This window comes from Amblyomma americanum, chromosome 2 (genome assembly GCF_052857255.1).
Source record: "Amblyomma americanum isolate KBUSLIRL-KWMA chromosome 2, ASM5285725v1, whole genome shotgun sequence".
In the NCBI taxonomy this organism is placed as follows: domain Eukaryota; kingdom Metazoa; phylum Arthropoda; class Arachnida; order Ixodida; family Ixodidae; genus Amblyomma; species Amblyomma americanum.
This window is the reverse complement of record NC_135498.1, coordinates 61,012,924-61,084,784: the sequence shown is the minus strand read 5'-3', so window position 1 is coordinate 61,084,784 and position 71,861 is coordinate 61,012,924. Positions and strand designations below refer to the sequence as shown.

Sequence of the window (71,861 nt, the reverse complement as noted above, 5' to 3'; positions counted from 1 at the left end):
TGTTAGGTACGGAGCGACAGAAGGCAAACGCGTCGTAAGTTGCGCACGAACTGCTTCTGTGACGTAGTTTTCCTGGAGGCGCTGAAATGGCGGCACCGCTTTGTTCGTGCAGCTCGTGTTTACTTAATACGCTGACAGCACGTTGTGTAAATTAGGGTGCGACCCTGGGCGGTTAGGTTTCTTTTTAAGGTCTCATGCGCACTGTGCTGATAGTAAAATGAAAACAAATTGAGAGGGTTGCTAATATGAAACGGATTCCAAGAGAAGGCAAGAGCATCAGGAGGCTGCAGTGGTACAGACGGGCGGATGAGATTAGGAAATTGGCAGGGTTATGGTAGCCGCAGCTGGCACAAGACAGGGTTAATTGGAGGGAAGTGGGAGAGGCCTTAGTCCTGCGTGCAGTGGACATGGTTAGGCTGATAATGGTAATGAAGATAAAATAATCAGCACCAGTTTTGCTTAATGCAATATATCTTTAGATGCATTACCAATGAAGACTTTGTGAGAGAAAGCAGTTTGGTTTGGTCCTATATGTTTGATGAAGGATACGTTTGCTTCTTTAACACACTGCAGCTCAGTTTTTCCGGCAGTTCGGTGAAAGATGGAGAATGATGAAGGGGACTGAACTTATTTCTTAGCCACTAATATAGTTTTAGCACTCAATAGTTTCTAATCTTATCTTTATTAAGTATTGTCCCTCCTCTCTTAATGCCTTGTGCTTTGACGGTTCAATAAATTATTTCATCAATAAAATGCAGTAGCCAATATGATGCTCAATGATATATACAACATCTGTATGTCCATGGCCCTATTTCTCCCTTTTCTCATCCGCATCAGGGTTTGCTCTAGTACACTAACCACAACAAATAGGTTTCTTATTGGGCCAAAGAAAAAGAAACACACGATGTGGAAAGTGCTTTTAAGTGTTTTCTTTTTGACGGTCTAAGTTAAGTTTACATGCAACGGGCCTTACAAAAAGAGGTTAGGCATTTCTAAACATCTTCAAATGCATCTACTTTCTTCAGTTTGGTTACCTAAGCTTCACAAACTAGAGATGCGTTATTGTGAAAGCGTCATGAGAGAACAGCACACGACAAAACAGAAGGCGTCAAAACAGCATATCGACAGCGCACGAAAAAAAAAAAAAACACGCTTGAAAACAGCACACTGACGAAACAGCACAGGGAAAAATTGCACGCGTCAAAACAGCACAGTGACCAACAGCACACACAAAAAAAGAAACAGCCCGACGGCAGAGAAGCACAGGGAGAAAAGCAGCACAACGACAAAACAGCTAGCGTAGATTCTGGACAATTCAGGAATAAAATATTGGCCTGGACATCCGCCTGCTGTCCTTTCTTCGCTTTTACTTCCAGGATCTAACCCACCTCAAGGGGTAAATTTTATTGAACTTATTTGCACTGAGAAGGCAGTGCAACATTGCTCGTGTAATTATAGTCGAGTACCAGGAATCGTATTGAAGTCTCGAGGCTAATGCATTAACCGTACGACTCAAGCGACTAGGCGTAACCTAAATGTGAGGCCGCGCTGTCATACTTCCGAAAACCAATTCATAGACCGGTTGAAAAACTAAAGGTCATTTGAACAAAACCGTGTAAGTGACTGACAGAAAATGTGTTTTCCAAAGCACTGTGCCATATGACATAACCTACCCTAACCTAATGTAACCTAATCTAACGTAACGTAACCTAACCTAACCTAACAACACTGCCACCGTATGAGTTGTGTGTTACCCTTTGCGGATATTACTGCGACAGTTCACCTTCCGCAGGGCTGTACCGACTACTATACTACGCTGCGCTGTTCTGTTGTCGCGCTGTTTTTTTCTTTATACTGTTTTGTGGTTGTGCCGTTGTTTTTGTGCTGTTCTGACGCGTGCTGTTTTTCCGTGTCTCCTACTGTGAAAGTGTCAACACCGACGTCATTTTCGCGCTAAGCCCTTTTGCTGATTCCAGCCAAAACTTGAAACGCCTTTGATAAACACGGTCATGCAAACACAAAAGACATTTTTGCGTCTCCGCATCACGTTTTGTAACTTTATGCGGGTGATGATAACGCCTATCTGTTTTCTCTGGGCGCATCGAGGGAGTTAAAAGGAATCTTACGCCCCTTTCGTGCACGTGCATTCACTTTTGGCGCGTAGGATCGTTTGTATGACGCAGGATGTTGTTTTGCAAAAAAACATTTCGTTTCTTATCGTTGTGCGGGTAGCGATTGCGGGTAGCCTTTTACTTTCTTGCATCGCCTCGGGAGAACTTTGAACTCCGTGGGTATTTCTCGTTATCTTTGCGATCTGCTCTGTCCAGCAAAGAACGCAAGCTAGGAATTAATTCAGAGATACCTGTATAACTCACACTGCTTTTCCTTGGCGAGCGTGGCAGGGAGCCAAATGCTCCGCATGGCTGCGAGGGGATTTCCAGACCCGTCAAACGGTCGCCTCGGCGCTCTTATAAACAATTCGCAAGTGGAAAGTTTCACAGCCTCCGAATAACATCGAGTGCGGCAGTGATTTCGTCAACGAGTGAGTGAGTGAGTGATGAAAATAGTAAAGGCATGTCAACTGTGCGCGAGGTCCAAGGTATGCTTGTATTGACAGCGAATTCCTTGCCCCCGCTGCGCCATCAAAGGCACAAAACCCGTCTTATTTAGCTATCTACGCTGCTTTAAACACTCGAGACATGATTCCATCTTATATTCCATCAACAGTTTCCGCCCCTTCAACAACGACAGCAGTGCACACAACGGATCTGACAAAAGAAACTGGCCCTTTCCATGTACAGATAAACCAAGCTGGTCGAATAGAGCAGTATATAGGACCCCCTCCGAATAATCTCCGGAATTCAATCTTGTGAGCGGCCGTGACAGCGCAGCAAAGGCAAAAAAAAAACAAGGTCAAGGCCGCGGTGTATAGATTTTGCATGCGACTACTGCACTGCGCGGAAGCATCCACATCGTCATCCACCATCATCGCCCTGCTTCGTGTAGAAGACGACCTGGAAAACCCATCGCGGCCAGCCGCATTTGGTGTTCGCGCACAGAGGTCAGTAACAATGAGCGGAAAAAGAGGAGCAATGGTGCGAACGGACCGAATCGGTCCCTGTGCCCTTTCTCTGCTGCCTTTTTCTCTCACACGCACGCACGCTAAAAAATCATCGTGTACTGCTGGCGAAGCACCGAAAGACTTCGGGGTGCCGCCGTTCCTAGGCGAGGTGCCGAACCGCAAATACCTGCCCACCACCTCAGGCGAGAATGGACCGCAGGACGGTGTCCATTGGCCTAGAAAAAAAGAGAGCCCGACAGCCGATGACCGAATGCACTACGCGCGTGAGAGGTCGCTTCTCCAACGCTATTTGTGTGTTTGTGTTTTTTGTGTACGTGTCTGCGTGCGTCTGTGCTCTCCTGTGTGGACGTCTGTGTGCGCGTGCCACCAGCGGTCTATTTTGTGCACAGAGGGTCCGTTGTAGTGCCCTTGTGTATACCGCCACGTGAAGAGGTGTACAGCCATCTCTTACGTGCGGGCGAGAGAATAACGACCCGCGCGCAACCAGAGGCGGCAGAATGTATAAAGTAAAAATGAAGCAAGAAACACAAATCCGCAAAAATGATTGAGTAAGAACGGGAATTGAACAGCAACAATCGTCTAACGCGCGGGAAGAGCGTATGAAAAGAAAGAAAACAGACCGAAACAAACAAGAAGAAAAACGAGGGTATATAGCCACGGAGTGTTGTTGTTGTTGTTAGCCTATCAAAAGATAGGCAGTGACTGCAGAAATGAGGTTGTGTCGTCTCTTTTTTTTCTTTTCTCTCAAATTTTCTCGAAACGGTGGTGGCAGAGGAAAAAGAAAAAAGATCTCGGTCCACCTCCGCAGGCACATCTTTACTCTTTCGGCCACCTTTGATTCCCTGTTTTCTAGGTGCATGTAAGACCCCCCCCCCCCTTCCCTCAACAAAAGGGAACTGCGAAAATGGAGCAGAAAAAACCGCGCACGTTCGATTCAGTGCCACAGATATTGGAGCGAAATGAAGCGGACGCGATGTTCACAGTAGACGCGCGTAATAATAATAATAATAATTGGTTTTTTGGGGGGGAAAGGAAATGGCGCAGTATCTGTCTCATATATCGTTGGACACCTGAACCGTGCCGTAAGGGAAGGAATAAAGGAGGGACTGAAAGAAGAAAGGAATAGGTGCCGTAGTGGAGGGCTCCGGAATAATTTCGACCACCTGGGCATCTTTAACCTGCACTGACATCGCACAGCACACGGGCGCCTTAGCGTTTTTCCTCCATAAAAACGCAGCCGCCGCGGTCGGGTTCGAACCCGGGTACGCGCGTACTGCGTGATAAAATGAGGCGAATCCATAACGTTCTCAGAAAGCACGCGCACGTGATTGCATTTCAAGGCGCGCTATAGCCTATAGCTTCCATTTTGTTACTAAATGCCCCCTTGTACGTGTCTCCAAATGCGTGTGAAATGCAAATGCCGAAATCGTCAAACGTCAAAATATAAAGAAGGAAAAACACACAAACGAGGTCAGCGCATGCGCAGGATAAAGGCGATGTAAGTGTGACTTGATCGCGATAACATTCGTGCACCGTAACAATCGCTTTTCAGTTAGCGCTCTACTTTCCTTGTGTTCACACGTAAACAAGAAGGAATGCGTGTGCCCGCACGGTATGAAGCCGAATTCGGTTGTTGATGTATGCTGGGTTGCTTTTTTTATAGCGCACCTGCAGCGGTGGCTCTCACATTACAAATCGGTAGCGACCTATGGCTGACCTGATTCTAGTATAGTTCTCTGTACGCGCCCTCGAGCCTATCTCCGATTTGCACAACCACAATTGAAAATACACAGAGTGCTGTCTCACATAAGTAAGGTTAAAATTAAAGAAAAAGGCAAGTTAATGAAGAAAAGGTAGAATGACATATTGTGGAAAGTCGTGCACTGCATGTAAGAGTAGATTTGCGTGCAATTACGGGCATCTAATGAAAAAACTCTAATTGTTAACCCGTGAATGACAGCGAAATAGTCGAGTCAGATGGCTTTGAGCCGTTAGGTGATCAGGTAATGGAACATATCGCGAAAGTGTCTGTCCGACGATCCAGTGGCAAAGTAGTCAATGAAGAAACAGGCGAAGGAGCCCAGCCGAAAACACAACAGAGAAATTTCTGTCGTCACAACATTTTCTGCAATGTTTTTGACCAGAAACATTGTAGTAACAACATACATTGTTGTGGTAACAACAGAATTTTGTGTTATTTTGCGTTGTTGCTACAGAAATCTTCTACAGAACTACTAACAAAAAAGCACTCCAGAAAAATACAAAAGAACAGAAAATTTTGTCGTTACGACCAAACCACAAAATATTTTGTCGTATTTTTTTACCCGATTCTGTCGTTTCTCCGACTCTGTGTAGCTTCAGCAGGACGTTTCAACATAACAGTATAACTTTATCTTCAAAACTGCTGTCTGAAGCTATAGTTATACACGCTCACGGTGCCACCTGCGCATCTATATATACAGCGCAAGAGAGCCGCTGTAACAGTAGCCGCACATGGTATACGCAGCGCTAAAACTCTCTAACGTCGTGGTGCAGCTACGTGCGAGAGCACGCGCTGCAGGCAAACTCACGTCCTTCATTCAGCCTATTTGGTGAAGTGCTCAACCCGCGCAGTGCGCGCAAAGCGTGTCTGAAAGGGGAAGTCCAGCAAACAGAGCGTGTAACCGACAGCTCGCACCGCTTTACTAACTTTGCGCAGAAGCCCCGACCCAAGCGGCTGTTGAGAGCAGTGGCGTCACCAGTCACTTACAAAGTGTGTTTTTAGTTGTGTTTTTTTCTTTCTTTTTGAGACACGCACGCGTGCACTCGGGCGTCTTTGCGGCTCGTGGGAGGTATATAGGCTGTGTATATACGCCTTACACGAGCGTTTACAGAGGCGCGTGTGTATCTAAGGCAACTGTTACCGTGAAAGATCTATAAAGGCGGAGACGGCGTCGTAACCTCGATCGTTAGAAATCCATCTTCTGTACTGTGCAGCTTCAGAAGGAAAAAGCTTCGCTTCTTTCGTGCGTCCCGCTGTATATAGCGGTGCTGCACTGAATTCACGGTGTTTCTGGCACGAAACCGCCTCGGACGATTGAACCGAAGCGTCTGACCGCGATTGCGGTGCTCACACACACGTATACGAGCACCTCTGAGCTGAATGGGTTCCGTAGTGGCGAGCCCTGCGTGGTTTGGTTTGATAGAAGTGCCGAAAAAGACCAGAAAACGGCAGAAGAGACAGAAAGCAGCAGCGGCATTATACAACAATCCGAAAACGGACAAATTCAGAAAAATCTACTGCACCTTAGGGAATTCCCTTAAAAAAACTACACACTGACCTCGTTTTTATTTAGAACTGTTGGCCAATCTGTCTGCGAGCCGTTCTGGTTAGTTTACGTGGTTTGCAGAGCGACTGCCCCGGATGGGAGTTATCAGGTTCGACAAGTGGACGAGGATGAACTTTCCTTTCAACTATAGGCACTTTCTATGAACAGTGTATGGCTTTCCGTTGTAATCGTGTAAATGCGGCTGAAGTGGATGGTAATGAATATTAGTTACTCCTTCATTTTACTTTAAAACTTACTTCATATTTCGTGATTCGATTCCCCTAATCACATCAGGCTCGACTCTGGTGCGGTTACTCTAGTCCTGAAAAACATCACAACCTCCTGCCGGTTGGTGAATCACATCACGCTCAACGACTAGTGGGATTTAATTATTAATTGCGCTAATATGACACGGTTATTCATTAAACGCGTTATTACGCGACCGCATGCTCTTGTGACCATTGCTGAGGTTTCCAAATTGACCCAATGTACCACGGCCCAGGCGCAATGGCTGTAGCGCATGGAAGAGGTCTTGTATCGTCTTCTGTCTGGTCGTAACTTCGGATAGAAAAAAAGAGGAAAGAGGGAGAACTAGATATCAGTTTTTGCCCCATTGGGGCGTAAACCCAACTAACGCCTCCTGCAAAAAACGCTATGAACCCGAGCCCGTGTCGAGGCCTAAACACAGCTTCATTTCTCAAAGGCATGTGGTTGGCCCATTTGGGGAACATACTGTCACCGATACGACAAAAATTTCTTTGCATTGCAGAAGAACAGAGGGAAATGCTCTAAACGAATTCGCGCCGCTTATTTTCCTGTGAAACGATGCGGCTTTGCTGCCAGATGCGCACTCCGAAATGCTTTCTTCGTGGTTCTTCGTGTACATGGGTCCGTATATTCTCCAAGGTCGTCTCCCTGCAAAAACGCGCTCGAGAGCGGGAGAAAGAAAATTGCAGAAATAAAAAAATGAAAAGAACAAATAGGACGATCTGAAGTGACAGAGAACACCAGAAGCTGTGCGTATATGTTCATTGCTGCAGGCAAGGGAGGCGGATATTCCTGGAGGACCCCTGGACTGCTTGCTCGTCTTGCAGAACACCGAGGCAACGCCACCAGTGAGCCTCTCTCGCGCACGTTAAATTTACTCTTCGAGGAAGTGTTTAATTTCGAGAGTTGCGATATGCGAGTGCAAGCCGAGCGCTGCAAAATAAGTTCTGCTTTGTTATTTGAAGTCAGCGTCATGAGCCATGCACAAGGAAGGACTTCGGCAAGGGGTGGGTGGACCTCGGGCTGTTTTGGACTGCCACTTAGAATGCAGTATGTGCGAAACTAGAGTTTTCCGCACATCGATATTTTACCATTGCAGCCGACGAGGACAGGATCTGATACATAAGAAGGGGAGAATATTTTCAAAATTTTCTTCATCTTTCGTTTATAGCTCATAAGAGAATAAGAAAAAGCCTTAGGTCAAGTTTAATCTTTGAATGCATGTTCCTGCGCACGGGAAGAAAAAAAGATAAGAAGGAGAACAGCGTTTAGTTAAGGTTTCACGTCCAGGCAGCCGATAAGAGAATAACAGAAATGTGTAGCTCGAGTTTAACCCGAAACGCTGGATCATCCTCCTTTACTGTCACATATTCTCTTCAGTCCGAAAACTTGAAATCGCTTTCCAAAATTTAAGGCTGCCTCTGTCTGCTCCAAATTACTCTCGTTTGGCGCTTCACAGCTGAGGCTGCAGCCACGGGACACTTCACTCCATTGTCCACTAGTTCATTTCTTCCTGTGAAAGGATTCCCTGCTAGGGGCGCTGTGAAGTTCGCTGAACTTTCCGTGGCGCCATTCGGTCTTGTGTCCGCAAAGAATGCCGCAGTGCAGTCAGCCTCAGAGAGACAGACGCCCGACAGGGGGCACGGTGGAGGCTGTATTGTAGTCGCTGTAAGTTCAGTAGCGATTAGAAGTAAATCAGAGAGCTGTTGGAAGATTAGCACTAGGTGCCCACGGGAAAACCACAAACGAGGCAGTACAGGGGGATATGGGCTGGGCAACGCTCGAAGCACGGGGAGCTAAGAGTAAAGTACTATACGAAGAACGCCTGGGGAAATTGGACGATAACAGGTGGGCAGCTAAGGTATTTAAATGCCTATACAGAAAGAGCGTTGACACACAGTGGCGGAAAAGAACTAGAAAGCTAGCCAGTAAGTTTGCCAGAGACGAGGAAGGAGAAAGAAAGAGCATTAAACGACAGATTAAAAATTGGATAGATTTAATGGAAAAGAAGCATAGTGTAGAACTATATCGATGCTGGAAAAGGCAGATCAGGAAGGAAACGTTTTATGATAACTCAAGAGGCAGTGCCGTCCTCTTTGAAGCTAGGTCGGGGTGTCTTAGAACGCGCAGCTACAAAAAGAAATTTAACGAAGAAGATGACACATGTGCTGTGTGTGGTAAATCTATAGAAACAATAGAACACCTCATTCTAAAATGTGATGGTATCCATCCCGATGTCGATGCAGGCACAGTCACTCTTCCTGAGGCCTTAGGGTTTAGAGATAACAATAGTCATGTAAATAAATTTGCGGTGGAAATTAGCAAAAAGCGATTGGAGGATTGGTGGCACAAAAGCAGAGAGGTGACATAAGTTTTAAACTGTAGGAAGACGTATCTTAAAGAAAATGACGAATTTTATTAACAACTTACAGCAGAGTTAAACAAAAATAAAGGAAAAAAACTGAGCATTGTGGCAACTACCACTGCCCCGTTTCAAAGGGGACGCTCCTACCTTCCATCCATCCATGTAGTGAGATCGTCGCCAACAAAGGGACCTGTCTCTTCCCAGTTTCCCCGTTGTGCAGCGGATGTCTTTGTGTCCTTCGCGCCGACACGGGATAACCCGTCTTGAAGAAGCTTGGGCAGGTACAGCGGTCGACGTGTGTTCGGTGTCAAGGGGTTGCCGAGGCTTCGGGAATGCAGGGGATACCTGTGGGTAGGATCAAGTGACCGAGAAGCGCATTCTTCCTTTGACGACTGTCTTCTTTTTTTTCTGCAAAGAACTGAGGCCTTCAGGGATCGTTCCTTCGGCATACGTTTGTCTCGCATACACGCGTGCGAAGGAGAAACCAATTAGGAATGTAGTAACTTCTGTGCAGTGGGGAATGGCAGCGGTGCGTGTGCTGTTTGTGTTTTTGGTTGCAACCTCTCCTTTGGTTGCAACCACTGACCGGTGAGGAGGGTCGCTTGTTACCTTATTGGTTGCTGTCCCCGCTAAGGGTGAAGACAGGGGGGTTAAAAGTAAGCGCTCTGGGTTGAACCGGGGCTGAATTCGTCTGATCAGCGGTTTAGTCATGTCGTAAATAGTTTCCTCCTTGCTCGTTTCTTCTTGTTTTATTTATGTTGTAAATAATTAGTTGACCTTCCCCTTTCCTCGAGTAACGTGAGTGTTTGCGAGTTAGAACCACCAAGTCATCAAGAAAACCAGATTTCATAATCAACAAAGTGTTTCCTCTCATCGCCACCTGAAGGGGAAGTTCAACTTTCTTTATCATTCTAAGCTCAGGCTATGTTCGGTATGTTATGTTATTTTATGGTGTGTCCGGTTATGTTGCGTTATATATGATGTGCCAGGTTATGCTCGGTATGTTGTGTTACGTTTTGTCAGGTATGTTCGGTATAATATGTTATGTTAATTGTGTCAGGTTTTATTTAACAATACTGTAGGCCTTTGCACAGGCCCAAACAGGAAGTGGATTGTAATATATACACACGAGCATGGGAAAAGCAGGAAAAAAGAAAAAAAAAACAAAAAATAGATAGAGCAAAAAAAAACTGCCATACAACAGCACTGGAATTCAATACAAGACACTTTCTTTTGTTTCACATGAATCAGGGAACAAAGTACTCAAAACAATTGTAATATTTGTCATATAATATTCTTGTAGTTATCGCGGATCTATAAAACACCACTATTCAGCACATTGCAATATTTACATTTAAAATGAAATCACACGTGCACTAGTGTCCAATCACTCAACCAACGCAATATCTTGGAACTACGCATTCAAATAGTTTCATGAACAGCCAAAATATGACTCCAATTTTGCAACAAAGCTATCCACAGAATCTGTTTCTACAATTTCCTTTGGCAATGTATTCCAGATTTCAATTGCCCATGGGAAATATGAATACCTAAACGTGTCGCATTGTGTCGAATACTGCCTGATGTGTCTATTATGACAGGTTCTATTGGAGTGTCGGTGTGGTGGCTGCACGTAATCTCGCTTATCTATATTAATGTTGTCATTACATAGCATAAAGAGGAATTTCATGACAGCCACACGACGCCGACAAACAAGGGTAGGCAGTGCTGCCTGGCTTCTAAGGGCACTTACGCTTTCGTGTCGAGAATACTTATGGTATATAAATCGCAACGCTTTATTTTGGATGCTTTCTAATTTCTGTGAGAGTCCTTTCTGGTGCGGGTTCCACACTATGCTACCATACTCAAGAATTGGCCTTACTAAGGTTTTATATGCTGTTAGTTTCACATAGGATGGTGCTGCAGTTAATTTTCTTCGCAAGAAACCTAGTGTTCGGAAGGCCTTCGTGCATGCATTATCGATATGGGTATTCCATTTTAACGCGCTTGTAAAGGTTATGCCTAAATATTTTACTGTGTCAGTTTGTATTAAATCGTTGCCCATTAATGTATAATTGAACCTAAAGATCGACTTTCTATGAGTTATGGTCATATACTGTGTTTTCTTAAGATTAATTTCCATTCCCCACATGTCACACCAGCGGGCTATATTGCGTAGTGTAGTATTTAGTCTAAGCTGGTCCTCGATTCCTTGTACACTTGTATAAATTACCAAGTCATCGGCGAATAGCCGCAATTTTACTCCATTTTCTGCACAATCGGCGATGTCGTTAACGTATATTAGAAATAATAATGGCCCCAATACGGACCCCTGTGGTACCCCTGAATAAACTTCGAGTTGGTCCGAGTCATAATTATTTATAGTAACATATTGAGTTCGGTTTGACAGGTAGGCTGCTATCCATTCTACTACATTGTGTTCAATTCCGATAGACTTTATTTTCTCGATTAGTTTACAGTGCACGACGCGATCATAAGCCTTCGAGAAATCAATAAAAATAGCATCAGCTTGGAATTTGGAGTTAATTATTGATGCGAAATCATGTGTTATTTCTAATAATTGTGTTATAGTTGACAAGCCTTTTCTAAAACCGTGTTGCTTTGGATATAATATGTTCGGTATGTTATGATATGTTGTGTCAGGTTGTGGGACATACCATAGGTTGTGGCACATGGCACATACCCTCAAGGGCATGTGCCAGTCACTGATCAAGGGCGCAACAAAAACAATAAGAGCCAGAAGGGGAAGATTTCAGTAGCCGGTGTTCCGAGAGACCCCATGTCGAAAGTGTTTATACTGCTGTCGTTTTGTCGTGGTGCAGTTTTCATGCTTATTTGATGTACTAAAAGAAGACAGAACTAGACGTTGCACCTCCTGCCCTTCCTTTCGGCGAAGAAGTGACTGCCCCTGATAAATTCCTCTGCAAGGATCAAAATAGAAGCTGTTTTGCTCGTCAGGGGATGTCAATGCGGTGAGATATCAAGAGGTATCAAACAATGCGCTCCTGCTGTATTCAATTGAACTCCATCCCGACAGGACTTCGCTGACAGCACCAAGAACCGCTCTACACGAGAAGAACGTCACGGAAGTTTTCTGGCCTCGGAGCTCACTGCCGTCGGAAGTCGTTATTCGTCTTATTCGAACAGAACGCGTCTCCGTGAATCCGCTTCACACGCGTCACCTTGACAGGAGGCGCTTTCTGCGCAACTCACGCATAACTCATTACGTGCGGTGCGTCATAGCGACGGCGGTGAAGAAAAATAAATGATATGAACAAGAAAAATATTATTGCGGGGGGGGGGGGGGGGGGCATAGCCATGGAGGGAAAAAACAAAACACAGCGATCTTCTCGTTTGTTCGTTTCTTTTAAATCCTGCGGGAAGTTAAGGGGGAAAACCCATGAGAGCGTGTATGTACATGTAGCGTCTGCTTTAATCCCCGTCGCGGAAGCGTATCGGGAATTAAATAAAACAGTAAAACATGTCACCGTCTTCACCGCAAAAAGGAGCACATCTTCGATGACGCCAGCGGAGGACGTTCTGAGTGAGAGCCGAAGGTTTCGGCGGAAGCTGCAGAGGCAAAGCTCACACGGACACATCCGGAAACGCGGCAGGATTCCCATGCAGGACACCCGTCTATAGTCGTGCGTAACCACAACCAGGGCACTTGCAAACGCTAATCTGCTGCTCTGGTGTGCGCTATAAAAGCTACGTTATGATAAGAGCAAGGAATTACAAATTTTTATGCACAGTCGTAAAGCTATTGTATATAAGACTAGCATTGGACCAATAAATAACTAATTTTACCCGAAATCAGCATTTGGACTTGAATGTGTAACTTGTTCGTTTTCCCGGACGCGACCATTCAAGCTCACGTGTCTGATTGATATGTTCACATAATCTTAGAAGGGCTTTTATGTTTCACCTATTTTTTTTTTCAACGTGACGGTACAGAAGCTCCGACGACTCACTGTAGCCTATTTTTTTATTTTATTTAGTACATACTGTTGGCCTCGCTTTGAGGCCGTAACAGGATCGGGTTTACATACATATGAAAAAGTGCGAAAGAAAAAGAAAAAAAGAAAGAATCAGCAGAGAAGGAACTTTTTCACTTTATACAAAGGTACACGTAAACGCACATGGTGACACTGTTGTTAATAATTTTCAAGACGGTTTGTTAGCTTCGATACAAATCCTTCAGGGGACGTCTGGTTCACAATTTCTGGAGGCAACATATTCCACTCACGAATCACATGTGGGAAAAATGAAAATTTGAATGTATCACTACGGTATCTCTATTCGGATATGTGTTTTCATGTTTTGTTCTTTGTGACACGTGATTTAGGCTTAAGCAGATATCTAGTCTTTTCTAGTTTTGTGCGATCATTCAAAAGGAGGAACAGAAACTTAAGCCGCAGTAGTCTGGCTCGTGTGTGGATTGTAGAGAGGCCGGCTTTTTGCAGAAGCAGTGTGGGGGATTCATGACGACTGTATTTGTTGAAAATAAATCGGACAGCTTTTCTCTGGACACTTTCTAATCTATCAATATGTTGTTTAGTGTAGGGCAGTAAGAACGAACAAATGAAATGTATGCCAAAAGTTTTGTTTCCGGTGAAGCAAGTCGAAGGGAACGTCTTATCATGTAAAGAGCAGAATGCGCCTTTGTGGTAATGTGTGTCACGTGCTCGTTCCATCGAAGGTCCGATGCAATAATAACGCCAAGATACTTGAACTGCTCTACCTTTGTGAGTGTCTTCTGTTCGATTTCATAATTGAACACATTATAGAGTTTTAGTACAGCTCGATCTGGGATCCACTACCGTGTCTGTGGGGAGCCATCTGGCATGCCCCGATGGACTCGAGACGCGCATACCTGCTACTAAACAGGTGCAGGTGGGGTCTCCGCGTAAGCGGATCTCGCTATGCTAAAATTCTCTATCATTTTAAGAGATCGGATATCTATCCATTAATCGAACTTTTCTCAGACTATGCGCCGAGCGCTGGTCTGGATAAAAAGAGTGGCAAGAGCAGTCTTTAATGTCCCCTGGGCCAATGGACACGACCTTTCCTTGGGACGAAAATATTTCGCTGCCAGCGTGGTTGCAACGAAGTCGCCACTGTCTTGAACGTCGGTCAGTGGATTCTTTGCTTTTATGGGGTTCCTGCACCTAAACTCGGCGATTGAGCCAGCCACGTCACCTTTCACACGTGACCTGAAGGGCGCACGCACGCACGCCTCGCGCCCGATACGTGCTGGTTCTAAGCCGACAGCTTTCATTTGGAATTCCCCCGAAGAAGGGAAATAGAGGGCAGGAGAAAGCTTTTTGGATGGGCCGACAGGATCGCCGGAGCTGTGGTGGGGTCTGAGGGCACGGTTTGACACGGCGACAAGAGAAAAACGACGGAAACGCGAGGTTTAATATTCCAAGCGGTAGAATATGGATTCCGAAATACGCTCAACAGTGGTCCGTAGCTTATTAGTGCCTCTTTCAATTAAAGCCCCCCCCCCTTTTTTTTAATGCCCTCTCCCAGAGGGTCTCTAGGGTATTTGAATAAATAAATAAATAAATAAATAAATAAATAAATAAATAAATAAATAAATAAATAAATAAATAAATAAATAAATAAATAAGCACATAGGGAAGCGGTAGCGAGAAATAACAAGGGAGAGCTTTATGCACTATTCACAACAATACAAAGTTTTCGCCGCTCGCTCGCAAGTGTACAGGCACTGTCCGATTTATACCCGCGCGGGAGCGACCACTGTACATGTTTACAATAACAGATAAACAATGCATATGTAAAGCCCCGCACACGTAGTGACCGGTCGATAATAAATCGTGCGCTGGTCAGTCAGATATCGTCCGAAGCACCACGCGCGGAGCGTCCAAGTGACACGTGCATTTACTGGCGATGAGCAAGCGGGACATGAAGCCCGCCTGCTCTACGCTTTCTGTGTTCGCGAACGTGAGATTTGCGGTATCTGTTCCGCTGTATACCGTGTCTCCAGACTGCGGGACCATGCAAACGCAGCCGACGCAACAGAACGCCTCCACAAATGCGGATAATTTTCAAGCCCCTCTGTGCACGAGCCTCGAAAGCCTAGTAAGGCCTTGGCCATTTAAAACAGGGCTGAAAGATCCCCAGGTGGTCGAAATTATTCCGGAGCCCTCCCTACGGCAGCCCTTCCTTCCTTCCTTTTCCTTCCTTCCTTCCTTCCTTCCTTCCTTTCTTTCTTTCTTTCTTTCTTTCTTTCTTTCTTTCTTTCTTTCTTTCTTTCTTTCTTTCTTTCTTTCTTTCTTTCTTTCTTCCTTCCTTCCTTTCTCTCTTTCTTCCTTTCTTTCCTTCTTTCTTTCTTCCTCCCCTACTGAAAAATGTATATACGTTTGAGCGGGTCAGCAAATAGGATTATGGCACATTTGGTTTGGCTTTATAGGATGGACGTCCCAAACCGGTTCAGTCTATGAGGGACGCCGTAGTGGAGGCCTCCGGATAATTTCGATCACCTGGGGTTCTTAACTGGCACTAACAATGCACAGTACACGGAATTTTCACATTTTTCCTCCATCGAAGTGCTACCGTAGTGGGCGGGTTCCAACCCACGACTTGCATGCACTGTGTGATGTAAGTGCACGGTAATTAACCACGGGTAATGGTAGTTATACGGAGCCCTCCACTAAGGAGTCACTCAAACGCTGAATCGCTTTGGAAGCTTCATCCTATAATGTTAAATGAAATGTGCCATTATCCTATTTGTCTCCTATTCAAACGTGTACACATTTTTCAATAGGGTTCCTTTCTTTCTTTCTTTCTTTCTTTCTTTCTTTCTTTCTTTCTTTCTTTCTTTCTTTCTTTCTTTCTTTCTTTCTTTCTTTCTTCATTTCTTTCTTTCTTTCTTTCCTCCTTGCTTTCCTTCTTTCTTTCCTTCTTTCTTCCTTTCTTTCTTTCTTTCTTTCTTTCTTTCTTTCTTTCTTTCTTTCTTTCTTTCTTCCTTTCTTTCTTTCTTTCTTTCTTTCTTCCTTTCTTTCTTTCTTTCTTTCTTTCTTTCTTTCTTCCTTCCCTTACGGCGCGGTCCAAGTGTCAGCCGGGATGTGAGACAGACACTGCGCCATATTTCCTTTCCTCAAAACCACTTTTTTAATTTTCACCCTTGGGCGCTGCATTATCGCCGTCGACATTGTCAACACATTATTACGGAGGACCAGGACGCCGTCGATGAAACGGTGGCAATGCGCGTGTCTGTAAGCGGCGATCAAAATGGCGACGAGAAGCTGTGACGTTCTGGTGAACACCGCGTGTCCCGGAAAATTAACTCGGGTGGGCCTTCATAAGGGCTCAAGAAATGTTGGCTCGATTACGTTTGATCAGAAATGCCCACCTCTCGATTCAAGCGCAGGACTGCAACGCAGAGAATTACGGAGTTGTCAGTTTGTTTGTTTTTTTGTGCGTCCAGGTTTCGGCTCGTTTCGGATCATGCGAATATCGGATGGCACGACCAGTGTACGAAGTCTTGAGAACTGAAATACTGTTACATTCGGTAATCTGGTAAGCTGCTTTTTCTGGAAAGCGAGGGTGCATGAAAGATTTTTGAATTAAACACTAGGCGCTATAAACCTTGCGCTATAAACACAACGAAAGTACCCGGCGTGAACTCTTCGTGCGACAGTGAACAAAAAAAGTTCTTTGTGTTACCGTCGTCGACCAGCCTTTCGTCGCGGCTCATCGGTCCAGCGATTTCTTCGATCCTTGACCGGGAGTAGCGCACATTCTGCCTTTTACGGATTTAAACGGGCTTTATACGTGGCTGCTCATTCACCCTTGAAAGCAGCTTTCACGAATAACTTCCGCGTGCACCGATGCGGGGAATAACTGAACATACTATCGTTCTCTATCTGCATCGATGCTAAATTTTGTCGTGTTTTACCGTTTTAGGATAAAACAGTAGATAAAATCACTTGTTTTTTTAAAAATGGCATCTGCCACCGTATTACTCTGAGTGCTTTTTTACATAAGTTCAAGACGACTATAGCATGAAAACAGCCTTTGCCTTTCCCCCGTGTCCTCCGTCGTTGTAAAATTTTCTTTTATATCTCTTATCTAAAGTTTCTAAACCATCGTTTATTTTTCGGCCTGAATGAAACAGGTATTCTTGCCCGCATTTCCTTTTACTTTTTTTAATGAAATGAATACCACTTACATTCCTATTACATTACCGAATTCCTTGTCACGAAGCATTATTAACCATTCAGTCAATGATTGTCTTTCGGTACCCAAACTGTTTTAAGCTAACTGAAACACCAATCTGCCTAATGAGGGTAACAATAGAAGCAACCATCTTGGATGAGTGTTTGTCAAGGCCCTCAATACTGCTGGAACTTTCTCTAACTTTTTATCATTTTTTTTATGGTCTCGGATTCTGCAAGGCTGCACACCGAGACAGCGACCTTCTTTTCTCCCCTCAGTTCTTGCTATTTTGGCACGCGAAAACATGTCGCTAATGTTACATACCGCAACTGAGCAGTTGATCCCCTTTGACCTGCTAGTGTGACGTTGCAGTGGTGACAGATGGAAAGAGATTAATCGGATTAACCGTGGCGTCTTGACAATCGGTCGACGCCTTTGGCAGCAGGGCTACCGTTGACCGGCATTTGCCGCTGTGCTCTTGAGTTGTACTTTATCCTACTACGCAGCCAACGGAACCGACCCGGCTCAGGGGCTTTTGCTGAAACTACGAAGCTTTTCTTTTTCTCCGTTCTCTTCTTCTTGTTTATCCTTTCTTCCAGTCACGAGACAACGACAAAGGGAGATAGTGAGTCTGACATCTGGTAACTACCAAGGATGCTGCTGTCATGGAGGAATGATTATATAATAGTCGGGCAATACAAAAATGACGCCCCTTTATTGAACTCAAAAGCAACGCCCTCTGCCGAGTACTGCTGGCGCTCCGTCCACAAAATCCCCCTCGAAGATGTGAGAGTGCTGGCCGTAAGATGAAAATAAATTATTGGTTGCTGTGAGCACTTTTAAACTTTTATTTCAAATTCACTCAGACAGGCTCCCGTCGAGCATGTTCCCGTTCGGAGTATAGCGTCATGGTTGCTCGTTTTTCATAATAATATTTGGTTTTTCGGGGGAAAGGAAATGGCGCAGTATCTGTCTCATATATCGTTGGACACCTGAACCGCGCCGTAAGGGAAGGGATAAAGGCGGGAGTGAAAGAAGAAAGGAAGAGAGAGGTGCCGTAGTGGAGGGCTCCGGAATAATTTCGACCACCTGGGGATCTTTTACGTGCACTGACATCGCACAGCACACGGGCGCCTCAGCGTTTTTCCTCCATAAAAACGCAGCCGCCGCGGTCGGGTTCGAACCCGGGAACAACTCGTTTTTGCAGCGAAAGCGTCGGCCACGGGCCTAATAGCTTTTGTAGACTTAAAACCTTTGCCAAGGGCTCTAAATTTCCTCTTCAGTCGTGTCCTGTAATTGCGATGTTCTCGACATTAAAATAAAAGGTATGCTACAGCCTCATCGTCATGGCCCCACACGTGGCGGTCTGTCTGTGCTGCCAATTCTATGCAGAAAGTATTTCGCACAGGCTGTTTCCAGTTGCAAGCGGTGAATGAGTGTTTCCAAACTTCTGTTGAGACATAGCGAAATTGTAAACCGCCACAGTGGATAGATAAAATATAGGTCAGAACATCTATAATTTGGCTCGAAGTATGCATTTTATCTCATATCAGTACGCCCGGACTTCAAAGGGCGGCGCATTCACATCCCTAGAACGGAAGGCCAGAAATGCAGTATTGAGTATAGCTGCTGCGTCAGCATCATTGGTTTCAGGCATAAGGTAATGTCCGGGTATCTATTGGAAGACTGCAGTTTAGTATGCTGCTTAGTGTGCTGCTTAGTGTGCTGATAACTTTGGTGCTTAGTATGCCGTACAGTTACAGTACAGCAGTTACAGTGCTGTACAAGTACAGGAGGTTTTTTCTGTTATTTTGACGTGCCGACTTGAAAGCTTGAAGTAACAGAAGCTCCGTTTTGTTATGCAAAAACATGGGCGTTCCCTTTGCGTTTAGAATTATTCGTTAAGTTATATTTTCTATTTACGCAAAGTAGACGAATTTATCTTGAGCATACAACGATCGTGCAGTAATCAATTGCATTGAACGGAAATAATCTGCATTTAGCGGGAATATTCAGGTGCAGAACCAATCTAGTAGACTGCGGGACAGAGAATGCGTTGTGGGAACCCCGAGTGGCAATTCTAAGTACGCGGCCACACAAGAGCACAATGGGGCTTCTATGTCTCATTTGTGCACATCGCGGTAACTCACACCAGCAGTTAGCAAGTGTAGGAGGTGCAGTGAACCAAGTTTTTATATTCCCGTTGCGGTCCCTTAGTGCTATGGCACACTACTCCCGATCTCGACTTTGATTCTGGCAGTAGCGTTCACTTTTCGATGGAGGTGTCATTTTCGTGCGCATTAACGAATCAGAAGGTCAATCAATCAATCAATCAATCAATCAATCAATCAATCAATCAATCAATCAATCAATCAATCAATCAATCAATCAATCAATCAATCAATCAATCAATCAATCAATCAATCAAGTTGCCGTCCGGACTCCAAAATCAATCCTTTTATGCTTTTATGGCGGGGCTTGAAGTATAGCGCATTTGTACACCTCTTTTCGTCAGAGCAGCCACGCCTACTTGATCAGGGTTTCGCGAGGCGCCTAACGAGTGCCATAAAAATCTCGAACGAGACACGGCCACTACGGTATCACGCAATGCTGATTCTCATCGCCTGTTTGGAGGTGTCGCCGAGGGCACACACCATCTTTTGCTTTAATATCCCTTACAAAAATGGACTTCGAGTTTCTTTTGAACATGTATAGAGAGCGTAATGATTCTAAAGGATCTCTATAGGGACTCGCTGTCTATTGAGCCAGCTCATTAAGCAGTCTATGTATTCTGTAATGAGACCTAACTATAAAGTTCAGCTGTGTTCACAGTCCATAAAGATTCTATTAAATTGGCTCAATAAGACTTTATAATGAGTCAACCTTATAGAACTTGTTTTGTGCCTTCACTATAAGAAGTCGCTCCTTTCGAAGTCAAAAGAGCCTCTATAGACATAGCTCAGTAAGACATCATAATGAGTCAGAAATTACAGAGCTTGTTTCGTGTATTCTCTATAAAAACTCGCTCCATTTGCAATCAAAACAGATTCTATCGAACTGGCCCAGTAAGACTTCCTAATGTGCCAGATTTTATAGAGCTTGTTTTGTGACCTCGCTATACGAACTCGCTCAGTTCGAAGTCAAAAGGGGCTCTATAGAAATAGCTCAGCAAGACTTCATACTTAGTCAAAATCTATACAGCTTATGTCGTGCATTTCCTATAAAAACTCGCTCTATTTGCAGTCAAAACAGATTCTATACAACTGGCCCCGTAAGACTTCATAATGTCCCAGATTTTATAGAGCTCGTTTTGTGACTTCGTTATACGAACTCGCTCACTTCGAAGTCAAAAGGGGCTCTATAAAAATAGCTCAGTAAGACTTCATGCCTAGTCAAAATCTATAGAGCTTATGTCGTGCATAATATGTTATAGGCCTTCATGCCTTCGCTATGTAGACTCACTTCTACGACTACGATACGCATGTTATAGACAGTGTAATAAATGCATTAATTACGAATCATAATCAGCCCTTTTGCGTATGAATTTTATTGACTCCCTTAACGCGCTCCATACATGTGTAATACTGATGCCATAGGCAGAGAATATCTTGAGCTGTCCATTTGCTATGCCTCCAATAGCGCGTGTACGTGTATGCGACAGCATGCGTTTCGAATTAACTTTCCGACAGGAACAGCAGGTGTCGAGGAGAGGTGTGACTCGTCCTCTGCTCTCTTCCTCCATGTTTTTGCACTTTCCCTTTGCACTTTCGTGACTGCGATGCTTGAAATCGGAATGCGACTCCCCCCATAAAAAAAAATATTTGTGATTTATTCCTGCGCTTTATCGTTGGCCAGTCAAATGATCTTTGTGCTAGCGGATGCAGCTGGCATGTTAGCTGCTTCAATGGCCTCACACTGCCCCCCCCCCTTCATGGTACATCCAACAGACACGGAAGAATGTTGATCCCTCCGTGGGGACACTTCCCTCTTCTTACATTCATGATTTGCGGCCACTGACCCGGAAGCGTTCCACACGAGGGCTTAAAAAGCCAAGCTGTGCCTCGCCCATAGTCACACGATGAAGAAACGTGTTTTTTTTTTCCAAAAAATAACTTGATTGGTGTCAGTCATCTTTCTCCTAAATTCCTCTCTTTGTTCGTGCCTTTTTCCAGGGCACACATTCCTGGCGTGTTTGCGGCGGGTATGCCCTGCACGAACTGGTGTTCCTCTAAGAACGGCATTTTTTTCAACAGTTGACGCATCGGACTGCAGGGCAACAGTTCGATGCAGTGCTAGAATTTTTTACGCGGCCGTGGTCCCCGCACGCATCGACTTAAAATGAGAACACGCGGTGGTTTTCAAGCGTCCTTGAGTTTGAGTGCAGTGCTGACAATTAACTTCTGATTTGATCATTTGCTGTTGTAGTTGATTGACAGTGGGTTTGCATACATGCATGAAATTGCAGTCTTAAAGATATTTTAATGCAGGCAAAAATGAAATGCTGAGGATGCACATTCCATTCGTTTTAACTCGAGCTGCATGCGTGTATATATGTACAAATTGAACTCTCAATGTACACGTCACCGACAATCCGGGCGCAGCACGCTGCACACACAGTGAACGTACTGCGATTGACATCCACATTCCACAGCACAGCTTGAGTGAATGGACCTTTAAACAGTATCGAGCCTTAGGCCGCCAGTCGCAACTACAGATTTGCCCTCTGGAAAAGGAATGCGACGGGGTGTCGCTATTATGAACCCTTTCACAATACTCTTTGGATTTTAAAGATTTGTTAAAAACAGTGCTAGCTTCTTCTAGCCATGTGTGCGATCTGTCCAACCTGTGGACACGCCTGTCGCGCAGTACATCGCTTCGGCGGTGAGCCTCCCCTGGGCTAAGGGCCGTTGTACGATCGTTTTGGAGCGCCTTCCGCCTCGTCCGTTTCGCGAGCGGAGCTGGCGGATCCGCCTCGTTCGGCGAACGGATGGAAAGTTGGTGAACTTCAACTTTCTGGCGGACGAGCGCATCCGGCCGGGGACCGGATTGCAGCTATTGGCTGCTTTTCCCGTGACGTCAGTGACGTCCGAGCCCCTCCTCCCTCCGCCTCGGTTCTGCTCTGCCCCGGCCTGCCGGGGCAAAATGGCCATCCGTCGACTGAACTGGGGAGCGCGGCCTGGGCAGTGGCAGCGATGGTGGTGGTGGTTGTTGCTATGAAGGGGGGGAGGGGGATCTGGTCTCGACGCATGTCGTTCCTTTGGGCATCACTCTTGGGGAGCGGAGGGGGGGGGGGGGGGGGCGCCTATGCATCGGTCCCTCGCGAGCACGCGAAGGAGAGAACGCAGCTTCGCATTTCTTTTCCCAGCGCGAACTTGAAAAAAAGGAAAGGGAAAAGAAAGGAGAGAAAAAGTAAAGGGAATGTGGAATTCAAAGTGAATACCTTTTCTGTTTTGGGGCGGTCATTTTCGCAAAATACTTAATTTTGTAGGTGTGGCTGAGCAGGTCGGTGCACGCAACTCTGTTGGCGAAATAGTTGGCATTTCGTTTCGTTCTTCGCTGCATAAGAATTGCAATATTTTTTATTTCAGCATAAAATGAAGTGCCCATAAGGCGATACGCGAGGCTGAAGAGAAAAACTAAAACACTCACGAAATGCGCCTAGCAGCTGCTCGCTTATGGCTAACGGAAAAATGATCTAAAGTTAATCTACCACTGAGATAAACGGCTGGTGTTTTTATTTTAATGCCGATCACAGCGTACGCGTATCCCCAAAACGATGAATGTGCAGAGCCGTCGCTGATATGCAAATGCTCATTCAAGTGCAAGCAGACATTTCGACCACTTTTACTTTTAGTAATTGTTTAGATGTAGTTAAGTAACTTCGGAAATTAAGCCGGGCATCACACGCCGGAACAATAAGCCGATCATTGCCCTTGTCTCACATGCGTCTGCATAACGCAGCTGTTGATGTCAGTCTCCAAAACAATATTTCGCATTCCCGGACTGGACTGGCGCAGGGCTTTACTGGCAAAAAAAGTGTTTCGTTTCTAACGAGGAGGGGTGCATAGACACATTTTTTCTTATATTGGAATATTTGGCTATAACAATCACGCATCTACAGGCTTGCTATTAACGTTTTGGTATCGTCAACTGGCCGATGCGAGCGATGGAAAACTTACAAGACACTGAAGGGATAGACCATCACCTTCAACATTTCCATTAGAGTACCGTGCATTTTACCAATATTAATTTTTCCCCAAGAATACAGGACATGTCCGGAATATCTATAATTCTAATGGCAGCTCTTGGCCATTGCTGTTCATAGAAATATTGTGGCAGCCCTCGACGCAACAATACGTTTCTGCACTCTTTGAACGTCGCGGAATTCCAGCCCTGATGCACAACGAGCCGGCAAACTTTTTTTGTGTGTGTGTGTGTGTGCGTGCACTTGCGAGCAGGAATGCACCTTGCTACATTTCTGCTGGGGACATGTCGTTTGACCCTTCAGTGGCCCCAAGAAAAAAAAAGTGTGCCCCTGAGAACCGACCTGCGGAATCTTTCCCACGTTCTTAAGAAAAGGAGGGGGGGGGGGGGGGGGGGGTATATGGCCTTCTGCTTTGGGTGGACACGTGCAGCTTGGGGCGAAGTAGCCGCAGACCTCCGAATTCTCGTCGCACATTCCCACGGTGCCTCCGCGTGCTATGTGCTGCAGGTGTCATTTTTCGGATCTGTGCCTCGCATTGAATTGCGAGCGTCCCAAGTCGGAATGAACGCTCTGGGCACCGAGGACAAGGCTCATCCAGTCGCTCGACAATAGTCTATGAGCTATTAATTTCTGACTGTTTGCTCTTTTCTAAGTTATGTAAATAAGTTTCTTCAAACTGCCAGTAAACCCACGTGTTTTGCGTTTTCCCAAACCTTCAAGTTCAATCTTTCCTCAGCCCGACCCGGTTTCGAGAGAGCCCCTGCACCATGACAACATGCACACAATGAAAGAGAGAGTGCAGGGACTCCGGAACTTTTCTTTGGTATGGGGGGAGGGGGGAGACTTCCAGCTTATTTTGTTATTTATTTAATGCTCATTTACATGAGTTTTATATTTTTTATTTTTATTATTTTCCAATGTTGAAAGGTTGATGAAAACTGTCACGTTGGGGTGACGCCACTCCAGCAGTAACGAAAGCCACGAAAAGGATTCCAAAAGGAACTGTCCTGAATGTATCTGGGCGGTCATCGAACTGATTGCCTGCAGTTCTTGGCCGCGCTTAATTCAAAGCTGGCGAGGAACCTTCGAGACAAAGAACCAACAGCAACTACAACAACCTGGAAAAATGTGGAAGCATTTGCACGTGGCCACGATCAATGGAAATTAGTGTGCCGGCGGTTTTGAATGCGACCGATGAAATGGTGCAAAGATTCGTGGCAATCTAAAACGAACTGAAATGCGCATCTTTATAGATGTGCGCGTGAGGAGTGTTCAATTGATGAAAAACAGTTTGTACATAGTTTGCTTAAATTCTGGTCACCATGATCATGTACACGGGTCAGACAGTGGACTTCTAATGGAACATGACTGGTTTAGGTTACTTGTGTACGAAATGCTTTACAACTGGCAGCTCAGCCCCACTATGCTTTGCATTAAAATAGTCCTAGAACTGAAGTGTTTCAATTCTCAGCAATCTGATCCAAGTGCAAGCAACTGGAGACTGGGTGGGGGGCGCTGCCCCCTCTAGAAAAATGTCGGTGTGGCCTCCCCCTTGGGATACGGGAGCCCGTTTCGGCGCGTGGAGCGATGCTGGCGGTGCGCTCGCGCCGGCTAGGTTGCCACCAGCCGGAGAAGGCTATTGGACAGACGGATATGCCCGGCGCGCCTATCGGCATGCTGGGACCATCCGCCTGGCTCGCAAGCGCCAAAGTGATCGTACAACACCTTTCCGCCTCACGTCCGCCTGGCGGCCGAAAACTGGCGGACCGCTCCCGAAACGGACGAGGCGGAAGGCGCTCCAAAACGATCGTACAACGGCCCTAAAGGAGGCTGCCGCGTGTTCTCGCTCGAGGTCGGTGTGTGCGTGGCCTACTTGCCTACGTGCGCTTAGGAGAGGCTAGCACTGCACATACTTATATTGTTCTGCAGTATGTCGCGTCTGGCTTAGAAAATGTCGTTCGCAGAAGAATACAGGCGCAGCGAACTCGGTCGCAATTTAAGATGGTATACGCTCTTCTAATTTGCGAACGAGGTAGTTATGCGCATCTGCAGGGCATCGCAGGAAAAATGCCCATTATTAACAACACAAAAAAGTTCAATTTCGTCAATTTCATGTATACGTAGTCTCTGCATGCTCTTGTTGCACAAATACAGTGAGAATTGGTTAGGCGGTATGTAGGGTTTAACGTGCCAAAGCGGCACGTGAGCTGCGAAAAACGCCTTACGGGGGAATCGGATTAATTACGACCACCTGGTATTGTTTAACGTGCAGCCCCCTTCAAAAGTGTATACAGCCCAATGGGTTTGTTTCTAAGCTGTTTAGCGTGGCTGCCTAGCATATCGAGCACTCCATACCTTGGGAGGATTGAGGACGCAAAGCCATTCATTCCTCTTTAGAGGTCGCTGAGGATGCATTACGAGGCACGCTGGAGGCTTCACAAGCAAACTCCTTGCGCTGTGTACTTTTGACAGGGGGTGTATGTACACCGATGGCGTACAGGAGACCGCCGCCGTCATTTTGTGTTTTCCCTCCATCGAATCAAGAGCGGGCGCGCGCCTAGGCCAGGATTCGATACTGATCGAGTTCAATACACGAATGCACTAACCGCTGAATCACAGCGGGCATAGCAACTAGAGCGTATAGCAACAAGAACTGAGACCGAAAAAAGACACCACAAACACTATAGCGTTTGTGGTCTGTTTCTAGGCCTGTTCTTGCTGTTAGGTGCTATAGTTATGCTCTGTATGCCATAAGCTTGCTCTAGCCCAGCTCTGCTTTAATTATGCCGCACTGACAGGTGCGAACAAAATCAATCGCGACTGCTAGTGGGTTGTCAAAAATCGTTGCTTTCTAATCAGTTATCTTTCAGGAATAAACTGATTACAGTAGTAATTTCTCATTGATGAACACCACAAATTAAAACGAAAACAAGCCCTTATCCTTTCCTTAGTTCCGGGGTCAGTTCCTTCGTATGCACGTTTTGCTGTGGTGGCTTTAAGTGTTGGACCGCGTCAGACATTGTTAGCAAGCACACACGTTTCAAAATTCACGCGGGTTGCTTGATCGCTCTAATCATGAGGCGTACAAACGTCCCGTTTCCAAAGTGCGCCAACGTATCGCTGAATGTCCAAAAACCTCCCGGTGCCGGAAAGTTCGTCTTCAGCAACAAGGAATTCCATACGCACATGTACTTAAGGGCGGACGTGGTTGCCGCGGAGCACCTATTTCAATCTTTTCGCAGCTATTTTTTTTTTCGACTCTCTTCTGCCTCCACGCTGCAGTAATCGGGCCCCAGTTTGAGATAGCCATTTTCTCGGACAAAGGTGAAAATGTAGTCGTTTTAATGGTTTACTCTAAAATTAAGCAACCTCATGCATGAGATTGCCAGCTGGAGGATTCACAGCATGTTTCGTATAAGACTATGACATATTTGCCCTTTGGACCCTCCAACTGGCACGACTATATGAAGCCTTTGCGGTATATACTGCGCCAATAGATTGTTGCGCCGTGCACTATATGAATAAATATTTAATTAACGGCACATTTTGTGACCTGTCTGTCATACTTTAAAAACTTTTCACATATGGCGTAAAAAGGTTTACATCTTAGCGTGATCAAACAGACCGATCGACGCGCAGGTGTTCCATAGTATTAAAATCATGTCCGGAACCTTGGTTCCGGACTTGCTTTTATAATACCGTGGAACACAATGATGGCGTGATCAGTGACCACATTTTCACCTCCGCTTGCGTAACATTTCACTAAAGGCTAAGTGGAAAAAATATGCTGGCTGCTTGCATGGGGAACCAATATATCACGTACGTCACGTTCACGTAGTTTTTATTGCGAAAGCACTATTAATTCCGATGGGTAAACTCCGAGCAAGATCTAGCGGTGTTTGTGGGTTTGTGCCAACCAAAATGAATAAATAAAAATAGATCAAAGAAATATTGACTGGGATGCTTAAGAGCTGAACATTTCCGCTTTGAGGCTGTCAACAGGCGCAGACTGAGCAGCATGATTTTTCTTGGACCCCGAATATGGCATGAGATTCCCAATGCTTATTCTAAGACAAGATTTTTGGTGATACTTGCGCCGTTGCTGCACATATATTCTTATGCGCTGTTTGCACACTTGGACCCTGTAGGTAACGTACCGGAAGCGGAAGAACCATAAAAAAAATTACTGACGATTTAGCAATGGTTAGGCGAAATGAAATATAGGCGCGCTTAGTGTACGTTGTGCTTATTTGGGGCCTTGTTTTAGCGCACTAAAACTGGAGGGGACACTCATACTCCGCATAAGGGCATAAAACGATAGACTTAACAGGTTTTCATGCAAAACATACCGGATGCGGGGACTGCATACTGTAACTTACGGTATTTGCTTTCCCGCGCACTATGAGTACCGATTGCCTCGATAAGAGCATTCAGAGTACGCAAGGTACGCACTCGTGATTTTTAAAGAACGAGGAAAGACTCGCAGTACTTCTCTTTTTGTTGTGCACCTCACGGGAAGATATTTCGGCACCTCAACCGAGAATTGCTTAATTTCGGCAGCATTTTCCTTGCTACAAATAAACTTAGTATACTGTAGTCAGCAACATGACTGGTGCTTGTAAAGCCTGTGTAAAAAATTGAACATCTAAAGGTAGCGGTCATGGCAAAAATTGATAATCGAAACCGAAAGTGAGCAGAAAGAACAAAAATATTGTAAAAAGCAAATAAACATCAAACGTTAGTTACTTTTAAAAACTCAGTTTTTTTGTTTGAATAGTAAAGAATAATTTATGAAATATAGGTCAACTTAAAATATTTTTTTCACAGAGGCTACATTTCACCATCGGCCTTGCCAGTGGCTTTGTCGCCTTGTGTAGCCACTAGCCAATACAAGCCAGATAATTTGACAAAAAGCGCGTGCATGGTGCTCGTCACGTCAGATTTAGGCGTGTGCGTCTCTGTCTTAGCCTCTTTAGAAGTTTGCCATGGACCATATTCTGATCAAGTGGACACAAGAAGAGAAGTGGGACGTATATCCGATACGTGCTATGGTCAATACGGCCGTCGGCTTCCGCCTGCTGACGGAGCCCGGCGCCATCGATGATGTGCGCGGCACAATAGAATTGTTCACGTGGAAGGACAGTGAACCACCTGCTCCCGCAGAGGTCCTGGATATTGGTAAGTGGTGACGAATTTCCTCATGTTAGCAGTTTTTGAATTATTCTGCTTCTTGTCAGTATTTACTGTTCTATTTGTTCCAGGCAAAGCGCGCGTACTGGAGACGAAGCGCGCGCGCCTGGCTTCAGCTGGGTTAAGGGACGAAGGCGACGTCATGACCGAGTCGCTTGAATGCAGCCCTAATGAAGAGGTTAGTGGCATGGTGCACTGCCCAGAATTTAGGAATTGTGCCGATGGCTGTCATCGTATCGAGTAGAGCGTTGAGAAAGTTTGGGCTATTGAGGCACTTAGTCGCGCCGCATTGTTTTTATGGCGCTGTTTTGCGAAGGACGTAAAAAGTGGTACTTGCGTTGAAATATTCAGTGCTGTTTTATCTGGACTGTGCACGCGATGCATACCGAATGCGCACGTGATTTCATTGAGAAGTGCCCATGCGTGCACATTTGCAGGCAGTGCATGGGACGGTCGTGGTATGAATGGTTGATATGGTATATGGAGTTTCAATCATTCCAGAGGGACATGGGCATTGAGGAACGCCGTAGTGGAGAGCTCCGGCTTAAGTTTGACTTAATGGGGTTCTTTAACGTGCAGTGATATCGCTCAGTACGCGGGCGCCTTGTGTTTCACCTCCATCGAAATGCAGCCTCTGTGGATAGGATTGAACCCGGGTTCAAGAGAAGGCTTAATCGGGCTGGTTGTTGCATGTTGATGGTAATCGGCTGAACAGTGCTAACAGGCAGGGCATAAGAGATAAACACATACACAAGCACTGACTGGCAACCAAATGATTTATTGCGTTTGATATTTGATGCTTTTTGTTCAGCTTGCTTATATTGCAGGATTCCCTCCCGCAGTAAATCATTTGGTTCCTAGTCAGCGCTTGTGTCTATGTTGTTCTCTTGCGTCCTGTTTGTGCTCTTCAATCAGTTTCCATGAACCCAGGTCCTCAGGCTTGGCATCTGAGCGCCTTAACCACTGAGGCACCCTGGCAGGATGCATGGCATTGTCGTGATATTCGGTGTGTTCTCTTCATATCATTGCCGGCATGACAGGCAGTACACCTCATCTTTCTGACTAGCCCTCTAGTCTGTGATAACTGAAGTGCCGATGTTATACCTGCACGGCTGCACGCCAGTGCATACCACCGATAACATGTGTTTTTGTTAAGTTGGAGGCCAGCTCGCAACAGGTATTCGAATTGAGTGCCGGTATGTTTCACTCAGACCTCTGTGGATTCAGCGTTTGCGAATTTGCGTTCAGAGGCGCATCTTCGTTTCATTTTTCAGTGCGTTTCATTTTCTACTGCTGCACATTAGCAGCCTTAAGTGCCGTTTGAATTTTTTTCACCTCTACATAGTACCGACTATGTGTGATTTAATTGCCTCATTAATATATCTTGCAAGATGCCATTTTGCGCACAGTGCAATACATGTGGTGTCCACAACAATAAATTACAAAAAGCCAATTGCCTAAGCTAACAGCCTCCATTTGCCAATAAGGACACCAGCCCACCATTACTTTTTTGATATCTTTATTGTAATATTTTAGATCTCCCTCGCCCTTATGTAAAGCCCCAACCTGAAGGACTTTAAGGGTGAATAAATGATGAATGATAAAGTTTATAATAGCCTCTGGAAATCGAGCGAAAGAAAATGCAAAAGATATAAAAGATACAGGAATCTGTCTTGCCTTTCACGCATGTGTAGCTACAGGTGCACTGCTTGCTTTCTTGATTACACATTAACGTGTCAGCGTTAAGGCTCTCATGCAGCAAGGAACCCGGCGGCATCCGAGAAAATGCGGATTGCTTGAAAAGGTAGTTGTGGTGTCATGTGGAGCGACAGATTTTAAGAGATGAAAACATTGCATAAATTGTGAATATAAGGTCGCAACATGACTTAAGTGCCATTATGACACATATGAGTCATTAATTGCACTCAACATAAAATTAAGGTGACGGGAAACAGACCCTTGTATCCAGAGTCGGACACTTTACCCTTAGGCCACTGAGGCATGTTTGTTCAACTTGGTTGAAGGGAGGCCTTTTGTGCCATGTCCAAAAGTGTCAGTGCCTGCAGATAGGACCTTAGGCCATTGGAGGCAGCTGTTAATGCTATCGTGCCATACCCTTAATGTGGAACCTAAGTGTCGTCCAATTTTTTTTCATTTGCAGTTTTGTTCTCAATGTGAGAACATGCGCAGGGAGTTGGATGTCGTAAAAAGGCGAAACGAAGATCTGGAGGCTGCCCATGGTATGTCAGATCATCACGGTGCTGTTAAGGGCTGTTATAACCTTTATTAGTGTAGCTTGAGTTTGACCTGGTTGTATAATGGGCTTGATAGCTTATCTCCAATATACCTACTTTTGAAGCGTCATCTGTTTTGCTTGGTGTGCTGCTTTGTTGAAGCTTATTCTTAGTTTTGTATGCTGTGAAATGGCTGTTTTCTTACTGTTAACTTGCATGTAACTGTCTAATGTACAGCTGCTAGTATTAGAGAGAGAGTTACAAATCTGCTCTTTTAGCAGGCACACTAAAAAATTATAACCATGTAGCTGATTCATGTCGTTTTGTAGTAGGGCACCATAGTAGGCAAACAAAATTGTTATACTGTATAAAACAGCTGGCAGAATGTAGTGTTATGCTGTCACTACAGTTTTTTTTTATAATTTGGTAAACTGCTCTTTCAGAGTCTCAAAAGGTTCTGAAAAAGCTAAAAAAAATGCTTGATGACATGAAGAGCATTGATGCCATCAGTGCAGTGCGGCCGTGCCCCCAGGTAAGGCCTTTCCCTTACAAGTTTTGACATCTTCTGGATGGGAACAGGGTTTTAACATGCACACTTGTGTAAGGGCTGCTTTCCTGAACTTAACAGGCAATAATTTAAAAAAAAACTCTGGAAAGAGCTATTGCTTTCCACTTGTGTATGGTTTTCCTCGCGTGGCATGATTCATAGGATGATACCGAACTTAACAGCTGCATGCAACATGTGGTATGCCCAAACAGACAATATATCATTTCATTTAGTCTTCACCTAGAAATGCTATTAGGTGGAGTCTTTGCCACCATGCAGCAATATCTTTGTGCTTTTGAACTTATCTTCTGTGATATGTGTTGGCCTTGCGAAAGATAAAAATGTGAACATAATGTTTACATCTGACGCGAAGGCCAGGGTAATTTGCACCCATGCTGGCAGAAGTGTCTCCTGCAGCAACATGCTTGCTATCGGTGCATCAGGCAGTGGTGGTCTGCTAGCATGCCGCTCGCTTGGGGTCTCTTTTCCTGGCATGCCTTGCATGCTTCACATCAGTGCCACTGTGGAAGGTGCTCTGAAGCTAACGGCCCCTTATCATGAATAGGCTAATCTTGTAACCAATTTCCCAAGAACAGATTTGCCTCATATTAAAATGACTTGCAATGTACATTAATGCAACCTTTGGCAGCGAAGCTAGTGGGTATGTGTTCCAGGAGAGAGCCACCTTGCACTGGTGGCTGTAGGCTACATGCACTAAGTGTAGTTTCAAAGCGTCATTCGAACCACTGCAGTCAACCTTCAATATAACTAACACAGATATTACGTATTGTTGGCTATATTGAACTATTCCTAGATATTTTGAACAAACACAGGCAATTCTTGCTTCATATATTGAATCCAGTTTGCCATATTAACTTATGTATTGAACTGTTAAGCACCTAGCTATGCCCGCTTCGATGACTGGTGGCAGACTTTGCCTTACTAAATGAGTGACTGGGGGTGCCAGTGCGCCAAGCGACACAGTTCACGCTTTGTTTTGCACTTTTTAATAGTACCACGGAAGCTTAGCGACTGCAACGGTTGGTAGCCTGGAGGTCAGCACCTTTTTGCGGCTCTCGAACCCATCAGTAGTGTCCCACAACTAGCGGCATGGCCGTTTGTAGCCTTCGAGTAGCCATCTCATCTTCATGTCAACTGTCATGGAAGTGGCGAACACTGCGATAGCTTTTATTCTGTCATCCCAATTTTCACCCGACACTGCTGTAATTCGGGGATGCCGCCCTAACTGGTGTTTCGCCTGCCACCACCCCACGCTGGCAATGCTTTGTTAAGAAGCCAGCCTAATTGGCATTGGCACGGTTTGAGACAGTGCTAGAGCTTCGGGAAAGGTCTCTCCCAGTTGCCATCCTTGCAGTGATGCATTGCACTTCTCCTGCATGAGTTCTTTGCAGATTTTGTATTTCAGATGTATTGAACTATTTAACAACTTTTATCTGTTCATGTAATGAAGTTTGATTGTATTATGGTCCATAGAAGTTGTATTATGGTCCATAGAAATCTCATTGCTTTTCACGTGTGATTCTGCCTTAATTCTTATTTCAAGTAATTTTGATGTCCTACCAGTCTTTTTTAATGCAGGCAGTTCTCCGCAGCCGTTCAGATTTTGTGTGTTTGTGAAATCTTATTGCGAAATAATGCATGGAAATTAGACTGCTGTTGAAAGCAACATTTAGCTTTAGTTTATGTTAGCAGCATGCCATGCAGTTGCACTAGTCTGTTACAGAAGTTGCAAGTGCTATGCATAATTTTTTTCCTATAATGAACAACTGCTAGGTGTCAGATATTCTTAGTTCTTTGGTAACAATGCCATGCATATTGGAGATCTTGGCTGTGTAATCAAAAAGATGTAATGAACAGTGCTTACCATTCAAGGAAAGCCACTGTGCAGTTCTGCTGTGTGTTGCTAATTTGCACATGCATTGCCGCAAAGTGACAGCCGTTCTAGGGAAGGCTGGACAGAAGTCTGAACAGAAAGCCGTACTGCACATCACAAACAGTCTTCAAAGGGTCAGAGCAGATAATTTAGGTCCGCTATCCAAATCATCAGTTTTCGACGCGATTGTGATGTCTACTTAACGCGCAGGGGCAGGAGCATTCGCATGCCTCGTCTAAAGCCGCCACTTCGACGCTGAAAAGCCTAGCTGCGCGCCGTCTCCAAGTAATTCTTGCAGAAAAAAATGAGCGCTTTTATAATGCGCATAAAAGAACATTTGTTTCTAAAAGCCAAACTAGGGGGCTCATTTATGTGCAAATGCATCACTTGTGTGAGATTTTCAATTATAGGATGGTTTCGCGCAGTCAGCTGAAAGTTAGAGGTTCTACTGTATGCGCCAACTGTGTAACAACTGAAAGCACGCGTGATCACCTTCTAGCTGACATGGTGATCTGTTTGAGCTCGGGCCATAGGAGTCATATTGACTAGGAATTTTTTTTTAAACAGAACAGCGCGTGGTTTGACAGGAACACGACACAGATGAGCGCTGACTTTTAACTGACGTTTATTGCTTGGAACGGGGCATATATACAGTTCCAACCAAAAAGAAGAAAACAAAACAACCATTCATACAAGCCGCTCTGAACACAGGAGATAACTAGGATCATCATACCCCCCCGCTAAAAATGCAAGTTCTTTGGAACAAATCAATAAGGAGGGGCTGCTGACGCAGGTGTCTTTTGACCAGGCGATGTGAGCTGCTTAAATTATTTCATGTGTTAGTCACGTGACACTAGTGTCAGTGTCAATCTATTCTCAGTAATTTGGGCAAAGACAGAAAAAGAGAGCAGGCACATTCTATGACGCGGAAGGAAAAAGAAAAAAAACCACTGTTGTGCCTTGCATTCATCATTTCTCCCACAGACTAAAAAAGATAGCAAATAGAGTACTTGTAAAAGTCATTTTTTTCGGCTCCGGATAAGCTTGGGAAGATGTGCAAAATGGTTAACACTGATTTCATTCCCAGAGAGTGCGACATCAAGCATGAAAATCAATTCATATGCTGCGAAGAAGGTGTAGTTTATGCCATTCCCTTGTCATGTGGCAAGCTTTATGTGGGTCAGACGGGGAGATGCCTCAATGAACGCTTGAAGGAGCACAATAACAATGTGCATAATACTGTAAAAGAGCATCTCGGCATCCACTGTAGAGACTGTGACAGCAAAACATGCACCCCTGACTTCACTCGCACACAAGTTTTAAGCAAGCATAGTAACCAACTAACACGTGAAATAATTCAAGGAGCGCACATCGCCTGGTCAAAAGACGCCTGCGTCAGCAGCCCCTCCTTATCGACTTGTTCCAAAGAACTGGAATTTTTAGCAGGGGGAAATGATTATCCTAGTTATCTCCTGTGTTCAGTGCCGCATGTATGAATGACTGAATCTATGAATGGTTGTATTGTTTTCTTCTTTTTGGTTGGATCTGTGTCGTGTCTCCCTTCGTGTCCCTGTCAAACTACGCGCTGTTTTGTTTAAAATGACTTACCAACTCACCCAAGCATCCATCTTAATGATTGACTAGGAAAGCTGTAGTCTTGTAAGGGAGATGAGTGGGGATGAGAGGAATAGGGAGTATTTACTGATGTCCTAGTGGCCGCCATTTTGGTTTACATAAAGCATGGGCAGAGGCAGCTTGGCATGCCTAACCGTGTAGTCAAGCGTTACACTGAAATCCATCTGGTTAGGCATGGCGATGCAATGAAATGAAGTAGGAGTCGCTGACTATAGTCGAAAAGGAGGAAAAACATCGCGAAACCAGTGTGGCTTTCTTGTGCACAGTGAGCAGGACAAGAGCAGTGGCAAATTTATAACCGATGAATGTGATGTAAACATGGGGCATAAATGGTTTTCATGGGGCCGGCGTTCTTGTTTGAAGTCGGTTGCACCTTCTAAATGAATAGCGATTTCATCAGAAGGCACATCCCCAGGTTCCTTTTTCTATATGAGATAGAAGAATTGCCCCGCGCAGTCTGACGGCCACTGCTGTGTGCATGGCCTGCATCCCTGTCAGTAAGCTGCAGAATCAACTAATGAACTGACCAAGACCGACTACAGATGAAGTTTCCAGGAGTTATCTACAAGATACCCTGCCTGAACTGTAATCATGCTTACAGCAGTGAGACAGGAAAGTTCTCAAGACTCATAAAGGAGCATCAAAGTGATGGGACAAATGACAGGCATGCCACAAATGCATTGGCGCGCCACGCACATGGCACTGGCCACCAGATTGACTGGGGCAATGCCTGTATCTTATCCAGAGAAAGGAGCCTGACGATGTGCCTTCTGCTTGAATCCCTATTCATCCAGACGACGCAAGCAACAAGAATGCCGGCCCCATTCCAAACATCTCTGCCATAAGTTTCACATTCTTCAGTTATGTGTTCTCCACCATTCTTGTCCTGATCATTATGAACAAGAAACCCTTATGGGTTTTGAAATGTCTTTCTTTCTTTTCAACTATGGTACGTGACTGCTACTTAATTTTATTCCCGACTGTCATATTGCCACCTGCAGCCTGCAGCACTGAACCTATGTGCTGTACATAATGGCACCCACAATGTTACATGAATACTTTCCGCCTGCTTTTTATCACTTATTGATTCTATTTTTAATATTTTCATGTCTCACATCTTATATATGGGGTGGTTCAATGAACACCCAAAAATTTTCATAGTCTTTTTGGGGTAAAAATACGGTTTTTGCGGAATACCAGTGTTGGCGGACACCATAAAACCGGTGAATCTTCTTAAGTAGTAAGCTAGTTAACTAATTTTTAATAATTATCTTTTTAAGTAGTACTTAGGCACTTAGTTGCAATTAGAGATTTCTAGCTGGTCGTTAGTAATAGCCATATCAGTTTTTAGAATTATGAAAACACTATTACCCTGGGTGCTGTGGCTGGACGAAATTTGACTTTTTCAGCTAGTTGCATGCACTGGAGGGGTTGTTTTGCCTGCATGCTTCCGGAAGCATGTTTTTGCACGATGATATTTGTTACCCACAGTGCCAGGACAATCGTGTTTTCGAAATTCTAAAAGCTGGTACAGCTTTACTAGCAGCCTATCAGAAATTGGTTAGCCAACTTATTATTTAAGACAATTCACAGGCTTTCCGATGTCTGAAAACACTAGTAATATTATACAGCAGAAAGTCTTATTTTTGCTCCAAAACGCCTTCTTTCGAAAATTTTTTATAGTCTGTACTGAAGCACCTGGTATAGCAAATGTAACTTGTGTGCATCAGCTTGCATTTTGTAGATTGCCTTTTCATGGCGCTAAGTTATACGTTTCATTTCCAGATCGACATTGGGGGCGGTGTTCTGATAGAAGAGACAGCCCTTGAAAAGCTGCGCAGCAGCTGCCCAGGAGCCCCTGCGAAATTCGCAAGGGGGCTGATGCGGCAGCTGTTTACAGCTGATGAGTTGAGAGGAAAGTCGTTATTTGGGCGGAAGTCGAATTCCCACCCTGACGCATCCTTGAGGGAGGCCTTGGACCCTGTAAGAGTGAACGCCATCATCGGTACGTCACTTTTTTTCCTACCATCCGGATTCACCACTTGAACATTTATTAGAACTGCTTTTCTTTCATAGCCTCTACTTCTGTGCACGTATGTGAATTCAGCAACATGCATTTTACTGCACATTGCTGAGCTTGAGTGTGCTTGGGTATCAGTTTACCTTAGCTCTCTTTTTAACTACTGGAAATTGAAGGGTTTGCTGTATTCCAGATGCCCAGAGAGTTTTTATTGCATTCACTGCATTGTGGGTAGTCAATCACATTGTGTATTCATCTTATGCAGCTTTAAAAACTGAGACATGCAATGAATCAGTGCCAGAGCTCTGATTTTTAAGTGTGCCCATCAAAACAATGCGTGCCAATTAGCTATTGCTACTCTTGGCAGCTCACAGATGATGGCTTCACCAGTGGCTGACTTGCAGGTCATGCCATATGCAAGAAAATTTGACAGCGGCCTATGGGGAGTTTTGCACAGTCTGTTTTCTTTTTGTTTTTGTACAAGGAGACGATATAGCATAGCTAGGCAAAATGCAAATTAGGTGCACTACCACTTCGGTATTTATTTTTGTTTCTCCTCAAGGTTCGGCTCTCATGGTCAAGCAGGCTTCAGGCAAAGATCGATGAAATGAGACTCAAGCTTAGGGGTATGACGTGATAGCGTTAAAGGGGAATGTCCAAATACACGGAATTGGTTGTTCTCTACTTTTCGTTCATAGTCTGTTTGAAGTCTTCATACCACTCTTGGCACAGTGGTCCAGCAGTTAAGTGATGCGCCACTGCCCTGCGATAGCAGGTGCTACAACCGGTGGGGCTTGAGACACAGGTTGCGCTTCCCGAGCAACTTGTTGCGACCAATCTTTAATTGAACTGACACCTCCCATGTTGACACTGGACAAACAGACAACGGCCAAATTGCCAAGTGGGGCTCTAGTGCTAGTGCACTAAATAACATACGAAGGAGCGTACTTCCCTAAGTCCAGCTGCATTATGGATATGGAATAGACTTCAAAGGAGAGAAACTGTTGATCAGCGCAACAGAATTGACAGAAGTATCAGGTTGTCTTACAGCATATAAGCACTAAAATACACTAGGAATGAAATGGGTGTGACTAAGTGTAAACTAGTAATTAATTGTAATAAATTGGATATTTTTAAGTTTGTAATTCATTACTTTTTCTAAATGGTAAGTTCTGGGTAATCTATTCTTGGTAATCGGTTACTTTTTCCAAAAACAATTAACTGGTGGTATAGCTCGGACAACTTGAACTTCGTGGCAAACGCTGGCGCTAGCCCGAGATGTTTCCTTCATGACAGCAACAATGGACTGGCTGCGGAGCAGCATTGCGCGCAATTCTGCCTGGGCCACGAGAGAGGCATGGTTGCCTCCAGTGGTGCCTGTCCTGGAAACTATCACTTGACTGCTCTGTAGGGATCCCTGGTCCTGTTGGATGGCACTGAAATTTTACTTTGACTACACCGAGCCTGGCGGCAACTACACAGAGCAAGAAGGCAGAGATATATAGCTCGCAACAGTGCATAAAGGAAGGATTCTGTTGAAACCAGTACTACTTCTAGAGTTTCATATATTACTACAATAGCTTCAAAAAACTCATGAAAGTTGACACTGCACGACAGCATATCATGCAAGCTGCACGAGTTCATTTTAGTCTGAGTGGCGCATGACCTAACCGCTGCACCATTGCGCCAGGAGTGGTATGAGGTCTCCCAAGGATCTATGAATGCATAGTCGAGAATGCCCAATTTCACATATATGGGCATTCCCCATTGCGATCGCATCATACCCTTAAGGCAGAGCTCAAGTATCCCTTCCAATTTTTTTTATGCGTGTTATTCCAGTTTGGGATTAGCTTAAGAAAAGTCAACAACGGACTCTTTTCTTGCCGCAGAGAATTATATGGTAGTTGTGAATAATGTGGGTTGAAGCTTCATTGAAAACTTAAGTTCCGTTCGACGAAAGTGGCTAAGTTTAAGCTCACTGTGTTAAAATTGGTTAATAACATGTGCATGAAGTGTCAAGAGTGTGCGAGATTTGTGTCAAATTATTCATCTGCTTGCGTGCTTCTTTGTGCAGGCTTCACTATTCGGGAGTTCAAGGCCGACCCGATCCGCCTGAAGAGCAGCTTGTCCTCCCTGCTCTCTCGGGAGATTAAATGAGACTAGGTAATAAACAATGCATGAAGGACATTCTTGTATCATTGTATGTTTTGCAGCACATATCACATTCACTCACTTTTTCAAGTCCCCGTGGCTTCAGTCTACAAGTATTTCTACCTACCTCTTCATGTTCGTAAAAAATGTATTGAAACTCGTTTCGTAATACTCATAGAGCTTCAATAACTACACTGTAAGCTCTACTCAGGAAATCCAAAAGAGCAATACCTCCTAGGCTTCCTATAGGAATGCGGTGGCCAGTTAGTTATTGAAACTCGTTACATAATAGTTAGAGGTTGAGTAAATCCACTATAGGCTCTATCAAGGAAAGATAAAGGAGGTTCTTTTGAATCTCTCAAAAGATTTGCAAAAGACGATCAATGAAGTGTTTCAATAGCACTATCTTTTCGTGTTCCTATAACAATGCGGTGAACAATTAGTTATTGGAACTCGTTAGGTAATACTTACAGAGGTTCAGTAAAGCCACTATAGGCTCTATTGAGGAAAGCTAAAAGAGCTTCGATTGGATCTCTTTAGAGAGTTGCAGAAGACACTCATTAAAGTATTTCTATAGCAGTTCCTCATTGCATTTCTATAAGAATGCGGTGGCCAATTAGTTATCGAAACTCGTTACATAATAGTTATAGAGGTTCAGTAAATCCACTATAGGCTCTATCGACAAAAGCTGAAAGAGTTTCTATTGAATCTCCTTAGAGAGTTACAAAAGACACTCATTACAGTATTTCTATACCAGTACTTCTTTGTGATCCTATAAGAATGCGGTGGCCAATTAGTTATTGGAACTCTTTTAACATACTACATACAAAGTTAAAAGCAACACGATAGATTCTATTGAGAAAACTAGAAAGAAATTCTAAAGCAACACGATACAAATTTTTGTAAGGGATCACTTCCACGTGGATTCGTAACTAGGTTTTGAGCCCTATAGCCTTTTTTTTTCCCCAGCCGGAAAAACGAGCCTTCTGTGATTTTACGCAGAAGTTCGGGGTGCCCCAATATAACCATTACCGTGTCATAAAGGCAAGATGAAAACAGTTTTATTTACTAAGCATAATTAATTCATTTTTTATAGCGTTGTTTATTGCCTCTGGGCATAAGGGGGGTTAGGAAGAAAAGAGAAAAGAAAGTAAAGAAAAGAGTGGGTGGGTGTTAAATAAAGCAGGAAAGATGGGCCGATCTAATGAAGGCGAGGAGGGAGCGGTGATGTGGCCCCTGCGTCCAATCAATATATAAGGACGGGTTGTCTGGGTGGAGACGCGCTGCTGCCAGGGGGAGAATTCGAGTTGGCTTCAGTGCCGGGCAATCCCACAACAAGTGGTGAATGTCAGCCTCAGTGTCTTGTGAGTTGCAGACTGGACATCAAGGGGGGGGGGGGGATATAAGTGGCGAAATTAAGGCCACGTCCGAGTTACGGCAGGAGTGAGGGCAACTCCGACCCGGATCCCCCGGAGCACAACCTATTCTGCACGGGTAAGACCGCGGGGGAGGGTTATCGCACACTGAGGGACGAGATTAATTCATTCGTTCACTGATCAATTACATACTGCGGATCCTTGGGTCATTGTAGATGTGCGTTAGAAGACAAACAAACAATAACGAACAAATCAGGAACAAGCAAATACATATTTTACAAGTACAAGTGTAATGGAAATGATACTGAGAATGACTCCCATCCAAGTGCCTCATTATAACTTAAAAAAAAAAAGAAACTGCCGCAAAACGAAAATAAAAGCTGGGCTCGTCCGGGATTTGAACCCGGGACCTCTCGCACCCTAAGCGAGAATCATACCCCTAGACCAACGAGCCAGGTATGAGCATTTGCGCTGGCCATGTGGTATCAGAATGTTTTTTAGCAACTTTTTCAAGACGAACTAGTGGGTTTCATGTTTTCTCGTAAGGCGTTCCCGTCATTCTAGTTTTCTGCATGCAAAGGCGTATAGTTGTCAATGAGTCAAGCCGTATCGTCAAGGAACTATTACACCTGTAAAGGCACACATCAAAAAACATTTCAAGGTCAAAGACAAGAGGTCAAGGCCAAAGACGGCGGTATTGAGGAGCTAAGTGAATCGCGAGTGATGACTGAGCACGTGCGTAACTTGTGCTGAGAGGGCCTGATTTTGAGGAGAATCACACTGAAAAAAAAAAAAAAGAAATCCTGAAACGAAGCTACCGGAAAATAAAACTGGGCTCGTCCGGGATTTGAACCCGGGACCTCTCGCACCCTAAGCGAGAATCATACCCCTAGACCAACGAGCCAGATGTGAAAATTGCGCTGGCCATGTTGTAACTAGAACGTTTTTAGCAACTTTGTCAGGTCGACCTAGTGCTTTTCATGTTTTCTTGCGAGGCGTTCCCGTCATTCTAGTTTTATGCATGCAAAGGCGTATAGTTATTTATGAGTCAAGCCGCACTGTTAAGGAACTATGAGTAAATTTGGTGTCCGTAATTCTACAACCTTACAATGAAGTTCGTAAACTTCCCATAGGGTTCGTGTATTACAATACGGCAGACCGATTTGGCCGAAATTCGGGGGATTTGGGACCGTTGAGACGAACGCGGACAATAACGCAAACTGTGTCCAAGTTACATATTTCTACACTGTTAAACGTACACACACGCTTGAATAATAAGAATACATACGTACCACAAGTTGAGAATTAAATTAAGAGCTAAAACAAACGACTGTGGCTAGAGTTCTGTCCATACGAAACTCCAATTTGCGCAAGAGTTACTTTATGTTTGGCATGGTTAGCATGTTTAAAAAAAAAACAAGCAATAACTTTCACTAGTCTCAAATGAGTGAGCTATATATAACAATTTTACATCTGACTTTGCTGATTGCTGCTTTTTGAACTTTTTTAATAGTTTCAACTACGTAACTGCGCCTTAATTGTTCCTCTCAGCCGGCTTCGCTGGATTGTTTGCTGGCTTCGCTGACAATGGCTTCGACACCGGCACATCGGGACGTCGACTTGAACGTAACGTAAAGGAACATAAAGGACACCGGCACATCGGGACGTCCGCTTGAACGTAACATAAAGGAACACAAAGAAACATAAAGGAGTAACATAAAGGAACTTTAGCTGCAGTAAATATTTCCGTCTGGACGGAACTGCAGCAGCAGCAAATGTTCCGTCTGGACGGAACGCTAGACACTCCCAAAGCAAACAGAAAAAGAAATGCTCTTCAGAAGAGACGCCGACGGCTTTTAATAGGCAGTTTTAGCGAAGCCGGACAGCCGTATACGGCAAATACGGTAGAGCGTTCCAGTTGCTACCGTTGCCAAGCTTGTCTAGCACGCTTGCCGTACGCTAGAAGTTGCCGTATTTGCCGTGTTTACCGTACGGTACGGTTAAACTCTCTAATACCCGCTTCAAGAAGATGCCGCTATCCATAAAGCCCCGCAAAGCAGCCCAGCCACTGTCACATTTTGAATGGGAATTGCACACCACAAGCACGCCTTCTTTCCTTCACAATACCTCTCGCGCTGCCTGTCATGCAACAGCGAACAACCAACTCTATGCCACTGCACTTGGGAGTACTCTACACCCTCTCTTTGCAACGGGTGATTGCGCGGGTCCTCATGATAGCAGAAGCTATAAGAATAATGGACTGAGGGCCATGCCCATGAGGATCAGCCCAGAAATCCTTCTCTTTAACAAAATAAAAGTTTTGCACTGCCACGAGCAATGGTACGATCTCAAAGCTCTGTTCCTAAAGTCCGCCTCACTTTTAAAGCGACATAACGCTCGCTGACTCTACGCCGGCACTTTCCGCAGTGGCTTAGCGGAGAGCGCTCTAGTGGTGACCCAAAGAACGCGGGATCAGTTCCTGGCCGCGGCAGCCACGTTCCCTCAGGCTAGAAATACGAAAGACACCCGGACGTTGTGCGATGTCAGTGCAAGGTATACAAACCCAGGTGTTTCAAATTAACTGGGAATTCTCCACTAGGGCATTTCTTTCTCTCTGCCTTGTTTCACTTCCCTCTTCATCGTTTCCCTCAAGACGGAGCTGGAGATCCTTTTCCTGCTGGATACCATTCAGACGGAAAGTTTCGAAATATTTCGTTTAAGACCGGCCTCATGTTTAGCGTCAGGTTCTCCCTCATGTTCGGCTTCCGGTTCGGGCCATGTTCGTCTTAATAGTCAAGAATAGGAGCAGAAATCATTTCATGCTTGAAAACAGAAGGAAAGAAAGGGAAACTGAACAGTGAACAAAGTTTGACAAGAAATAAAATTGAGAAGCGCAGTCTCGACACACGTGATTGAGGACAAACTACAGCAGCGTGATAGATCATGCTGCACTTAACGAGAACCCTATCGTGAACCTAGGCGCCACTCCATCGTGGTAGAGAGCTTTCTGATGGTTGGAATCGAGATCTCCGTCCTTCAGCACCAAATGCCATGCACGGCGCGGAGATCCAAATCAACCTGCGCAAAGGGTGCACCAACACGGACGCCTTCGGCGAACTTCGCCTTGAAATGGCCGCATGGCACTGTCAGAATGACCGTGAGCCGGTGAACTTGGAAGACAGCCCCCTTTCCCCGGTCATCGGCACGTGAGAGGTACGTCGCCAGCCGGCCCAGTAAATGCTCCTAGCGGAAGCGAATAATAGCGGGGTGCAACAAAAACTGAAAAGAAGACGAAAGAGAGGGGGCTTTCTCTCCTGAAGTACTGTATCTTTTTTTTTCTTCTTTTCTTGCACGGTGGAGCTCCTCATCCACGTCGCGAGATGGTGGACCCAGATTGGCGCCTCTGTCCGCCGCGGCCGTTCTTTTCGCTCAGCCGAGCGCGGCGGCTGATGCGTCGCCGTCGCGTTTACGCCGCTGGTTGCGCTGCGGGCGCCACGACTAGCGCGTGCCGGACGACAAAAGAAAGCGCGAGCAAGCAAGAAGCCCCCGGAACGACGCCGCGCCAGCTCTCTTCCCTTTCCTGCATCTATTCCTGTTGTCGTCGTTGCGACAATTCCGTGTCGTTTCTGGCTAGCTTGTTTTCGGCGGTGATCGGCCGGGTGTGGAGGCGCTTGTGTTGCAGCAGCTCGCCGCCTTCTTGCGGTCTTCGGCGCCGGTGATAGTCGCGGTCGCTGCCGCTGACGGCGAAGAGAGCTCGAGGGTAGCGCGGTGCGTTGAGCGCGCGTGTGTGTAGCGGAGTGGAAATGTTCGGAGCCTAGAAGAACGCTCTCATGATCAGGGGCATACGCGCCGCAGCCTGTGTTGAGCGGGCGGTTTTAGCGAATGCTTACGACCATTGTGCGTATAATTGGTTGTTTTGGAAACGCTTATGTGCTCTTGTTGACTCTAAGGTAAGAGCTTCAATTCATTGTGCAGCATACTGATATGTCCCGCGAGAAGGTTGCGTAATTGTTCTCCACTCTGTACCGTAATAAAGGCTGTGGAAGAGCACAATGTATTAAAGGTAGAATTCGGAAAAGAGTAATGTACAACCTAGAAACAGTTCAAAATCAAGTTTACTACGTAGCGGCGATAGCAGTCCGCTGCTTCTTTGTAAAAAGAAAAAAGAAAGCGACATATGACTTTCAACGTAACAAAATAGAGCGGCTGATTGTTGCTTCACTTCCGGTCATGTAATACTGTGTTCAAGTAAAATCGACACTGCATCGTGAAGTCATTATTTCACTATGTAAGTTTCATGTCATCGATCCAGGAAAGGTATGAAACGGGATATTTTTTTGACCCAATAATACTAGGGTAGCCGTGATAAAAGTGAGGCAGTTCGTTCACTTCACTTCTAACCTCTTCTTGGTTGTGGTTGCTGTTTTTAAAACGTTCATTACTCAAAGAGAAGGGAGGGAAGTATAGGACGGTTGTAGAAGCAGGTCAGGGTGGCATCATTACTCCAGGACGTCACTGGATTGCGCTGATTCACGTACTACAGCTGGACTAGCTGAAGCAGTTTAGTTCTTGGCTGATCAGGGCCGCCTCCCACTACTCGTGACCGGTTTGTATTTGCTAGGTGTTCGGAGCTTAGCTATGCACCTCCGTATGTTTCCATCTCTACGATGAATACTGCCCTGGAATACTGAGCGTTACGTAAGCTAGCGCTCGCTACATGTGGCGCGAGGCCTTGGTTCACTTATCGCTTGCGATGCCCGCTGTTCGGTACCGACCTCTGTACAAGACATGAATGGCTGCTTTAAGGGCACGCTAGCTAACAGCAATTACTTGGTTACATATTTGTTGTCGGCGCACAAACAAGTGAAGTATTTGCATTCAGCGTGCGTGGGTTGACAAGGCCGAACGTTACAGAAGTGCAAAAAAGCTCGCCGCGTTGCGTCCAGTACACCTGCTGCCAGGACGCTAGATGCCGAAGCAATCTCCTCCGCGTCGTCCGCTCGACGGCTGCTTGGCACGAAGCCATAGCTTCCCACGCAGGGCGCATTAAGCGGCTCGGATATACCCTCTGACCCTCTCAAAACTATGCTCTTTTCCTTCGTCAAATTTGCTAGCGGGCGCGTGCCCAACTGCACTTCATCACAGTGCGGGTCCACCAGCAGTCATCCTCGTTAAGACAGCGATTGTTATTATTATTGTGCGACATTTATGAAGAGTGAAAGGTTCTGAAATGAACGCACCTTTCTTGATCGACACAGGTTTACTAGAGCACTGAAACGTTTCCGATGATGATGATGCCTGCATAATGACATCATACACTCTAAGAAAAAGCTAGTTGTAGTTACTAACTTTCAGGCTAGTAACTGCTTGTGACATATGTTACTACCTAGGTAGTAACTGTAAGGTAGTAACGGCTACTACCTATGAGAGGTACCAATAAGAACTACCTTTAGTAACATTTACTACCCTTGGCGTAGTGTCTTCAACTACCTTTAGTAGCATTTACTATCTCAGAACGGAGTGACAGCAACTACGTTTAATATCAGTTACTAAATTCGATGGTAGTTACAGACGATCGATCCGATGTAATGAACTCGTACTTTTCTTCAGTTTTTTACCCATGAGCCTAAAGATAATATTCCCAGCTTTCCTGGTACCAGTTTTTCACGGATGCCGCCCATTATAGTCACTGCGGAAGGTATAGAAAAGCTTATCGACAAGCTGAAATTATCAAGTAGCCGCGGTCCTGATCGCATTTGTGCCAAAATACTTAAAGCCACCAAAGTCCCAACCAGCCGTATATTGCAGATAGTATTTGCCCAGTCCCTCGCTCAAAGCGCTCTTCCAACAGGTAGGAAAATTAGCAAAGTAGTTCCTGTATTTAAAAGTGGCAACCGGTCTGATCCCTCAAATTATCGCCCAATATCTTTAACATGCATCGCCTGCAAACGAATGGAACACACCATTTATTCTCAAGTTGCCGTACACCTTGATAACAACGCATTCTTCCTCGCTAATCAGCCCTGTTTCCGCTCTGGTCTTTCCCCTCATTGGTCTTTCGCCGCGAGATATCACAATTATGCCTCTTTCACAAGATATTCTATCATTTCACGCATCTGCGCCAATCTTTTTTTTTTTTTTGATCGTGTTCCTCACTTGCGACTCATCTGTAAACTTTCTTCTCTCAGCCTAGACCCATTAATCTTATCATGGATCAAATGCTCCCTCACCGACCGCTTTCAGTTCACAGTCATAGGAGGTCATCCTTCAGCCTCAACCAAGGTTCTTTCTGGCGTTCCACAGGGCTCGGTCCTTGGCCCGCTTATTTTTCTCATCTATATTAACGACCTTCCTTGTGGCATTTCATCATCAATACATCTCTTCGCAGATGACCGTGTCCTCTACCGACAAAGTTCATCTCAAACCGACCAGACCACGCTTCAGGATGACTTAATTTTAATAGATGACTGGTGCAATAGGTGGCTGATGCAGCTTAATATCTCAAAATGCAAGTTTATGCAAGTTTCGTGCAAACGCTCTAACATCACCCACGTGTACTCTTTAAACTCAGTCAATATTTCACAAGTACTAACATATCGTTACCTCGGTATCCTAATCTCAAGCAATCTAAATTGGTCCGAGCATATAATTAAACTGGTCGCTGAGTGCTCCAAAACACTGGGCTTTATTCGAAGAACATTATCATTGTCGCCCCCGGCCGTCCGTAAACTGGCATATAAAACCTTCGTACGATCCAAACTCGAATACGCATGCGCAATCTGGTGTCCGCATCAGACTTATCTCATCAACTCTTTAGAATTTGTGCAGCACCGAGCCGCTCGCTTTATATCTTCAAAATACGACTACAAAATCAGTATCAGGAGTATAAAATCATCACTGGATCTCCCCTCATTGGTCTTTCGCCGCAAGATATCACAACTATGCCTCTTTCACAAGATATTCTATCATTTCACACATCTGCGCCAATCTTTTCTTCATCCACCAGCACGTTCATCTCGACGCTTATTCAATAGCTTAAGTATACAGCGCCTGCATGGATCAACATCTGCTTTTATTAAGTCATTTCTACCAATTGCAATACACGAATGGAATGAATTGCCAGATTCTACTGTCATGGAAAGTGACCCGTCAAATTCAAAGACAGGTTACTGTCTGTCTTTGAACATTAAATTTGTATATATTTATTTTCTCGTCCTTAGTTTGATGTGCTAGAGCAACTCGTTTGTAAATCCCCTTCTCTACTTGATTGAATTTTTTAACTGCTTTAATTGTGTTCTCATTGATGTTACTGATTGTATTCGTTGTTCTAATTGCCCTCATTGTATGTTTATATATACGTTTTACTAGATTTGCTCTTTTTTTTTCAACCTCTTTCGCCTTGTTATTGTATTGTCCTACGTACGTCGCCCCCCCCCCCCCCCCCCCTTATGCAATACCCTGTGAAGGGCCCTTAAGGGATCAATAAATGATGATGATGATGATGATGACTACCTTTAGTAACATTTACTACTTCTTAATGTAGTAACAGGAACTACCCTTAGTTGCATTTACTACCCCTGAAGGTAGTAACAGCGACTGTACTTTAATTTCATTTAATGCCTTCGAAGGCAGATACTGGAACTACCATTAGCGACCTCTAGATAGCAGTAAAAGCAACCTCTAAACTGAATGCTGGGTAAGACGCAGGCACTCGTAGGCGGGCGCCACACATGTGACCAGGAGCGCGAGGAGTGGGAGCGCACCACTGGCGGACGTGCATGTGGTGGCAGTATTTCCCGACTTCCGTATCGAAATTTTGGCGCAACCGTTTATTCATATGTGCCAGCAGCGCGAACACAAAACAGGAAGAAGGAGAAGATCGCAACCATATGGATCGCAACCAACTAGCCCGGCAGATGGTGTTAACACTTTATTGTACACCGCTGCTGGTGGTGTCATACGACTTCTCACTGCATATACCATACGCTTCTTAGCCAGTTTGGAGGCTAGCTCTCGAGAGGAATTCGAACCGTCAACACACACACACACACACACACACACACACACACACACACACACACACACACACACACACACACACACACACACACACACACACACACACACACACACACACACACACACACACACACACACACACACACACACACACACACACACACACACACACACACACACACACACACACATATATATATATATATATATATATATATATATATATATATATATATATATATATATATATATATATATATATATATATATATATATATACCTTCAATTGTATGCATTTCACCGACTGTAGTCCCGGATGGTGCCATACGAGTAGCAGCCGCATTTACTATCTCTGCTTTCGGTGAGGAGGTAATTAGGTAGTAAAAAGGTATATATATATATATATATATATATATATATATATATATATATATATATATATATATATATATATATATATATATATATATATATACATATACCTTCAATTGTATGCATTTCACCGACTGTCGTCCCGGATGGTGTCATACGAGTAGCAGCCGCATTTACTATCTCTGCTTTCGGTGAGGAGGTAATTAGGTAGTAAAAAGGTAGTAACAATCAACAAATGTAGTAACAGCCGTATTTACTACCTTTTTACTACCTCTTTTTTTAATGGAGGTAGTAACGAGGTCGTAAGAAGGTAGTACAAAGGTAGAAACTGTTAAAAAGGTAGTAACAGCAGCCGTTACTGCCTTTTTACTACCTTGTTTTTCTAAGAGTGTAGACCTATACATTCTGATAAGTCTTTAAAGAATCCGCCAGACATCAGGCATATCATTGCCTCGCCTCGCGTCAAGAGGAGGAATTCTTAGTAAGAAGGATGTGCAGGGGGGATTGGGTGATTGAAAACGTTAAGGGATGCATAGCCCGGCAAATGCGTCACTTTGAAGGGGTCAGCGCAACTGGGCCGCGCTCTCAACACGAATACGCCTATATGTGAATAAAAGTGGAGGACGCCGTACTCTAGCACACTCCGTTTTATAAAAGAGTTCCAGCGTTTCCCCCAAACTTTCTCATAGCGATTTTGTCCCCAAATTTTAACTGGCAGCAACAAACAGTTCTAACAGGCAGGAAACAAGTATCAGTGAGTAAACTATCGCTGCTACTTCGGGCTTCCAAGGCCCGAAGCCAGTGAATTCGCTGATTGTGTTCGAAAATGTTACGCGCGGAGTGTCGCCCCTGAGTTATAGGGACCGTTATCAGTGCGAGAGACGCTTTCCGCCTTGTGCAAATGAGACGGCCGAAGTCAGCTGCCTGCGTGTGGCTGGAATACGAGCCACTTTTGCAATCGTGCAATAGCGGCTTCTGCGTGCAAAGGACGCACAAGTTTGCGTACCACTCAACGCACGCGTTCTCGGCTATAGCAGAGAGTTCGAAAACATGCATCCTTGAACCGACTCAACTGCAGGTTCTCTTTCTAGAGAAGGTGCGACAGCATCCACAGCAGTTCCTCTTTGGATCAGAAAGTCGAAAGTAGCCTACTGGCCCCTAACAGGTGCTCCTTTTGATTGTATCAAGTTTGCCCCTAGTCGCTTTTGCCGTCACTTTTTGAAGGGACCCATTTGCTTTGTACACTATTCCCAGAATATAGCTCCAGTCCTGGTTCCTGGTTTCACTCTCTTTTCCTCCAAGCGGACGGGTTCCTTTACTTCCATGACGTATGTGAGCGCCCTTCGGATTACGCTTTTGGAAGATCACCGAGGGAAGCAGCCTGTTTTTGCCACCAGAGAAGAGGAAGAAATTCGCGCGCTGTGCAACTCCAGCAGCAGCAAGACTGTCTTCGGTTTCGAGCTGAACACGGACGTTCCGGTTTGGCACGGGACTAATCTTCGACCTCCCAGGTCATCAGAGCTACTGGCGATGTTTCAGGCCTTGTGGTCGCGTGGCCGGGGTATGTCTTTTCAAGCGAAGGCAGGTCAAGGGAGAGAAGCGACAAAAAGATTGAAATCTATTTCCTTTTCCGCGGGCCACCACCGGTCGTATCGAATGGGTCTTCGAAACTTTGTTGCTCGTCGGCGTTCGTTCGGTTGCTGGTTTTGTTCTTCTCTAAACATTCATGTTCTTACACTTCTTGCGAGTGAGATTGATGGCTGCTTCATTTATAGTGGCAGCGTGAGCCCAAGCGAAAAGGCCGCCTTGCAGGTTCAGGAGATAAAAGTAAAGTCTTGAATGTCCTCAGGGCACTTCGCTCACTGACAAGGACGTGCCTTTCTTGCTACCGGCAGGGATCGCTTCTGGTGCAGGTAGACGCGAAGCACTTGTGCTTCCGGTTCCTAGAAAACACCACTGCTTCTTTAGAAGTGACGGCACCATTTAAAACGCTTAAACCGCTTATGATGCTTTTGAGTGGAGGTGTTATCTAACGACGTACTAGTTCGTTTTGCCCCCTTCATCGTGTAACTTTGCTTTCACAGTAGCTCTTCCTCAGTGTCACGTTGAATGAATCGGAAGAGTTAGGAGCTGTGCATTAGATTCGTCGATACACGGGACTGGAATGATGCCCGATCGAACCTGTGACCCAGGAGTCCCAGAGACATTTCCGGATGTCGTAAAGTGAAGTCGTCTAGGACAACTGATCTGCGTGGTCTTCGCCAATAGTACTGTCGATACATCGCTCAGGTAGCAGCCAGCAGTTTTGTGCAACGGGTTCCGCGTGTGCATTCGAATAGTTTCATTTTTCTATGGCTGACCTGAAGAACTGAAACAGCGTCAATCAAAACACAAGTGTAAAGACGTATCGGCTTCCACACTGGAGCCCTTTTCACAGAGAAGGCGAAACAAAATGATGTCGCTTTAAGTGCGATGCGTGACGGAACCCAGTCATCTTGCGCGCACTGTTGGGAAATTTCCATCATTCCTGATGAGCGTGTGCGCTGTCGTCTGTCAACGGCTCGAGATCAAGCCGTGATGGTTCGTTCCTATCCTTCGCAACCAAACATGCTCGTGTCCAGCAGATGTTGTGGCCTCTACAGATGGGAAGTTCGGCAAGTGAATTCGAATTCGAACTCGCACGTCGCCTCCCCACGTCGTTCTGGCAGTCGTTCACTCGTCTTTCAACGTTTCCGTTACACCTGGACTCCATGTATGCGAAAACTCAAGCGAACGCGAAGGCGACGGCGGCGGCGACGGCTGGCGTTCGCTCCGTCGCTTGTGGGCAACCTCCATGCAAGCGAAGGCGGCAGGCGACGCGAACCCGCGACGTGCGCAGCGGACTCCGTGCTTTGCGCACTCAAGCTTAGAAACACGCCCGTAACCTGTTCTCTCTCCCTTAAAATTTTGTGAATGTGCCTCATAGTCAGGGCCAAAGGAATATTTCCTCTACGGCAGCGGTGTAGCGGCAGTGGAGATAGCCAAAGGCGTGCTTGCGGAGACGAAGTCACATCACGGGCTCACGGGGGAGGTGTGCTTTCGTTCGGTGCCTGTGCACTCCAGCTTAGCAAAACACTCCCATAAACTGTCACCGTAGTTTGATTGTAAGTGAGCAAACTATAATTTACCAGTGAGAATGCGCGCCGCGAGTGTTTCTGCACAGTTGGAGCGCAGCGGCACGGTGGATCGAGCGCCGGTACCCGCGGCTCGGCACGCACCTCTTCCTGCAGTACGATCGCTCACGTAGCCCGCTCCAAATGCTGTTAGCCCTCCGCACCCAACAAGTAGATTGTTTTAATTATTTAAATCATGCGGGTCTGCCTCTCAGCTACAAAACCAAATATTTTATCGATGGTGGCGATGACCAAGACGACGGGCGGGTTTCGTGTGATGTACCCGTGAGAAACCGTGGACAAACCGGAAACGGCTTTGGGCGGCTCTGATTGGCCAGTCGCGTGGGGGACTTCCGGGCGACGAGCGAAATTTTCTGTGGGTGCAGATCCGAGCGACACGGCAAGCGACACATGCATTTTGCTTCGCGCGACGGCGTCGCTCGTCGCTTGCCGCCGTCGCCTTCTCGTTCGCGTGAGTTTTCGCGTACATGGAGTCCAGGCTTTAATGCTCATTTCTGAATACTATGCCAACTAATGAAATGACATGTGCATCAGCAGCACGTCGAAAGCTCTCTTCCAAAAAAGGATACGCATTTCTTATTCAGTTATGCTGAATAATTCCTCCCAGGCGTGTGGCTGTGTGATTTTGTCTCATTTATATGCGGATTTTGTATTGAATGAATTGTATTGAATTGTTCGGGAACTGCATCAACAAATTTGAGTAGCTTGTGCTGACTTAATTCCTGTAGTGAAGCTTCATCACAAATGTTTGAGGAATTCGTATGGAATGAATTTCACTAGCGGAACTACATCAAGAACTTTGATGACTTAGTGCGGACTATATTTCTGCAGTGAAGCCACACCAACAACGTTTGAGCAATTTGTATTAAATGAATTTCTGGAGTGAAATAACATCAATAATTTCGATGAGATTATGCGGACTGAATGTCTGCAGTGAAGCCACTTCAAGAATATTTGAGCAATTTGTATCCAATGAACTTCTGTAATAAAAGTACATGAAGAACTTTGATGGGTTCGTGTGGACTGAATGTCTAGAGCGAAATCACATCAAGAATATCTGAGGAATTTATATTGCATGAATTTCTGTAGTGAAAAATACATCAATATCTTTGACGAGTTTGTATGGACTAAATTTCTGATGTAAATTCGCATCAAACGCTTCGTGTGGTTTAAATGGAGGTCTCTCTACAGAACCAGAGTTTCTGTCGACATCCTGATGTGTCCATAAGAACTCCATGAGAACTCAAGAAAGATTCCATGTCCAATTTGTAAGGGCGGTTTCCTTGATACATGCAACTGCGCAGTGCGCCCACGGAAGTTAGTGCACAGCACCTGGGAGTATTTCCTTTTGAGCTTGTAACATTTCAGACATGCAGTATATATTGGTGAAATTTTTAGAGGAATTCCCCAAGGTGGAGTAGATTGTAGCCGTATGGCTGCGCTTCGGTGGCTGATCTTCGGCGCGCTCGTGGCCATGCCACGTGGAACGGCGGAGGCTCGGCGCAGGCGGAGCTCGGCTTCAGCCACGGCTACGGCCAGTTCCGTGGTACGATGCCAGGCGTGTGAAACGTGGCTCAAGGTCAAAGTGAAATCTTGTTGACCTTGAAAGTGGCATCCCGGAGAGTGGAGCTTTCGCTCCAAAATGCGGCCAGAGTTGGCCCGCGCTTGTACCTCGCACTCTGCTGTAGCATCCCTGCGAATGTCAGCAGACTGCAAGCATAGCTTCGATTCACCTTAGGTAAGCACTGAGAAAGCATATGACAGCGACACTCGTGACACCCTTGTGGCGCTTGTTTAATCCTTGACGCCTGACACCGACGTCGCCTGGTTTCGGTTCTCTGCCGGCGTTTCCTTCCGCGTTAAGGCCATAGAAAACGAACGGGGAACATTTTCGACAAAAGCAAGAACGATAATAGGAAAAAAATGCAAGCGCCTGCTCACGGGAGATCTGCGGTTATATTATTGTTACAGTGATATTTTACAAAACATAAAAAAATTGCGTTCATAAACGCTTTTCCGTTGAAAAATGCTGGTGCCCAGAATTATTGGGTATGCCCTGCCACACGATAAACATCAAAACGGTTCAGATACAAGACATTATGTACGTCTCAGCGTATGTAGCCACTGCTTTGGAGCAACTTTGCCTGATTCCCCGGTCAAGGCGTGGCCTAACATCGTAACACTGCCGTTTACACATCACTAAAAGCCGCAGCTCTTACATTCTTGATTTTGCAGCCGCTGGAGTCACGATACCGGAATAACTAGACCAGAGGGGTGAGCGTCTAATTCCTAAACCACGTGTCAAGGACACTGCAGTCGTCCGACCAGCAAACGTACTCCTGGGAAAACGAAACATAACCAGTAACGTAAACGAACCACGTACCTACAGACTCTAAACGATGGTCTCTCCATGAAAGTGTGGTTTGTTAAACACTCCGGTCTTTAAAATACAGAACGCCTATTGGTTGGAAAGCGCGTTTTGTTTCCTGATATGCTATACACGGAGCCGCTTGAAGGCACCGCGCGAAGCCGTTTGATTGATTGCGCATCGGCGGCACGTGCTATTTCCAAACAGTTCATACCCCTCGGTTTCAAGCTTGACACCGAAAGTAAATCTAAAAATGGGGTTACGCCGATGTTCGCATCGTAGAGTTATATACTCATAATAAACTGCACATCTCCAACCAAAAATTTCAACTTTAACCCAACGTTTCGAAGCCGACTCGGCTCCTTCATCAGGGGTGACTGAGGGCAGTAGCTAGCGTCTTTTAAGCATGAAAGGGAGGGGGGGGGGGGGGGTCAAAGGAAGGACAGCTTTGATGCGAAAGGCGCGGGGGAGGGGAGGGGGGTTTAGGCTGTTAGTCACGCTGGCGCACTGCAGGGAAGTGGTGAATGGCGACTTTTTTTCGTTGAGTTGAAGAGCGAAGTCCCTGGGCATATACTGGGGGCAGGTTAATTTCCTTTTGTGCGGTTGATGTTGTTGGGGGTGGTTTGGATATGCCAGGATTCCAGAAGGAGCCTTTTGTGGTAATTTGTTTCCGTTGCGAGGATGTGGGTATCTTAGAAGTTGATTCAATGGTTGGAGTCCTCGGAATGTTCCTTTGATCCCCCCCCCCCCTCCCCTCCATACTTAAAAGACGCTAGCTACTGCCCTCAGTCACCCCTGATGAAGGAGCCGAGTCGGCTTCGAAACGTTGGGTTAAAGTTAAAATGTTTGGTTGAAGATGTGCAGTTTATTATAAGTCTTCAAACCAAACCAGACAGGCAAATCTGTCAAAATGTTCAGTTATATACCCTTAAGCTTCTCTTTCCAGAGATGGAGTCCCTGGGTTCTATGGCGTGCCAAGGCGGCCGCCAATCACCACGGGATAGAGCTTCGCGAGTGCCGAAGGACCGGCCTGCCATCACCACACGCACAATGGGGCACGCCCCCCCCCCCCCCCCCCCCCCTCCCCAAACATACACACCCTGTAGCATTATCTCCAAACAGTATAGATACATTCTACTCACTTAATGCGGCAAACGGAACAGGGGACGATGTGTCAGGTAATAATATACTACATGCTGAGAGAAGAAAGCTCCCCACCCCCCAGCTTTTGAAATAAAAAACAATAATCGCAAGCCGGCATATGTTTTTCCGCTTCGCGCCCTTCCGCGAAAATCGTTCAAGAAGCTGAAGGTGTGGACCATGTTAGCACAGCGGTCCCGATTGAGTACTGCGGCTGGCAAGGGACGAGCCTTCGACAGATAAGTTGAGCGCCCTGGTATAGATACTGTTATCCATACCTGCCTGGTATACATACCTGCAAATAGTGCTCCACATAATGTCTCCCTAAACTCCTAGAAAGTGATTTCTGGCACCAGGAAAGGGCTCTCCCTGGGCATCACGAAACGCAAGCGTTTAGTTTTCTAATAAATTTGGTTCTTCCTGCGGCGAGCAAACCTCTTAGAAGATTTTTGATACCCTCCCTCGGCAACCATGCAGACATACGCGATGCGTGGGACCGCGTGAAGAAAAAAAGAAGAGGTCATTGTCTGACCGACAGCATCCTCCCAGAAAGAAAAATACGAAATATATCAGCTCCTTCTCAGTAGCGGCTAAAAGAACGCCAGTCCTCGCTTGCCCTTGATTTTATCTCCACTTTTTTTTTTCTAGGCTGTAAAGCAGATCACTCTAACCTTTCGTTACATATGGCTTTTTTTTCCCGCATTGCCGATAATTTTTTTAAACAACCGGAAACATCAGCGGAGCAAAAGTGAAAAAGAAGAGAACACCACGAGGCACGAGGTGCGCAGAGCCCGTTCCCTGTCCCTTCATCTGCGATCGAAGCCCACCGCCATTGCAGTCCCGGGCCTCAAGATGCCGCCTGCGAGGCTTCACTTCAGGCGCACTGAAAATGAGGCCGCTATAGTCCAGGCCATCGAGTCCATCGAGGACGGCACCGGCAAGGGATGGTTCAGCTCCCGCTTCAAGAACATGGCTGCATACGTAATATTCGAACTCCCATGTACTTGTCTCGTTTGTGCGCCGCTAAGGTAAATGTCTAGCAGTGAGACTGAGGCTATCAGGCGTTGCCGCTCCAGCGAAGAACATAGTTCCGGTCCAGGGACTAAGGGCAACGTGCAATGCGAAGCCTTCTAGATAGCGAAGCGCTTTTCCCGTCCCACTTGGAGGTGCCTCCGCGCTAGTCTATGGTGTCTTTATCACTCGTGCAATCGGCAGGGAAAGCGCACGGAACGCGGGTTACGTAGTTAGACGCGTCTCCGAGTGAATGAAAGAATTTAGTCTATATACTTAACTGTGCGGTTGACGTAGCGACCCTCCCAGATAAAGCCTGCTCGCCAAGGCCGGAAGAAGCTGGCTTGAATTTATTTCTTAACGACTGCCGTGTTCAGTCAACTTTTTAGAACCAACTTCACCAGCACGCTACCTGAGCTCTAAATGGCACAGGTTTTTGACTCGATTCCTCATTCCGAGGCAATGTGCCCATTCCTGTTAGTGCATAGTCGCGTGTTATTCGGTCCGCAAAGGTCACTTGACGAACACCGGCCTTCATTGTGCTTTCAGTGCAAGCAACAAGCTTCGCTTACGGTAACGATATAGTAACGCGTTGCTTTTGCTACCGTTGCGAGACTTGCATATATCCACGTTTGTCCTATGCTCGCACCTGTCATAGTTACCACGTTTACCCTTACGGTGGTGTTAAAACTCTGCATTAAAGTTTAAAATTAAGAATACACCGTTACAGAGGATACAGCGAGACGGCCGACAACAGGGAATTTCCTTTCTTCGTTACAGACAGGCGAAACCACCTAGTATCGTGAATTGTTTCTGAGATGGTGCTTACGGCACTGGAGCGCGTGATTCCCATTAAAACCGAATCAAAGGTCATCAAATCATGATACGGCGTTCTGTTCAGAAGAATGGAGTGAACTTCACACAAGATATCATTTGATTGATCGAAATGAATATAGCCGCAAGAAGTGATTACCGCTTTCTCATGCGTTTACAAGACGGAAAAAAGAAACTCACAAATGCGACCGCCTGTAACAACTCTGATAGAATTCAAAGGCGTGGTTATTTTCCGAAGAGCTTGTTGCCTGGTCCGATATATTTTATTTGCTGCAGCGATGCGCCCCTTGTTCTCATCTTTTCTGCTTCTTTCATGTTCTGTTTGTGTGCTATCCTAAATAATACAGGCACCGGCAGGTTCGCAAGGACCGCCGAAAGAGCTAAGCTTGGCACGAATTATTCGAATGAGAGCTGGCCCGGCTAATAATATTGTATTACAAGTCGATTCCATTTTACTTCTGTTCCTGAGCAGATTCATTCAGTAGCTCATGCAGCGCGTAAACCTGGTCGTTGCTCGTAGGCCACTGCGATCGAGTGTGACCATCTCCCTCAACACGCCCCCCCTCCCCCCCGTCCCCACGCACACAAGCGCGCGCGCGCGCGCAGAGTACTGACAGTCTTGAGCGTGTGCAGGCAGCACTCGCCTTGTGAGCGTTCTTGAGCAGACGACTCGCTTCACAGGGCTTCCGCTCAACTCTAAGCAGACGAAACCAAACCCTCGCACCCGCCTTGTCATGATTCCTTGCAATCGTGAAAATGCGAAACTGTAAATGCGCGAATATTATTGGCCATGACGCGACAGGACCAGAAGAAGTAAAGGTGCGTCCTGTTGCATCGTAAACCGCAACAGAGGCAGAGTTTCCTCTCAAGCCATCAGGTGCCGGGAAATCCTATTGGCTACCAGAGGCGCTGACGTTGTCTGGTCGCCCGCGAAGGCTGGTCATCCTGTCCTTTGGTGTATTCCAATTGCCGATCCAGAGCAAGTATTCTTGTGCAGGGAAACTGAAGAGCGTGTTTCATTGGGGCGATTGCAATTGCGATTTCAATTACAATCAGTTCTTCATTTACCAGAATACTGGGCGGTCTCCAGGGCAAAAAGTTGCTGCCTACAATTTGACTGGGCCCTGGAGCCGTTTGCAAGGCGGCAGCAGACATTGATGACAGAGTACGGTAACATGAATTACAACACTGTGTAGTAGAAGGCATAAGAAACTACAGACCTGCTGCAAGATATATCACAACAATCGATTCTTCTCACGTACAACTGAGAAAAGTGTACTCGTCGACCTTTTGGGGATTTCAAGGCAGTCTGTTTGTGTTTATTTAATAAGACCGGCAGATTGTGTTTTAATGATTGCAGATTGTACTGAGTATTGTAGATTCAGATCTTGTGTTCTGATTGGACCCCGAGGACTATTTTTCTCCTTCGTGGATTCGGAGAGCTGCTCCAGATCACCGGTTAGAATACGCCATTAAACGTTCGTGTTTCGTACATAAGCTCACTCATCCAGGTCACTGCAGCGCGTCAGTCTCCACGTTTCTCGGTGTCGGCAGCTAATATCGAGTGCGGTCCTTCGCAGGTCATCTACGTGGTGGCGGCGGCCCTCATCTTGTGGCAGAGCCGCAGCCTGCATATCAACGAGCTCTCGGCTAGCGGCTACATTCTGCTGTCCCAGCGGCTATTCGTCATCCTGACGCTGGTGCTGATCTGCGTCAAGCTGGCCCTTGGCTTCCGGGACTTCCACTCGCAGCTGCACAACGAAGAATACATTCCTTCAAAAGGGACTGCGAGTGGCGCCATGAAGGACGGAGGCGGAGGAGTCGGCATGGAGGATTTTGCGAACTACTGTCACTCGCAGGGCTTCCCGCTTCTCGGCCAGAGTAAGAGCGACCCAGAGTCCGACGACGAAGATTGCGGCTACATGCAAGGCGTCGAGCTGCACTCCCAGCAGCTGTCCGACCGTTCCGCAGCGTCTGCCCACATCGTTGTCGGCTAGTGACGCAGTTACCGTCGCCGCGGCCTTCTGTTGGCGACGGTGATGGATAAACGAGTACCACGGGGTGGTTGTAATAAATCTGTTCAGGAATTCCAATAATGTGCGTCCTCCAGAGTCTCCTCTTAGACGCCTCTTCTGCAACATTGTCCCGTTCCTTGTTGGTTATTTCCAGATATGTTCCACACGTGTCAGTCTACTAGCTCTATATTAGCGCACCGATCACCCGGGAAGGTTATTTCCTGAAAGAATTGAGCGTAATTCAATAAGTAGAAATTATTGCAACACATGCGCCAATATGATTTGCCGAATGCGGTCCACATGTAAATACCAGGGTATGAAGAGCTTCTTGTACCTCTCCGGACGCAGGGCTCCACAAGCCGGTATTCTCGCTCCGGGAGTCAAGAGCTGCGTATAAAAAGCTTCGCTATAGCGTTAGCTCCGATTCACTCTAGGTAAGCGCCGCGAATGCATAAGACATCGAAACTCGTGGCTCTCTAGTGGCGTTTGCTCAATCCTTTTCAACCCCGCATCGACGCCGCTTGGTTTCGGTTTTCTGGCGGCGTCTCTTTGCGCGTTAAGGCGGTTAATACTGCCACAGAAAACAAATGGTGAACATTTTTTAGATTAGCAAGAAGGCCAATAGGAAAAGAATTCATCCTGATCATAGGAGATCTGCGCATATATTCATTGTTATAGCGAAATCTTACAAAATATTCCCGCTGAAAGATGCCTTCGTCCAGAATGGTTGGTATGACCTGACACTTGATAAACATCGTTTTCAGGCCACAAGGTTTGCTTTTAATCGGCATACCTGGCACTTATGACGCCGAGAAAGCTACCAAGGCTCGTAGAGGTTGGAACGATACTACTTCCATCATCGACAGATAATTTAAGCTTCGAGTGTGTTGTAACTGCCTAAACATATAATACTCAAAAGCAGACCGTATGGCCTGGAAATTGTGACCGACCCTCTACGTCTCACGGCACGTAGCCACTGCATTTGCGCAACTTTGACTAATGGATCAACAGCGGTTTTGTAGAGCTTCAGGAAACTCGGGTCAAGGCGTGGCCTCGCATAGTAAACACTGCCCTTTACACATCACTAAATCCGCAGCTCTTCCACTCATCTTTTTCACAGCCGCTGGAGTCACACTAGCGGAATAACTGGAACAGAGAGTGGTGAGCGTCTAATTTCCAAACCACGTGTCAAGGATCCTGCAGTCGTCCGACCCATTAAACGTGCTCCTGGGAAAAAGAAGCATAACCAGTAACGTTATCGAAACATGTACCTGCAGACACTAACCGGTGGTCTACCTTTGAATCACTGGCTGGTTAAACATTAATTCCAGCCTTTTAAACACAGAGCGCCTATTACTTGACAAGCTCTTTGTTTTTCCTCCTATGCTATGCAAGGATTCGCTTGAAACCCGCCGCGGTGGCTCAGATGGTTATGGCGCTCGGCTACTGATCCGGATTTCCCGGGTTCGAACCCGACCACGGCGGCAGCGTTTCGATGGAGGCAAAACGCTAAGGCGCCCGTGTGCTGTGCGATGCCAGTGCACGCTAAAGATCCCCAGGTGGTCGAAATTATTATTATTCCGGAGCCCTCCACTACGGCACCTCTTTCTTCCTTTCTTCTTTCACTCCCTCCTTTATTCATTCCATTACAGCGCGGTTCAGGTGTCCGCCGAGATGTGGGACAGATACTGCACCATTTCCTCCCCCCCCCCTCAAAAAAAAAAAAAGAAACAGTCGCTTGAAGACATCACGCGAAGCCGTTTTATTGAATGCGCATTGGCGGCGGCGGCGCGTGCTATATCCCAAGGGCTCTTACCGCTACTCGCTATTCTGAATGCATGCGTTTAAGAATTGATATTGAAAGTAGACTTTAAAATGGGGTTACTTCGATGTTTTCACTGTAGAGTAACGTACTATTTAGGCCCTCTTTCCAGTGATGGAGACTGGGTTTTGTTCCATGCAGAGGCCGCCAATCAACACGGGTTCGAGCTTGGCGAGTGCCGAAAGCACGGCCTGCCGACACTACACGCACAATGGGGCACCCCCCCCCCCCCTCCCCCTCGTCCTCTCTTCCTTGGAACGCGCGAGGAGCAATGCTCCGCGGCGCCTTCGAGCCGACGTGAGCACTGTGATTTATGGACTAGGGATCCCTGCAGCAGTGGGCTTGCATTCTTCCCAAAAGTATGGTCACAACACAGATCGGAAGAGGAACTGCGAAAAACTAGGATGTTATTTTTCATAGCAACGAAAGACGTCTTATTATAGTTGTTATTTTATAATTAGTTGACATCTGTACATTAAAATAATTCCTGAATAAAAGTATTTATTAGTGTTTGTTTCATGTTTTTGTCACCGTTCAATTTTAAATTCCTAAATGAACTTACGAATAGAAAGAAATGCATTGATTTCATTCAACTCACTTGGTGCAGCGAACAGAAAAGGGGACGATATATGAATTATATATGATAAGCTCTGAGACGAAACCCCCCCCTCCCCCCCACCCCGCACACACACACACTATTTGAAACAACAAACAGTAAGCAGGAATGTGGTTTTCGGCTTCGCGTCCAAGATTCCGCGAAAATCGTCCAAGAAGTTAAAGGGGCGAACCATGTTAGCACAGAGGTCCCGATCTAGTATTGCGGCTGGCAACGGTCGCGTCTTCGACAAATAGGTTGCGCAGCTTGGTGTACATACTGTTGACCTGCAAACAGTCCTCCAAATAATGTCTCACTCACCTCCTAGAATCTCATTTCTGGGAACAGGAAAGGGCTCTTCCTGGGCGCCACAGAACGAAAACCTTTAGTTGTCTAATAAATTTGGTGCTTCCGGCGGCGAACAAACATCTTGGAAGATTTTTGATGTCCTCCCTCGTCAACCATGCAGATATTGTTGTTAGCCTGTCAAAAGATCAGATATACGCGATTCGGAGGACCGCGTGAAGAAAAAAGAAGAGCTCGTTGTACGACCGACCGCATCCTTCCAGAAAGAAAAACCCCGAAATATATCAGCTCCTTCTCAGTAGCGGCTAAAAGAACGCCAGTCCTCGGTTGCCCTTGTTTTTATCTCCACTTTTTTTTTACTGTAAAGCAGTTAACTCCAGCCTATCGTTACACGTGGCTTCTTTTTCTGCGTCACCGATAACTTTTTTTTAATAACTGGAAACGTCAGCGGAGTCGAAGTGATAAAGAAGAGAACACCACGAAGCACGAACCCTATTTACTGAGGTAAAGAAGAACAAGGAGAAGAAGAGGCACTACTCACGAGCCACGCTGAGCCCGTTCCCTGTTCCTTGATCTGCGACCGAAGCCCACCTTCATTGCAGTCCCGGGCCTCAAGATGCCGTCCGCGAGGCTTAACTTCAGGCGCACCGAAAGTGAGGCCGCCATAGTCGAGGGCATCGAGTCCACTGGAGACGGCACCGCCAAGAGATGGTTCCGCTCCTGCTGCAAGAAGATGGCTGCATACGTAAGATTCGAACGCCCATGCGCTTGTGTCGTTTGTGAGCCGCTATGGGAAATGTTTAGCAGGGAGCGTGAGCCTACCAGCCGTTGCCACTATAGAGAAGAAGCGTAGTTCCCGTCCAAAGAGTATGGGCCACGTGCAGCGTTAAGCCTTTTAGACAGCGAAGCGCTGTTCCCGTCCCACTTGGAGATGCCTCCGCGGTGGTCTATGGTGTCTTTGTCACTCGTGCAATCGGCAGCGAAAGCACACGGAACATGGTTTACGTAGTTAGACGCGTCTCCGTGTGAATGAAAGAATTTAGTCTATATACATAACTGTGCGGTTGACGTAGCGACCCTCCTAGATAAAGCCTGCTCGCCAAGGCCGGAAGAAGCTGGCTTGAATTTATTCTTTAACGTGTTCAGTCAACTTAGAACTAACGACACCCGCACGCCTCCTGAGCTCTAAAGGCATAGGTTTTTGCCTCGGTCTCTCATTCCGAGACAATGTGCGCATTCCTGATAGTTCATAGTCACGTGTTATTTTGACCGCAAAGTTCACTTAAAACTTACCAGCCATTTTTGTGCGCTCAGAGCAATCCAGAAGCTTTGCTTACATTTAACGATACGGTATCGCGTTGCCTTTGCTACCGTTGCCAGACTTGCATATATCCACATTTACTGTACGCTCCCACCTGCCGTAGTTACCGTGTTTACCCTCACGGCGGTGCAAAACTCTCTATTAACGTTAAATATTAAGAATGCTCCGTCACTGAGTATACAGCCGAGATGGCCGACACCAGGGAATTTACTTTATTATTCACAAATAAGCGAAACTGTCCAGTGTCATGAATTGTGTCTGTAGGATGCTTACGGGACCGAACGCGTGGTTCCCTTTCAAATAGAACCAAAGGTTACCAAAGCATGTATTGCGGTGTGTTCAGAAAGTGAAGTCGACTTCACACATCAAAGTATCTTGTTGATGAAAACGAATACAACCACTCGAAATGATTACCGTTTGCTCATGCATTTACAGAACACACCAAAAAAAACGCAGGAATTCGACCACCTAAAAGGGCTCTTATAAAATTTAAGGGCGTGCTTATTATCCGAAGAGCTTATTGTTTGGTAACACAGTTTATTTAATGTAATCACCATGGTCGAGATTCACCGAATGATCTCTATTTTTTCTGGTGTTTAAATTTTCTGTTCTCGCGCTATGCTAAATAATAGTGACCGCCAGGATCGCCAGGAACCGCGAAAAGAGCCAAGCTTGGCACGATCGCGAATTCTTCAAAAGAGAGCCGGCCGAGCTAATAATACAGTATGAAAAATGTCGATTATATTTTAATACTTTCGCAGAGCGCATTCATGCGGTCGCAGTTGCTCGCAGGCCACTATCATCCAGTGTGCCGATTCCCCCCCTCTCTCTCTCACACACACACACACACACACACACACACACACACACACACACACACACACACACACACACACACACACACACACACACACACACACACACACACACACACACACACACACACACACACACACACACACACACACACACACACACACACACACACACACACACACACACACACACACACACACACGCGCGCGCACGCACGCACGCACACACACACACACACGCACGCACGCACGCACACACACACACACACACACACACACACACACACACACACACACACACACACACACACACACACACACACACACACACACGCACACACACACACACACACACGCACGCACGCACGCACGCACAGACACACATACGCACACACACACGCACAGACACACGCACACACACACACACACACACACACACACACACACACACACACACACACACACACACACACACACACACACACACACACACACACACACACACACACGCGCGCGCGCGCGTGCAGAGAGAGTCTTGTGCGTATGCAAGGAGCACTCGCCTTGTCAGCAAAACAGGTGGCTGGAGCCCGCCTTATCAATATTACTTGGCATCGACCAAATGCGAAAATATAATTGCGCGACGATATTGGTGCTGACGCGACAGTACCAGGAGGAGTAAAGGTGCGTCCTATTGCATCGTCAACCGCAAGAGAGGCAGAGTTTCCCCTCAAGCCATCAGATGCCGGTGAATCATATTGGCTACCAGAAGCCCTGACTTTGTCTGATCGCCCGCGAAGGCAGGTCATCCTGTCCTTTGGTGTATTCCAACTGCCGATCCGCAGCAAGTATTCTTGCGCCGCAAAACTGAAGAGCGTGTTTAAATGGGCGATTTGGATTCAGATCTTCACTTCAGATTGGACCGCGAGGCCTATTTTGCTCCCTCGCGGATTTGGAGAGCTGCTCCAGATTATCGTTTGGAATACGCCACTAAACGATCGTGTTTCGTATATGAGCTCATTCATAGGGGTTACAAAAGCGCGTCAGTCTCGACGTTTCTCGGTGTCGGCCACTAATATCGAGTGCGGTCCTTCGCAGGTGATCTACGTGGTGGAGGCGGCCTTTATCTTGTGGCAGAGCCGCACCCTGTATTTCAGCGCGCTCTGGACTGGCGGCTACATTCTGCTGTCCCTGCGGCTATTCATCATTCTGACTCTGGTGCGGACCTGCGTCAAGATGGTCCTGGGCTTCCGCGAATTCCACTCGCAGCAGCACAATGAAGAATACATCCCTTCCAAGGAGCCTGCGAGTGGAGCCATGAAGGCCGGAGGTGGAGGAGACGACATGAACGATTTCGTCAACTTCTGTCGCTCCCGGGGCTTCCCGCTACCCGGCCAGACTGAGAGCGATCCAGAGTCGGACGACGAAGAGTGCGGTGATATGCAAGGCATCGAGCTCCGCATCTAGGCGCTCTCGCAACGATGTCGACCAGTGCCGCTGAGTTTCCCTCGGTGCGGCCTCCTGTTTAAAGACAAACCGGTACTGCGGAGTAGTTGCAATAAACCTGCTCCGAAATTCGATTCATTCGCGTCCTCCAGAATCATCTCTTCGATGTCTCATTCCCAGATGTCGTTCCACACGTGTCAGCATTCCGGCTCTATATTAGCGCACTGATCACTAGGGTAGGTTATTTCCTGAAACAAGTAGGCTTAAACCAATAAGTAGGAATTATTGCAACACATACTCCAATATCACATGCCGAACGCGGCTCACTCTTCTATTCATCGGTCTTAACAGCTAATTGCTGCTCTCCGGATGCATAGCTGCACAAGGCGGTATTCCGGTTCCGGAAGTCAAGAGTAGCACATAAGAATCTTCCCTCTAGCGGTAGCTTCGATTCACTCTAGGTAAGCTCCGAGTGTGCATAAGACATCGACAGTCGTGACTCGCTTAAGGCGCTTGCTTACAGACGGCTACAACAGCCATTGTTGTAACTGCCTCAATAAGCTGTACTCAAAAGCAGACCCTGTGGCTTGGAAAATTTTCACCCACCGCCTATACGTCTCAGGGCACGTAGGCAGTGGGTTTGCGCAACTTTACCTAATGGATCAACAGCGGGTTCGTCGCACTTCAGGAAACCGCGGTCAAGGCGTGGCCTAACATAGTAACACTTACACATCACTAAAAGCCGCAGCTCTTCCATCCTTTTTCATAGCCTCTGGCGTCATGCTACCGGAATGAGTAGAACAGAGATTGGTTTGGTTTGGTTTGCTTTATGGGGGTTTAACGTCCCAAAGCGACTCAGGCTATGACAGACGCCGTAGTGAAGGGCTCCGGGAATTTCGACCACCTGGGGTTCTTTAACGTGCACTAACATCGCACAGTACAGGGGCCTCTAGAATTTCACCTCCATCGAAATGCGACCGCTGCGGCCGGGTCGAACCCACGTATTTCGGGCCAGCAGCCGAGCCCCATAACCATTTATCCCCCGCGGCCGCTGGAACAGGGATTGGTGAGCGCCTAATTTCTAAACCACATGTCAAGGAATCTGCAGTCGTCCGAATCAGTAAACGTGCTCCCGGGAGAAAGAAAAACAACCAGCAATGTAATCGAACCACGTACCTGCAGACGTTAAACGATGGTCGCTCCATGAAGATTTGATTTGTTAAGCACTTCGGCCTTTAAAGTAAAAGAACGCCTATTAATTGGAAAGTGCGTTTTTTCTCCTCATCTGCAATACAGGGAGTCGCGTAAAGGCACTGTATTAGTTTGATTGATAGCGGATTGGCGGCACGTGCTATTTGCCATGAGTTCATACGCTACTCGCCGTTCTAAACGCTTAGTTTTCAAGTTTGATGCCGAAAGTAAATCTAAAAACGGAGTTTCGCCGATGTTCGCCTCGTAGAGTAATATACTCTTAAGCGGTGTTTGAATTTTCTTGTCACTCTTAAGCTTCTCTTTGCAGCGATGTCATGGGTCAATGGCATGGCTTGGAGGCCACCAATCACTACGGGTTCGAGCTCCGCGCGTGCGGAAGGTCCGGCCTGCCATCACCACACGCGCCATAGAGCACCCCTCTCCCAAGCACACACACACTGTTGAATTCTCTCCCAATAGTATAGTCACATGCACGGATCGGAAGAGAAGCTGCGAAAAACCAGCAGTTTATTTTTCAGAACAAGCACAGCAGTCATATCAGATTTCACAACTTTAATTCGTTGACTTTGGTCATTAAATTATTTTGTGAATGCTTTCTAAGAGTATTTATTCGTGTTTCGAATTTCTCGAAAGAGTTCATTCAAAAATCCTAAATCAACTTTCTATTATAAAGAAGAAACATGTTCATTACATTCTACTCACTTCGTGTTGCAAATGTAGCAGAGGGCGATGAGCCGGGCAATATTATACTACAAGCCCCCAACCTCCCGCTTTTAAAAAAAACAAATAATAATCGCTAGCCGGTATATATTTTTCTTTTTCGGGCCGTTCCGCAAAAACCATCCAAGAAGCTGAAGGTGCGGACCATGTGAGCATAGCGGTCCCGATCGAGTATTGCGGCTGGCAACGGTCGCGTCTTCGACAGATAGGTTGCGCAGCTTGGTGTACATACTGTTGACCTGCAAATAGTCCTGCAAATAATGTCTCCCTCACCTCCTAGAAAGTGATTTCTGGCACCAGGAAATGGCGCTCCCTGGGCACCACGAAATGCAAGCCTTTAGTTTTCAAATAAATTTGGTTTTTCCGGTGGCGAGCAAAGCTCTTTCAAGATTTTTCATGTAATTCCTTATTAACCATGAATATACACGCGATGCGTCCGACAGCATAAAGAAAAAAGAAGTGCTTGTTGTCTTACCCACACCCAACGTTACTAGACGTTACTAACCTAGTCTAGTAACGTTGCCCACACCATCCTTCGAGAAAGAAAAACACGATATATATCAGCTCCTTCTCAATAGCGGACAAAAGAACGCCAGCCCTCGATTGCTTTTGTTTTTCGCTCCACATTTTTTAGACTGTAAAGCAGATAACTCTATCCTTTCGTTACACAGGGCTTTTTTTTTCTGCATCCCCGATAATTTTCTTTAATTACCGTAAACCTCGGCGGAGTCGAAGTGATAAAGAGGAGAACACCACGAGGCACGAGTACTCGAAGAAGCCAGCCGGGACTGAGTGTTCAGAACGCGGACGTGGCTGTCCCTGTTCCCACAGGCGGGCGTGGTCTCACTGGGCGGTGTCTGGTCGTATCAATAGCTTCTGATTGCTTGATTGTCTTTCGCTTTTGCAGGGCGCTTGCAGGTCGCTAGGGGCGCATGTCGACGTCCTCTCCTGGCCAGGGGAACTCCCCCTGGTCGGCCAGCCTCCCCCCTAACCAACTTCCCCTGGACGCCTTCTTTCGGGGTGGCGTCGGCACTATTCCCGTGGCCATGGTTCCATCGGATGGTGGCGCCATTCGACTGAATAACCCGGATGCGGTTCAGACTGCGCTACAGGCGATTACGCCTCACTTCTTAAAAATCAGTGATGTCCGGCAGTACGGCAGAGGAGGCGTGGTGTGCAGGTCGGCCGACCAGGCCTGCATCATGGATTTGTTAACGTCCACAGCTTTTGGAAGCCAGTCGGTAAGCGCATTTATACCGCCGCACTTGGCGTGCTCTAAAGGGCTGGTGCGAGGGGTTGACCCACGCCTTAGCCCTAAGGAAACGCTAGAGAAACTCTCCTCTGCAGGGGTGATTTCTGTACATCGGTGCACTCGGGTCGTTGAGGAAACAAAACTTCCAACTGAAACGGTAATTGCCACCTTTGCGGGTCTCTCCTGTCCATCTGAGTTGAAGGTGTGGCCCCTGGTTTTCAGGGTCGATCCGTATTCTTCAAGGCCACTTCAATGCCGCAACTGCTGGAGGTTTGGCCACAGCGCGAACGCCTGCAAGTCGAGCTCAAGGTGCAGTGTGTGTGGTGGTAATCATGACCGTGTAGGAAGGTGTTCAAAAGATGAGATGTGTTGCTTGTGCAGCGGTAGTCACTCCGCCACATATTCTAATTGTCCTGCAAGGGCTGAGGAGGTTAAGGTGCTGGAAGTATTAGAAAAGCGCCGGTGCTCAAGGCGCGAGGCTATGGCAATTGTTAAGGAAAGGACGTACGGGTACTCAGGTGTGGCAGCACGGCAGACGACTGCGGTCGTGGATTCAAGTCTGTCAGATGCGATTGCTGCAGCGGTTGAAAAGGCAATGGCCAAGGTCATGGATCGGCTGGTGAATTCCGTAACAGAGTGCATATCGCAAGTCATGGTGGCGCAAATGACCTCTTCAATAATGACCTCCAATGCTGCGTTCAAGTCATCCGTGGATCCTGCAGTACCTACTAAACTCAGTGCGGAGACACCTTCCCTTGTTTCAATGCAGCCGCAAAAAGAGCGCACGCCTCCAACTCATGTACCTGAAGTCACGACCGGAGCAATTGATGGGTGTGTTGAGCTGATGGAGCTCGATGCTCGAGCTCAGAAACGTAGCCGGTCTCCTTTAGCTGTTGCTGGTCCGTCTAGCTCCCCTCAATCCAAAACAAAAAAGAGTAATTCAGGAAAAACTGGTCACCACAGCATTTTGGAAAAGGCAGTTGCTGCTGCAGATCTCTCGCCAGAATAGGGTCTCTGAGAGTGCTGCAGTGGAACTGCCGTTCCATTCAATCAGCTTTCACTGATTTAGTAACTCTTTCAAATCGATTTTCTCCTCATGTCATTGCGCTTCAAGAAACCTGGTTGTCGAAAGAGTTTTCATTTCAAATGGAACATTATCGAATTTTTAGACTGGACCGCCCATCAAGGGGGGGCGGTTTGCTTCTGCTGGTTTCATCCAGATTTTGTCACAAGGCACGATTGGTGTTTCAGCGGGTGGACGCTCATTGCGAAATTCAGGCAGTGGATCTTTCAGTTCCTGGTTTCCATCCCATTACTGTCGCAAATGTATATTTTCCATCTGGGGTTCATGACTCACGGCCATTAGATTCCTTACTCTCTGTCAGCAGATCACATGTGTTGCTTGTTGGGGATTTCAATTCGCATCACTTGACTTGGGGTTATCGAACAGACCAGTGCGGTTTGCGTTTATGGGATTGGGCTTGTGTGAATAACCTAAACTGTCATAACTCGGGTTTTCCGACCTTTCTCCGTGGGCACTCCCGATCAGCATTGGATTTAACGTTTTCAACCCCAGGGGTAGCAGTTTCCTCCTGGACTCCGGTTGACTGTGCCACAAACAGTGACCATTTCCCACTCACTTTTGACATTGTGTGTCCGATGACTTCTATCGGCGGATTCAGTTGCACCCTAGTCGATTACAACAAGTTCAAAAGTTCACTCAGTTCAGAACTACACTCTTTGCCGAATTGGTCTCAGGAGAGCAGGGTGTTAGGCTTATGCTCTATTTTAGATCGGGTACGGAGGCAATCAGAGTTTACAGTGTGCGATAGCATAGGCACTTCTCAGAGCCCTTGGTGGAATGCAGAATGTTCAAAGGATTATAGGCGGCGCAAGGCAGCCTGGAAGAAACTTATCCATAATCAATGTCCCCGGAATTGGATCGATTATAAGTTTCTTGCAGCTACCTTCAAGCGCACAGTCGCTAGGGCAAAAGAACAATATGATGAAGAGAATTATGCCCATCTATCAAAATCTAATAACAGACAAGCCTTGTTTCGCTTTCTGAGGTCAAGGAACAGGCTGCCACCGCCTAACAACATCCCCTCTAATGTGCTGACTCCAGTAGAGCTTGCCAGGTCATTAGAAGAAATTGGCAAAGGCTTGGAACACCGTTTTTCGGCTGCGCTTTCTCGCCCACAACTGCTTGGGAATCACTATGATGATTTCCTTAATGTCTCGGTTTCTGAGCTCTCCCAGGTGATAAATCGGTTACCTTCTGCAGCTCCTGGTCCTGACCGTGTCACCTCTGCGATGATTAAAATACTGCTCGACGAATCCCCCAATGCTATATTGGAGCTGGCAAATTACTCTATTAGAACCCCATGGATCCCGGATGTATGGCGTGTTTCTAAAATTATCCCGGTGCTTAAAAAGCCAGGCGAAGGGTTGGTCTTAGACAACATTCGACCAATTTCATTGACATCGAACCTGGTGAAATTGGTTGAACGCGTGCTGTATGGACGAATCATGCCCATTATTACTGAAAAGGGACTACTTAACCCCTGTCAGATTGGTTTCAAGCCTGGGTGCTCTATATGGTGTGCGCATACTGACCTCGAAAGCCGTGTCCGACTGGCGCGCCGGCGTCGACAGTATGCTGCGCTGGTAACTCTTGACATCTCGAAAGCATATGACAGTGTCGAACATAGGCCTCTGATGTACAGACTACGTGCTCTGGGATTGCCAAGTTATTTTGTGGAATGGGTGTCAGCTTTCCTGGCTGACAGAGAATTTTATTGTTGTCAACGCGGAGTTTCTACAAGGAAGTTTCATCAATCTAGAGGTGTGCCTCAAGGTGCAGTTCTCTCCCCTGTTCTATTCAACCTCTTACTCAGTTCGATTCCGACTTCCCCTGACGTGACTACGTACGTGTATGCAGACGATATAGCTTTCTTTGCTGCT

At 46.1% G+C, this 71,861-nt stretch overlaps 2 protein-coding genes and 2 non-coding genes across 4 annotated transcripts; 2 read left to right on the top strand and 2 right to left on the bottom strand.

Annotated features, from left to right (window-relative positions):
* Positions 1-28,274: 28,274 nt before the first annotated feature.
* LOC144118602 (uncharacterized) lies at positions 28,275-39,137 on the top strand. Its single transcript, XM_077651496.1, has 6 exons — positions 28,275-28,610; positions 28,694-28,800; positions 30,784-30,862; positions 31,300-31,388; positions 36,718-36,937; positions 39,027-39,137. The coding sequence occupies exons 1-6, from the start codon at positions 28,418-28,420 to the stop codon at positions 39,107-39,109; spliced, it is 771 nt and encodes a 256-aa protein (XP_077507622.1). The 5' UTR covers positions 28,275-28,417; the 3' UTR covers positions 39,110-39,137.
* A 1,724-nt stretch (positions 39,138-40,861) lies between these two features.
* TRNAP-AGG (transfer RNA proline (anticodon AGG)) lies at positions 40,862-40,933 on the bottom strand. Its single transcript has one exon. It is a non-coding gene; the product is annotated as a tRNA-Pro (tRNA).
* A 378-nt stretch (positions 40,934-41,311) lies between these two features.
* On the bottom strand, positions 41,312-41,383 carry TRNAP-AGG (transfer RNA proline (anticodon AGG)). Its single transcript has one exon. It is a non-coding gene; the product is annotated as a tRNA-Pro (tRNA).
* Positions 41,384-56,403: 15,020 nt separating this feature from the next.
* On the top strand, positions 56,404-59,397 carry LOC144119709 (uncharacterized). Its single transcript, XM_077652265.1, has 2 exons — positions 56,404-56,532; positions 58,908-59,397. Exons 1-2 carry the CDS (start codon positions 56,404-56,406, stop codon positions 59,391-59,393), a joined length of 615 nt encoding a protein of 204 aa, XP_077508391.1. The 3' UTR covers positions 59,394-59,397.
* The last annotated feature ends 12,464 nt before the right edge of the window (positions 59,398-71,861 follow it).

What these genes read in the sequence shown, in the direction of transcription:
- LOC144119709 (XM_077652265.1), top strand. Translation starts at nt 56,404, where the DNA reads ATGCCGCCTGCGAGGCTTCACTTCAGGCGCACTGAAAATGAGGCCGCT. An exon ending in TCAAGAACATGGCTGCATAC is followed by an intron (nt 56,533 to 58,907) that starts GTAATATTCGAA and finishes TCACTCATCCAG; the next exon opens with GTCACTGCAGCGCGTCAGTC.
- LOC144118602 (XM_077651496.1), top strand. Translation starts at nt 28,418, where the DNA reads ATGGACCATATTCTGATCAAGTGGACACAAGAAGAGAAGTGGGACGTA. An exon ending in AGATCTGGAGGCTGCCCATG is followed by an intron (nt 30,863 to 31,299) that starts GTATGTCAGATC and finishes CTGCTCTTTCAG; the next exon opens with AGTCTCAAAAGGTTCTGAAA. An exon ending in CAGTGCGGCCGTGCCCCCAG is followed by an intron (nt 31,389 to 36,717) that starts GTAAGGCCTTTC and finishes TTTCATTTCCAG; the next exon opens with ATCGACATTGGGGGCGGTGT.